Source organism: Sitophilus oryzae, unplaced genomic scaffold, assembly GCF_002938485.1.
Source record: "Sitophilus oryzae breed Bouriz unplaced genomic scaffold, Soryzae_2.0 scaffold_1977_pilon_pilon, whole genome shotgun sequence".
Taxonomy (NCBI): domain Eukaryota; kingdom Metazoa; phylum Arthropoda; class Insecta; order Coleoptera; family Curculionidae; genus Sitophilus; species Sitophilus oryzae.
Genome location: NW_022146698.1, coordinates 940,448 through 1,012,536, shown reverse-complemented (window position 1 = coordinate 1,012,536; position 72,089 = coordinate 940,448). Strand labels below are relative to the sequence as shown.

Below are 72,089 nucleotides of genomic sequence, written 5' to 3'. Positions count from 1 at the left end.
CTAGCAAAAAAATCCAAACCTTATTCGGATGGTGGAATAGTTAAAGAATGTTTGGAAAGCGTCGCTGAAATTCTGACAACATTCACTGTAGATGTGAATTCATTACCAGGAAGGTTCCAAATGGAGCATTGTGAAATGTCTTGTGATATGCAGTTAAAGGAGAAATTTCATCAGGTTAATTTGGAAGAGTTCTACACAAAGTATTTGAACAAAGTTAAATATCCTGTATTTTACAATCATGCTTTGTTGATATTTTCGCTATTTGGAAATACTTATATGTGTGAACAGATTTTTAGGCGCATGAAGCATATTAAATCGCAAGTGAAAACGCGTATCACTGATATTCATTTGGAAAACTGTTTACGCGTGGCAAAAACTTCAGTCGAGGTTAATATTGATGCACTTAGTTCTGCCAAACAAAATCAGATTTCGCACTAATCTGAAATATATTTAAATTATGTAGTTATTAGATAAAGATGTTTGGCTTCTAGATATGTTGTAGTTATAATTTTCTCTAGAATAAAATATATACCTATGCTCTGTTTGCTTTAATTAATAAAAAAAATTGTGGCCCGGCAGATAATTTCACTTCTGCTATTTGGCCCGCCTGCTGAAAAGGCACCCCTGATGTAGATAATGCTTACAAACAAATCGAAATATGTATTCTTTCAGTAGTCTACGTTAATAAACTATTAATTTATGCTATCAAAATTCCATTAACTGATAAAAATATTTTCGAAGTCTATAATCTCAGACCAATTCCATCTCGTACATCTATTCCTATCTCAATCCTTCTTTTCGTTACCTTTTGCTGAGTGCCACTAGGATCCACTACAGTGAACTTACAAGATGTCAGAAAATTCCACTAAACGAGTATATCTGTCCAGACATTGTTGTTCACCTAGCGAATGAAAAACCCACTTGTGGAACAAATCTCAAATTACGCAAATCAAAATCAATTCCGAAATCTTGCGAGACGAGAACTGTCAAATCAGTATTGGAAATATGGCATCCGCTATCTCCAAACCAATGACTTTTCATCGTGTTACATCCAGTTATTGGCACAATTAATTGCGAGTCTATGGAACGCAAGGTGATCGATATGACTTTACAGGACAGTGGTATTTTTACACTGGAACCAAAATGCAAATGCTACACATTATCGACGATCCTAATAGCTTCTTGGAACCAGTCTGTAAATTATACAAACTATATACATGATATCAACATTTCTAACGACGAGTGATGTATTCAAGAAAAAATACCTAGCTACTGAAGAAATGGAACCCATCAAGTTAACAAACCTTAACCTAAATGATTTATATCACGCCCAAAGTAAGTTGCAACAAACAATTCGATGAAGAATTAAAAGAACGACTACTAATTCCTCGTATAAAGTTCGAAATGGTACAACACAACCTTCGAAATTCTAGCTACAATTGCCATAATATTAGCAGTTCTATGGTGCTGTTGCCACAAGTGCCGATGGATTCCATTCAATTGGCTCAGACGAATTTTCTGCCGATCCGGATGCAATTCTTAGGTTTGCATCAATAGCCACAACAGCATAAGTCATAGCAGTATAGCAAGCGAATCCTACATCGATCCCTCCACGTCTTCGTCCAGACCTATAAGGATGGTAGAATATCAAAAACAGCCTAAGCGACCACCAATTCCCACGCCCAAAGAGAGAGCGTGGCAATAGAAGATTCTGCTTTAGAACACATCTATGAAGAACCAATCTAGTGTAATGTGCGTCCTACATCACGGAAACAAAAAGGTTTTAATATGTAGTATATCTTTACTTTATCTCTAATTTAGCTAAATATTTTACAATTGATTATTTAGGGAAAATGAAACACATTTATATATTAGTCATAGTATTTCTTTATTTTCTTTGATTGTAAACATATTTTTGATTTTTTTTGTAACCATATCTTTTGAATGCTTTGCTTTTATTTTTTTTGTACACTTTACCTTTCTGTTATTATTTACCACTTTTAGTGCTAATAATAACTAGTTATATTATTTTTTTTATTACTTTTAGAATTTTTTTTTGTTTATTCAAAACATAAAAATCTCAAAACGATTTGCATACAAAAATAGTTTATTTTTGCCTTTATAGTTGAATCAACACAACTTTGGGAACAAGTGACTACAGGACGAGGCTTTTGTTTACACAGGCTCGCTACGCTAACCATATGCTGTTTGCTTAATGCGCCACTATTTGTGTTGGTATAGCGAATTGTAAACTGACGGGCGTTTGTCAAACTTCACTTTTAAAAAGTCACGTGTTCTCAAAGTTGTGTTTGACACGTGGCCCCGTCTACCCATCTATGTCATGACGGGTATGTCATGACGTCTAAGTCTCATGACATCATGGGTTACCATATTTATACTCTTCATATCCATCTAAAGTAGTTAAGCTTTATATATCTAATTAAAGGATGAAATGGCTTGGCGTTATGAAATTGACAAATACTTATCCGATTCAAGAGCTGACAGTTCTGAGGATATTTTAGAGTGGTGGTGAAGACACGAAAATGTTTTTCAAAATTTAGCTACCATGGCCAGGGATTTTTTAGCCACACCAGCGTCGTCAGCTCCTGTTGAAAGACAGTTTTCTAGAGCCGCTCTTACTGTCACAAAAACCCGAAACCGATTAGAGAGGAGTGTATTGACAGGTGGTCTAGACCAGAGGCACTGGGCGAGTGTTCTCATTTTTATAGTTTGTCGAACAGATACCGTAAACCGGGGCTACTTTGACTTCAAGGATTACTTTGACACTTTTGGGAGCTACTTTGACGATGTCCCTCGTAGTAGCGAAGAGGCGAGAAATTTTGAGGTTATGTGTATATAAATATCAATTGGCAGTTGTTCAAGCATTTCGCTGTGTATTGAGGTGCTATAAGTACCCCAAACATTTAGAAACATTGTGTAAAAATGGTTAGAACCTATAAGAAGAAACTGGGTGCCCCTGCATACAAAAACTATAGCGAAGAAGACCTAAAAAAGCTGTGTGTGAAGTTAAAAGCGGTAAATTATCAAAGAGTGCGGCCGCCAAAAAAAAAGTATAAAATCAACAGATCGACGTTAATATACAAAATTCGTGGGTCTCATGAGAATAATTCCGGACATCCAACCGTTTTATCTAAGGTCAAAGAGAAATTGATAGCAGAAACACTAGGAACTGTTAGTGATTGGGGATTCCCGATGACAAAAGCAGATGCACGAGGTGTGATCGAAAAGTTTATGAATAAACAAGGCCGAGATCAAGAAACTGGCCATAAAACCAGGAACTTGTATTACACTAGACAATTCCAAAAATCAAACTGAGGCTGAAGATCTAGATCGAGCCCCTTCTAGTACAGCTCGTCCTTTACATCCGATGGACCCTTCAGATGAAGACCTTCCACTCATAACTTGGGCTTCAAAGTCATTCCAAATCACTAGAAATTTCCAAAGATCAAACTCTGGCAGAAGATCTTCATCAAGCTACTTCTAGTTCAACTCATCAGACAAGTTCTCTTTACCCATCAGATGAAGACATTCCACTCATTAATTTGGTCTCAAATTCATTCTCGAAACAAAACAGTGAGCGGGAAAAAATAGGACAAGACGAAAACCTCTGTTCGATCTGCTTCTGTGACTTTCGACATTATGCTGGAAAGGATGGGTTCGCTGCATCAACTGCAAGAATTGGGTTTGCGGACATTGTAACAAGGGCACAAAGAATCCTCGGTTTGAATGTCCAAGATGTGAGGATGATGGATAAAGTTGTAAACTTCAATTAAGAATATTACTTTTATTTTTGTTGTAGAAATTGGAAAATAAAAAAATTATTTTTTTTGGTGTCAAACTAGCCCCTCAATGATTCTAATTTGACTTCTAGTACAAAACAGCGCCATGTCAAAATAGCCCCGAGCATGGGGCTACTTTATTAATAATTAAAGGGGGGTTCGGTCAACCCCCCTTTAATCGATTAAAAATTTGCTCCTGGCTTAAAAAAATAATATTAACAAAATAATCAGTTTTTTTTAATTTCCCAAGAATTACAAAAAATGGAACTGCATCGTTCTTGCAGCCAACTCCTCAAGTGAAGACCCTGGTGCAAGAAGGGGATAAGTCCATAATTTTACAAAAGTGAGATATCTGCATATTTAGGTTTAAAAAGTTGCTCTTTTTGTCTGGTGCAAGTATGAGATATGTACAGGTAACAGATACTGAATTAATGATAGCAAACTACATATCCTCTGGTATGGTCTGGTGCAATAACGGGACAAGATTTGTGTAACTTATCCCGTTCTTGCACCTGCTTGGTAGTATTTTTGTATGTGGAAAACTCCGACCCCGTGTTGCGCCGGCCATTTTATTTGCGCGATCGGGCAAGGTGAGCACACGACGTTGGTCACGTAGTCACCGAAAAACTGTTGGACACGGAGCAACTTTTTAGTGCGGTAGTGCTGTTGTATTTTTTTTATTATTTAAAACAACATAGGACATTATAATGAGTTCAAGCAGTGAGGAGGAACCCTTTCAGAGTTCAGGTAGTGAGTTCCTGCCTTCAAATTTTTGTGCATCTGAAAATAATTTGGATGAAAAGCAGGAGCCCGCTCCCGCTGATAACGAGCCTGCCGTTAACAAACGTGGACGAAAGAAAACAAGAAAGCAGGAGACCGGGAAAAGAAATGTGCAGAAAATAAAAAGGATTTCAGGATAAACGAGGTCGTCATTCAAGTAGGCCTAATTTAATTCCCGAAGAGTTAAAAAGGCAAGTACACGAGCATATTAACAGCTTTCCAAAACGGATTTCCCATTATAGTCGTAAGAAAACCGAAAAATATTACTTGCCCAGTGATTTTAATATTTCGATTATGTATGATTTATATTTAAAAAAGTATGAACCTGATATGCATAAATTAAAACAAGACTTAAATACAAGCCAAAAATATCGTATGACTTCTACGGACGATATTTTCGTGAGAACTTTAATATTAGTTTTGGTCCGGCACGCAAGGACACGTGTAAAAAATGTGATGGATTAGATAATAAGACTCAAGGCGCTGATTCAGAAGAAGGAAAAAAGGCATTCGAGTTGCAAAAAAAATGCATCTCCAGAAGGCTGAATGGTTTTATACAGAGCTAAAGGAAAGGTCCAAAGAAGCGGAAGAAAATGATGAAATTGAAGTTTTGTGCTTCGATTTCCAACAAAATATGCTTCCCAACAAAATATGCTTTCCAAAAAAATATGCTTCCCAAAGTGCCTTCCGGAGATGCATTTTATTTACGCCAATTATGGGTAAGTACATAATTTTTGCATACATTCTGCAAAAAATAAGGATGGACATTTTTTATGTATGATGAATCTATAGCTAAAACAGGATCAAATGATGTGTTAAGTTTTCTACAGTACTGTTTTAAAAATATTTTAAACCCCAATGTCAAAACGCTATTTTTATTTCGCGATAACTGTTGCGCGCAAAATAAAAATAACACTTTGGTTAGGTTTTTAGTTGCATTGTTATAATGAAGTCCGTATATTTTTTTTATTTAATCTGTTAAATGCTGGTCTTAGCTGCTATGGAATGAAACATGAAAAAACAGCCCTCAAAAGTTACGAAAGCACCGTCAAACAACAGCATGAAAACTTAGTGATCAAGTCAACTGGATTTGTTATTTCAAAGAAACATTTTGAGTTACGTGTATTAGTGTCGTGTAACTGTTGTGGACAAGGATGTGTGGAAATAAAATGTCCATATTTATTAAAAAGTAATTCATTTAACAGTTTGCTCAAAAAAAATACATGTCTTGTTTTGGACAAAAATTGTTTTAGATAAAAATCGTGCATATTTTTATCAGAGCCAATTACAAATGTTTGTTACACAAAGTAAATATTGCGATTTTATAGTGTGGTCAAAAGACAGTATATTCTATTATATTATAAGAATTTCATATGATAATACATTTTGTTTACAAAATATCACAAAGGCACTAACGTTCCATAATTTAGTAATTAAACCCGAATTGCTTTCAAGGTATTTTACTGAGCAAGGTGGGTCTGCTAAAGTAGTACTTTGGTGCATTTGTAAAAGGCCCGATGATGGTCGTCCTATGTTACGATGTGACAATGATAACTGTGATACATAGTGGTTCCATCTTGAATGTGTCAAATTAACAGAGGTTCCTATGAATTGGTTTTGTTCTCAATGCCTTTCGTAACCATCTAGCATTTTATTTATTATGTAGTTATTTAGTTTTGTATTAAGCATAATATAGATATTTTATCAGAAATCATTGTTTTTTACTTATGTATGTATATACACTTATTATTAATAATACATATGTATATTGCATCCTTAAGGGTAAAATTACCACATATATTGATTAATTTTTGTGGCGAAGTGTAAAATAATATTCTTAATAAAACTATACTAACTGACATTGAAAATAGAATACCCACTAAATATTATTTAATATTAATGAATGTTTGTAAGCATGTTCATTATTGTATGGATAAGAAATGATTATAATTTGAACGCCGTCAACACACTAGTTTTTGTGCTATAAATGTTTTTGTTAAAATTCCAGTCATCCAATATAAACCCGGCTTTCGCACAGTTTGTTACTTATTCTGCTACAGCGTAGTTTCAGGTGTTTTTCTGAATTTATTAATTATAATAAACCTAGATGGATGAATGGCATTAGCCTAGAACACGTAGACGTGCCAATTTTAGACAACTCAGTGATTTTGATAGGGGTCGGATTGTAGGTTTGCGGGAGGCAGGATTATCATTTCGAGAGATTGCTGATAGGGTCCATAGAAGTGTTTGCACTGTTGCCAATTGTTGTATAGCTTACTTTCAACAACACCGTGAACATCGTGCCAGAGGTACAGGGTGTCTAAGATTAACCACTGAGGATCAAGATCGCCGTTTAAGGCAATTGGCTGTCAGAGACCGTTCGGCCACTTCCCGCGCAATTGCTAACCAATGGTTTACGGAACACCGAAGACTCATCACGATAAAAAAAGAATCCGTTGCTCAGGGTTAGAGGAAAGCTGGGTTCGTAGGTAAGGCTTCTGACTCATAGTGACTTTCTAATGTTGTTAAAAAATAAAAAAAATTATAACATATATAGGCTGCAGAGATTTTAATATTGATGTTAAGAATTCAAAGAGGTATGGTCAAAGACAGTGAAAAGGGCGCCACTTACTTTGTTTATGAGAGTGGTAAAGTAAGAAACCAAAAAGAAAAATACAACATAGCTAAAATAAAGTAATCAACAGCATTAAGGGTCTATTATGTATACCGTGGAGAAAGGCGGAATCCACAGTTTTTCATGGAGAGGCACGTAAACCAAGATGTAGGAGTTATGGTTTGGGGAGCAATCGCATATGGTAGCAGGTCACTTCTAGTATTTGTTCGAGGTAATATGACAGCCCAACGCTATATTGAGGAAATTGTGGAAGCCCATCTCTTACCATACTTACGAACGCTCACGATCCTATATTTTAACAAGATAATGCCCGTCCCCATGTTGCTAGATTAACTGTGAACCACTTACATAATGCCCAAGTTAATCTCCTACCCTGGCCACCAAGATCTCCAGACCCCTCACCAATTGAACATGCGTGGGTAGGAGATCTCCTCAGACACTAGAAGCTCTTCGGCATGAGATACAGTTAGCATAGGATGAAATACAGCAAGAAGACATAAATCATCTGATTAGTTCCATGCCCAGACGGCTCAACGAATGTATAGAACATCGAGGTTGTCCAACACATTATTAATAAGGACAAGGTAACAAGCCAATATTTTCACTCCAAATTTTGATCATTTACGCCTTTTGTCAAAAGCCGAAGTCTTGTATATAAAATATTTAGGGTACTTGAAAATGTATCAGAGGCAGTTGTGGGACTTATACAAAACTTGTATAACATATACTTAAACGGTAAAATCAATCGCAATTTCATTAAAGTAAGCAATAACTGTTGGAAAGGGGACAGAGCATTTGTTGATGACAAGAATGGGGCAACATCTTCATACAATGTGAAAAGCAGTATTGGTATACTGCTAGTTCGAGTACCATTACTGAAAATGCGTTTCATGAAATTGCGGCTACTATAACTAGCGAAACATCTACTAGTACTGCAGTGCAAACAGATCTAACCATCGAACATTTATGCAATATTTTTGCAGACTTGACATTTTGTAATAGTCAAATAACCATGTTAAAACAAAGACTCGAAAGTTGTGATATAACAGAAGACTCATTTAAAAACAATGACTCAAAGTCTCTTTACTTTACAGGTCTTATATGTAATACGTTTTTGGATAAAATGGATACTAATCCATTGCAACCGAATAAGCTATTAAATCTATTCGAAAGGGTCCATGTGAGTTTTTAAACTTACCACTAATTTCATGCGTTTCGCTCTATTTATTGATCTATCGTGCCGTTGAATGGCTTTTTCATTTTTAGTTTTAATAGAATCATATCCCATATTTTGGCTAGGAACCCAATCTGGATTATCTTTATCTGCTAGATCGGCTTTACAGCATAAAAAGAACACATTAACTATTTAGCTTTTCCTAAAATTGTGGCCTTTATTTAGGCCCGATCCCAAAATTCTTCTTGCTTAGGTTTCCCTGTTGAAACTTCCCCTTAATTATACGTTACCTTTTATGAAATGCCTGGAACATATTCGTGCATTTTTAAGAAATGATTCGGACAAAGGACCTCTCTTTAAAGATCTAATCCACAGCTCACGTCGTTTATTTGACAAGGCGTTTAACATATCCCCGCGATCTTTTAATCCGAAAAAATCTTACATTGTCCCTCTCAGCTCTCGTTGAACACTTCACAACTGAATAAAATAATGGCATTTTAATAAAATATCAAAATTGAAAACTGGCTTTTCTGCACTAAACCAAATTTGTTTACAAAAGTGTATGCCGCTCAAGCAAAATGGCTGCGCTGTCACTGACGTCACTCATTGAATAATCAATACTACTCTCACCTTTTGAAAACACACGTGAAACGCGCTTATCGCTCGAAACGGAGGAAGATTCCAGCACGAAGTGCGATTCTTCTCCAGGATAACGAGCGCCCTCATACCGCGCGTCAAACGCTCGATACAATATTGAAATTGGGGTGGGAGGTACTGGAACACCCCCCCCCCTACAGTCCGGATTTATCCCCCTGCGACTATCACATGTTTGGACCACTGAAAGAAACCCTCGGAGGTCCAAGATTCAACACCGACGAGGAGGTAGAGGAGTTCGTGCGCACATGGCTGTCCGAGTTGCCCAATGAATTCTTCGATACCGTCATCAAAAAACTTCCGGAAAGGTGGATAAAATGCGTAACTAGTGAGGAGAATTACATAGAAAAACTGTAAATTTTTTCGGTAGTAAATAAACGTGTCAGAGAATTTGTCTCGATCATATTTGAACCGCCTTCGTATGTTTTGTGCCACTAAATGAAAAACAGAAATATATATGAAGATTTTTTTTTGTCTACATTTAATGTGTTTCATAATAAACTTAGCTTGCAATTATTAAAATTAATTTAGCAATTTTAGTCGATTTATGACAACCACTTTATCTTTCAAAAGGCTATACTGAAAAAGTATCATTTTGGAGTTATCATATCGCACATCCCGAAGAAAAGTGTAATAAGTCAAAAAAAATCCGATTACTACTTTTCTTCTGAAATAGATAATAATTCTAACAGAAATTAGAACATGAGGAAATAAAAACAAAACACATAAATTGTTTTAATCCTCCCGAACTAACAATATCATACATGTGGAAGGACTTTTCCTCAAATCCAAAAAGTAGGGTATAACCTCTACCAAAGTATTTTCAAACACTAAAATATTGGATTTAGTAAACCCTCGCAGGATGAATGTGAAACTTGCAAAATCTTTGAGATTTCTTAGACTAGCCAAGAAGACTCAAAGTGCACCTGCAAAAAATGTAATTATTTCGAGGAACACAAACGACACTATACAAATGCTAGAAAAGAGTATATTTCTGACACAGAAAGAAAGCTCGTTAGCAATGACCAATTTTATAGTGTGGATATGCAAAAGGTTTTACTACCCACGTAACACACAATATCCGCAGGATATCCATAGAATGTCAGAATGTCCTACTACAGGATCATCCTATAAAGATATCTATAGGATATCCTCTAGACATCCTGAAATCCTGTAGATGTCCCAGAATAGAATATCCTATGAATAAAATCCAGAATAGAATATCGTATATCTAATGTACATCCAGCTGAGATATCCAAACATGCTCATGATAATAAAATATCCTAACAATATGGTCTAGATATTTAGGAAAAATAAATAATTTACTACTTTTTATATTACATAAAATGCAATAAACCATACAGATAGATATATAATACGTCAAAGCAACTTGGTATCTTCTGGATAATCTGGATATTTATGAGCTTGGCCATTCCCAGTAATACAGAGAATTTAAAACGCCCGCTCAAAAAATTTCCCCCAATCCATCTCGACAGTTGTTAGTTTTTGCATCATGTATTACTCAGTTCTTTGATTTAGTGAAATTCGAGGTGAATTCGATCGTTTGTCGATGTTGAATGGGCTTAAAAATGACTGAAACTAACAAAACTGGTTGAGTTTGACTTAGTTTTTTCTTATATTCATAGTTCTAGCCTTTTTCTAGCAGAAATTCTATTCTAACCTCAACTAATGTCGAAAAACGACGAACGACTCAGGGTCTCACAATGAAAAATTTGTGACAAAATTATAGGTGAAAATTTGTTGAAAAGCGCTTGTTCTTTATCCCTGAACCGTTTGATCTATTCGAACAGAAATCCTATTTTTGTGTTTAAATTGTGAGTTTCTGGAAGGTGTAATGTTAGAAATTATACCTGTATCCCCTGTGTGCTAACTTTGATGTAAACTGTTGCTGCTAGACTCCATAAAGGGTAGTATAATCTGGCATAATACCATACGATCGAAAAAAACGGCGTCAGAGGTGGCTTGGAAATGAAGATTGCTGTTATTTTGTATGTAAAATTATATGGGGACAGTGGGGAATGTCATCGATCGTAATTTTCAAGCCAACTGAACGCCATTTTTTTTCGATGGTACAGTATAAATTGAAAGCTCTTAACTCATAATAAACTTCTAAATTTTGACGCAAAATTCATTGACATATTATGTCAATGAGTAGGTATATTTTAGAGCTGTTAATAAAAATATCCAATGAATAACGTCAAAATGTGGCTAAATAAAACTAAATTGCGAACGTTTTTACTATAAACTAAGGATGAAGTAAGTATTGTCAAATAACAGTCCTCATATAATGTCCTAAAAATATTCTATAATGCTCCCAACATCATCCTTGTATTATCCTATAAATATCCCAAATAATCGTAAAAGGTTTGCCTAGGGATGTCTTGAAGATGACTTTTATTGTCCCATCTGGATATCCCATAAATATCCTCCTCTGGTTTTTGGATATCCCTAAGATATTTACTATATCCTTGGTGGATATCCTCAAGATATCTATAGGCCTAAAATGTTGACCAAAAACCGTTCTTTCTCTCAAGGTAAGGTATTTCTACTAAAATGTATACTCGTAGATATCTAGTTAAACTTATACTATTAATATTGTTTTAGGCTGGTTGTTTTTAATGAAATTTTTGCTTCATTAAAAAAAATAAAAACATATATGTAGCACGAAGCTATTCGAGGAAGGTGTGGCTCCGATATCGCTTCAGCCTATTACAATTTCATAAAAACCTGCAGTTCCGAAGTTACGAAATTTACGTTTTGGGTGGATAATTGCTCCGCCCAAAATAAAAATTGGGCGCTATACTCTACATTTGTATGCTTCGTTAATTCCGAGTGGGGCCCAGAAGAAATTACGCTAAAGTACTTCGAGCCAGAGGTCATTCTTATATGGCAGCTGATTCAGTCCATGGTCGCATTAGTCTCGAAATGAAAAAGTATCCAAACATATATGATTTTGACTAGCTTATAAATATTATCGAAAAATCTTTTAAAAAAACAAATGTTTAACTTTAAATATTTCCTATTTTTTCCAATTCAAAGATAAGTAATATAGATATAGTAAGATAGCAACGTAAGAATAATAACATTCCTCTTCTTGATAATATTAAAGTCGCCCACTTTCATAAGGGTTCTTCTAGTCTTTTTTATAAAAAAGAAATAACTGATGATACATTTACAGAATCAAGTTTTTTAAAAAATAAGTTTGACCCGAAACTACCGTCTTCCCCCTTTCTTGAGCCTCTAGGAATAAATACGCAGAAAAAGAAAAAAATATTAAATGTGCTTTGTCCTTCATTCGAAGAGGAAAGAAAGAAATTATTTTGGACCTATTTGCCATCTAATAATGACTCCCGAGATTTGTGTATAGTTTCAGAAAATTAATTAGTTTAGTCTATAACGTGTTGTTTTTGATTCAACTTGTCATGTTTTGTTTGTGGCTTGTAAGTAAGCAGTGGATACTTTAACTGCATTGAAATAAATTGATACTTTAACTAAAAAATGTATTATTATTCTTGTTTAAAATATAGTAAAACTACTTACTACTTTCTACTTCATGTGTATATTAATAAATTCATATTGTAACTAGAGATGCTAGTTTCTCATTACCTTCAGTATTTGTAGTAGGGGAAAGTGTCCAAAAATGACATAGCATGTAAAATGACATGCCGCCCATTATTTTGGAACTAGTGGTGCTATCTAGGATAAAGATGCGGTTTTGTGTAGCAAAACGCAATCAAACTTCACGTTGGCGCTCAGTTTGGTTTTCGGAAGAAGCAGTTAACCCCAAAAAATTGTTTTCACTAGCATACAAACTTTAAACGTGCTGTGCTGCAAGTGTGTTTTCATTACCAAATGGTGTTTGTTTTAAGGTGACATTACAATAAAATGTGTGTACTATAGATGTACTTACGTAGAATTGTCGTTCTAGATGAGATAAAAAAAAAATCAGGTAAAAACAGAGACCACGTGTTATTGTGGGTAAAATGACATAGGTATGCATGAATGTAGAATGATACACTATGCCATTTTACAACCACACTGCGTAAATCAATTTGAATTTAAAATGGTATCATTTTTTATTTTTATTTAGTGACACTATGGTGGGTAAACGGGAAAGGACATCAAGCAGACAGTCCTGGGACGAAAAATCAATGCGAAATGCTATTGATGCTGTTAAATCTGGTCAAATGGGATGGTTGAGAGCAGCCAAACTCTTTAATGTCCCTCAGGCCACGTTAAGGCGAAGAGCAAATGATGTTAACAAACGAGCCAAAGTTTGTGTAAAAGTTTTGGGGCGATTTTCAACCACATTTAGTGAGGGTGAAGAAAGAGACTTTGTTGAGCACATATTGTTACTAGAATCTAGATTATTTGGGATTACTACTACAGATATAAAAAAACTTGCGTTTGAATTTGCTACTAAAAATCACATTCCAAATAGATTCGACGTGCAGATTTTTGTTAATGACATAAATATGTGGTTTTTTTCAAAAATCAATTAACTACTTAGTCAAAACATCAAAGAGAGGCATCAACTACTTCGACATTACAATATTTGTATTTAATTTACTAATTATTTTTTGATTAATTTTAATCCAGAAAATTATTAACGTATCTCACAGGATACACCGCCATGATCACTACAAATAAAGATTTTTAAATTCCGTATCTTACAAGATCGTCGTGTTTATGTAGATATTTTTCTTCCAGAATTTTTCTTTTACCCAAGGTTACAGAACAAGAAAAATATTATCCTTGGTTCCAACTGGTTCCAAAGAAAAATATAGTCTGATACCCAGAGTAGCTCATCATCTGACGATGAAATACAACATACTTGCCGCCGTCGAATTGAAGAAAATGATACGTCCTCTGCGCCATCGATTTCTTCCTCACTAGAAAATTTAAGTATATTTTCCGAAAGCGAATCGGAAATTGTGATACTATGATATTGCTATGGAAAAGCTGTATACTTTTTCAGAGCATTTCAAAACAGCTGTTACTAAACCTGTATTAGTAGTAACCTAGGATCTAGAGGGAATTTGATTCACCAAACTCCAAGAACGGCCACACCGAATAGTTTAAGAAAACTGACGCCTTCCAATTTCCCGAAAATACCAGTCAGTGTTTCCCCGGCCAGTTTTACACGTCCTAAAAGACCCAGACTCAAAAACATTACGTTCTCTTTTCTTTATAAGTTTTAGTATTTCAATGTTAGTAATAATCGGCAATGTATATTTTAAGATACATTTATTATTTATCGTTAGTTTCTTCAAAATAGGCAATGTATCCTCTGGGATACATATAAAATCTCAACTACATTGATGTTACTTATTTCATTAATCATAAAATTTTAGGCAAAATCAGAAATATTTTCTTTTGCCAAGTAAAGGGTTAAGTAAACCAGATGTTTAACAAGAATTTTAGGTTAAGTTATTTTATAAATCGCTACATAGGGAGACATGAGACAGTTATTTTGGGTAGCCATAAGACGTCTCAACCCTCCCTATCTAGAATTTTCAATTAATTAAAAAATATTAAACTGAATAAAAAATAATATAATTAATATTCCTTTAGATAAAACATACCGCATTTTTGGATTAAAAAGACAAACCAAGTAGCTCCCTCGCCGGATGTTATGAAAACCGCTGTAGAAGAAATTCTTGGAGGAGCAAAATTACGCCCAACTGCGAGGAAATATGACATAGACAAGGAAACCCTTAACAGATATGTAAAAAAAAAGATCCTTGGGTCTCCCTGCCGGTAACATTACTTATTTGCCTGATTACAAAACTGCATTAGTATTTACCAATGAAGAAGCTCTTCTAGCGGATTATTTAGTCCATGCATCCCAAATGCATTATGGGTTAACGGTGACATGTGCACATCAAAAAGGCCAACCATAAAAATTACCCTAAAAAATGGGATGAACGATCCATCGCTGGTTATGATTGGTACCGCGGCTTTCGACATCGTCATCCCGAGTTATCGTTGAGGACTCCAGAGTCAATCAGTGTATCATGATGTACGAGTTTCAACCGCACAAATGTTACTGCCTTTTTCAATAATTTGGAATCGGTCTTTACCCGAGAAAAGCTTGAACCTCATCAAATCTGGAACACTGACAAAACAGGGCTAACGACCGTTCACAAACCACCTAAAGTCCTTGCAGCAAAAAAAAGGGTGTTAAACAAGTTGGAAACGTCATGTCAGCTGAAAGAGGCATATGTGTGTCTTAAAAGATTATTTAAAAATAAAATAAAGTACTGCAATTCTGTATCTAAAAATACAAGCCAAGATTTCACACCAATCGGCCCGTACTGCTTAGCCGCCGATTGTTCTTCCGTTGCTGTTCATAATGTTCTCGTGGGAAAATAAGCCAATTCTGACCTCTGGGACAAAAGGGAGCCCACATTTTCCCTAAAACAGGTGCCAGTTTTTCGCCAGGTAGATTCTTATCTTCGCCTTCCCTGTCGTTGTGGATTTCATCCGTAACCCTGGACAAGGGACCCTAAGCAGGTGCTGGCCTTCCGGGTCAGAAAGCCCCTGGAATCTGCGGTAGGCAGGGTGTGATTCATTTACCCTGATAGGACTATCCCAAAAGGAATTCCTACCCGCTACCAATATGGGTGCAAATAAAATACATTTTGCTGTCGTTTCACATACGCCATACGGTTTGAGAAAGCGTCACCACACATCACAAAATATCATTGAACTTAAATGGTATGTATGAGTCTGAAAAGAACCCATCACCTAACCAATTATTTTTGTTTATTGCTTATAAGCTCGTGTTGTAGAATGTAGAATGTTTAGGAGGGGAATTAACTTCCTTTTTAAATTTTTTAAATTCTTTAAGATTGTCAACATCATTAACCAACCATATGCGTGTCTTAAAAGGAGTTTATTTAAAAATAAAATAAAAACAGACAAAAAACCTAAAAAATAAATCTGAGATCAGCTGCAGTTGGAAAATAAACTTATAAAATAGAAGTATGCCATAAAGAATGCAAGAAATATATTATTAGCCCAAAGATTACAGTTGGAACCTTTGGTGTTACAACAGCAAAATAAAACACTAATTCGCCACAATACACCAAAACACTTTTACTTTTGCACTGCAAAAGTAAAGTGTTTGGTGTATGGTGGTTAACTAGTATTTTATTTTGCTAATATTTAAGAGTTCATTTCAGTGGTTTCGGAGTTATCCTGGAGACCCCCATTAAAGATAACCAAAACCTTCAGCCTCATAACCGCAGGTCGCAGCCAACAGCTGGGCTTAAGAAACTCGGGAACCCGGGTGCGTCAAACCCGTACCTGGACAAAATCCAAGCCCCTGGGGGTACAAAAATTACCATTTTTCTAAAAATAAATAATTAAAATTACAGGAACTAGCTCATTTGTAAATATATATTTCATAAACTATAATTAAATAACAACTTTTCATATTCAACAACTTCATTCACTTATTAAGCAAAAAATAAATACTATTACATCTATCACATCAAATCACTATATACATATGTATAATACGTATATATTATTACTCTCCAAACATGACGTCACAGATAATTAAAATAAAATTAAATAAAAGTATATATCACAAAGCAATGCAATTTCTTTTATTGTACAAGGTAAGCTCTATCCAGATTGGACAATACGGAGAGGCTGGTCCGCCCCAAGACCAGCCATTTGGAATGGCTAGGTGAGTTAATCCTTTGATAATTACGTCTTTATATCCTGTCAAGTTTTCACTCAAGGTGGAATTTGTAAGCATGTTAGACACTTGAAAGTTTTCATCATTTAAAACAGGAAAATTATTATTCGTTGATAATGGAAATACAGGTTTTAAATTGCCTATTGTTAAATGGTCATCTAAAATAAGAAAATTAAATAATTTTTTGTAATTTCATATGAATAACGGCCGTATTCATAGTCGAGCGCCAGCCGCCCGCCGAAAAGAAGCGCTTGCCGAAGATTTCTCCGGCGAGCGCTTCGATATCGGGAGAGAAAAATCTCTTTCATAGTCAGCCGCCAGCGCACCGCTGGTTGGCGAAAATGAGTGTGTCGCGCCGCACAGTGGAACGAGCTTATGGGAGCTGTTGGACATGAGGTTTTCTTCTCAACACTTTTAATCCAAAAGACGAAAAAATGATTTTTATATACCGTAATAATGTATAAACAGAACAATTTTAAACTTTAATGAAAGAAACTGGTTGGCTCGTTACAAACCATCTACAGGGTGACCTAAAAATATAGTATGTTTTGGAAAAATCTTACAAGTTTTAAATGCTTATAAACTTTGCCAAACTGTCGTGGAATGTTTTAGTTTTGATCCTTTTAAAAAGAAATAGCTTTAGATTTTACCACTGAAATCTAAGACTACTGATACCGTGTTATAAAAATATGGTAATTAAGGGCTTACATATATTTTCCTATTTAATATAACTTTGCTAATATCTTCGATTTGAAAGAAGATATCAAGATGCGGTTTTCACTGACTTTTTAAGCTTTCATTACTCTTTACTATCAGCTAAAATGGCATATACCATCGCATTTATTTTTTTTTTTGAAAAAACGCGCAATGTTTGTTAATTTGTAAGACAGCGCCCCCTAGCATCTACGTTCAAAAGCTTACTATTATTGTTTATATGGTATAATATAGAGTAAGAAACGGTCTTTTAAACGAGCCCCCGTTAATTGGATTCCGTCCATCCAGTCCGGAATTATTAATACTTAAATAAAAACAGATCTAACCTTCCCCCACCACTTTATTTTTGCAGATAGGGAAAATGGTTCTAACAAAAAGTATTCAGAATTTACTGAAGATTATGAAGCTATTATTTATAGTACCCCTTATCTAGGCAAAGTTGTGTAAAAACTCCATTTTCTTATTTTTTATAGCAGTTGCGCCCTCTAGCGGCCATTCTACAAATTTGAAAATAATTTCCAGCATTTTCTCATGGTCTCTTTAGTTAAGAATATTTTTTCCGCAAGCCTCACGGCTAATACTTTCCGAGATATAGCCGAGAGCTATTCTTAGTGGGACACCCTGTACAATAACTTTATTATAAGCAAAGAATATAACAGTAAATCAACGCACTAGAATATTTTTATTATATGTATGTATAACAAAAAACCTCAATACTGCACTTTAACCCTCTTTCCTTTTCCAATAGTTTATAAGTTTTCCATATATTTGTAGCACCCTGTATCTGTTTTTGATTTTAGCGTCATTTTGTATTTATCCAATTAATAATTAAATATTAATAAATTTATAAAAAAATAAAGATAATTTGACTCTAAAAATTTTAAATTAATTTATTGGAATTGAAAAGGTTTTTGATTTTAGTATAACATGTATTAGTAATATATTAAATGGAAATTTTTAGAGGGGGGCAAGCTGGGGCAAGATGTTAAATTAGTTTCGTTATTAGAAAGGCTTAATCTACCTTGTGATATATATAAAGTCTTGGCCAACTTTGGCCATTTTTTTATTTTTCTACATACACATTTTTTTGCTACTAAATATAGTATTTGGCAGCAAAAAAATGTTTATGTGTCTCTTATATACAATTGTTCTCCCAAACTTTTAGTGACTATATATATATATATATATATATATATATATATATATATATATATATATATATATATATATATATATATATATATATATATATCTTTATTTTAAAGTGAAAACAATCGTTTGCACTAATATGTATGGTTAAAAAAAATTATTAATGTCTTTGCCAGTTTTTATAAAACTAGGTTGTTTCACAAGAAATGAATACCATAATTAAGTCAGTGTAATATCTTCATTTGAAACTTTTCAAACAGACATATAATTAAAAATATTTTTTTGAGTTGGATAAAATATTACTGTCTGGACTTTAAGTAATTCAAATCTTCTACCAAAATTATTTAATTTAAAATTTTATTTTTAAGTCAATGTCCAACATTTTATATTGGGTCTTTCCACCGTGCGCCGCCGCACGGTGGGGTATTAGCATGAAAAAGGTGATCGAAATTCAAAAAAGCAAATGTGTTTAAGATTTCCCAAAAAAGGATAAATGATAAGTTAAATCATCTCTGCCATGAATGGCGTTGCTATGGGTGTGTTAAGTTGCATTCATTTGTTTCAACGAAACGTCAAAGTTGTTACTTCTCACAGATAACAGGTAAATGGCTAAATTTTATGTTTAAAATTATAAATTGTTGTTGTTCTTGTGCTCTTTTTACGTTTATATTATTGTTTTGATTGAAAATGGCTCAGCAAGCTGCAGGTATGTATTCTACAAAGACCTATTATTTATTTTGATATTCTCTATACTAACGATTTTTTTGCAACTAAAAGTTAGGCGTTCAGAAAATTTGATTAAATTTCTGACATTCTTATTATACTTAGAGATTTAGTTGCGCATTTCGAAGAATTCAGCATATTGTCTAAATACGTTTTACTCAGTAAACATTGGGCTTTTATACAGTAAAATAAAATACTGCGACTTTTTGCGACTTTGCTGATAAAATGAGAAAAACATTCTTAGTTTCCTCTAATTTGCCAATCAGTGATATACTAATGCGAGGTGTAAACCGCGATGACATTGTTGTGTACAAAGCGATCGCATTAGGGCCATTAGCAGTATAGCACAATTTGGCATTAGTAGCGACTTTAGTGGTACGGGCGTTGCTCGCGGATCAGTCGTAGCATTAGTACCGTAAAATGGGGGGAATAGAAACATAGTGGTGAATAGAAACAAAATTTCTGAAAAAAATCAAATCACGATTAAAAATATTCCATGTAAAAAGAGTCGACATTTCTAATTTTTCTATCATTGGTAATACACAATAAATAGTAAAAACTATATTTTTGTCTGTGGCAGCACTATTTCTGTCAATCAGCTGATCAATAAATGTGAGATCGATTTATCACCTATTTTGTATGGCGCGAAAACTTTATAAATAAAATATTTATTTTTAAAGTAATACATAAGTAGATATATAAGTTGTTATATTATATGTATTGCTAATTATTGTTAAACCTACTTAAATATGTAATAATTTACTGTTTCTAATCACCTTGTTGGAATAGAATAGATAAAAACATTAACATCAATGTGTGTTTCTATTCTCCCGAACAGCACGTGAATAGAAACACAAATATTATTTTTATTTAATATTTATATGCATATTTTTCAAAAATCAAATTATATGTATACGCAAAGAACAAACAAAGACCCATGTTTTAAAATATTCGGGAAAGTAATACCACATTTTTATCAACCGGTATATCGCTAATAGCCTACGAAACAGTTTCTATTCATCCCATTTTACGGTAGTATTAGTTGCGATATTACTACTGGCATTAGTGGCATTGACCGTGGAAACACTGAAACAGTCATTTTTCTTTCTTTTTTTATAATCGACGAATTATCCTTTATTTTGTTCATATTATTTCCTCTTTAATTGAAAATAGCAATAATTTATATAAAGTCTACATACAAAAATTTCGATCAACTATCTGTGTCAAATACCCCACTGTGCGCCGACAAAATTTCACTTCCCCCGGGTAACAACAGGGAATATTTTTTCTTCCTTTTTCTACAGTTCTTTCGTTCGTCTCCCCGATTTTCTTACACAAAATCGGTTAGACGAACTTTAATATTGTCTAAAAAAAAGTGTAATTTAAATATTTTATTGATTTGTCCATTATTTTGTTATAATTCCTTTTAAAGTAATGAATAATATCTTCGTAATCCTTCACTTATACTAAAAAGATTTACAATTTTTTATATACCTACATATTTTTTTGACTAGGTATTTTTTGAGTTATAATAAAAAGGGTATTAAGATAATTTATATAATGGGGAATTCCTTAGGTCTGTTCGGTTATTTGAAAGTTTTATGGATTCGTTTTTATTATGTTTATAAATTTTTATAGACCTTAACCTTAACCTATTTTGATGCTGTGTTTAGGATTTTAAAATGATTTTAAGGGAAAATGTGACCAGTGTAGAAGTAATTTATATTTTTAAATTGGCTCAATTTTTGTTTTGTGTAGATGACTGATGTTTTGTGAATTTGGTATATTTTTACAGTTTGTGTAAATTACAAAAAGAATTAATGTAATAAACATAAAAAAATAGAAAAAATAAATTATAAACATGACAAAAACAAAACAATAAAACATTTAAACGGTCAAATAGACGAACAGAATTCATATGCCTTAAATGTAACGAATAATTGCCAAAAAATGAATGTCATCGTTCTCGTCGATTTCTGCATTTAATCGTACAATATTATAAATATCCATAATTAATTCAGTTTGATTGGTGCTTCTTTCAACTAGAGAAATAAACCAGACTAAACTGACGAGCCGCCCGGAGATGGTAAGGACATGCTCCAGTCGCCGGCCGAAAATCACCGGATGGAGTTTAAACTGCGCAAGTGTTCTTCGCCTGGAGATCGACTATGAAACGGAAAAAAATGCTTATCCAACCGCCCATGGGCGAGAGAGCGGTTACTCTATATGACGGATGTACGCATGCGTTACTCGGAGAGCGCTCGACTCTCTCGCCGGCGCACAGTAGGCAATATGTCCAAACCAAGTTGCAAAAAATAACATCCACAGTTAGCAATTATGGCAATAACATTAGATTGGAAACATATTAGTTAAGAGGAAACCACATAAAACTAACAAAAAAACATATTCGGAGTCTCTTTCGAGGGGCTGTAAAACGAACTTTGCGCAAAACCTACATTTTCAGTTAATTTGTGCCTAATAACTGCCTTTTTTCTACAATTTTTTAAATAGTAGGCGTTGCATTCAAGTGACACAGTATTATAACAATTGAATCGGACGACCTTAGCTTGCTGTCAATAATTATTGTGAAATTGTCATAATGTGTTTTACGTAGATTCCCGGTTGCGGTAAATTTAATGTCAAGGTAAGTAAAAAAGATCTTTTATTTTGATTTTTGGATAAAAACTAGTAAAGGTCAAAGTAGAACAAAATCATTTAAGGTTTTTTTGATAGTGGCATATATTCTATCTTAGAAAAGTTAAGTCAAAAAAATCGCAAAAAATCGCAACTTTAAACTTATTGGAAGCATATGTCTCCATGCGTATGTGTATAGTAAGATCCTTTATGTGGATACTTCTCATAAATTAATTGTTATAGTAGCTAGAGAAGAACTTGAAATATAAAGTTACTTAATTTTTCTCAAGATTTCCGAAGAGAAGAATTTTAAATGTCAAATGACATTTTTTAACAAATTGACAAATTTTGACAGTACCTAATTTTTTAAATTAAATGAAATGGATTTTTCTTTCAGATTTAAAAATGTGCACTTTGTGACCATTCCTTCCAGCTGTTATAAAACAAAATATCAGTAAATAGTAGGTGGTAAAATAAAATTTAGATATTTTTAATAGGTATAAGTTCTGTTATTTTCGAAATCGTCATTGTTTAAGTCTCAGAATATTGTTACTTATTTAAAATATAATAATAAAATATTGATCACATATTGTCTGGTATTATTATAGACCCAACTTATTCAAATGACAAACAATCTTGAATAAAAGTTCGATTGGATTAGTATACTTAGGGTTTTCTTTTGTACATTGACACCCCCTTTATCTTTTTTATTTGACGTTTCCGAAAACTGTCTCAAATGAAAGTGGTTTTGAATAAATTTGCCAAAAAAGTCTATTTCGCATATCCAAAGTGCTTCAAAAAATCTGGGCGTGGTTCAACTATCTTATTTCAAATTAGGTATAGGATATGCTACATAAAAGTAGTTAGGATTTTTAGGAGAAAATAAAAAAAAATAAATAAAAAATTGGGTACTAATTTGAAATAAGAAAGTTGGGCCACGCACAGGATTTCTAAGGCACCCTGTATATGCAAAGAAGACTGTTTTGAAAAATGTATTCCAGACCATTAAACTTTTATTCAAGACACTTTTTTCGAAAACGTCGAATAAAAAAGATACAGAGGATGTCAATATATATACCTAACCTAACAAACCCTGTATATGCCGGAGGAGTAATAATTGCTCAATATTTGTCTGTTTCATCTTGGCTCTGCCAAAAATCGTAATCGTAAAAATCGTAATTCTTACCGCATTTTGGTAGCTGTATTAGTCAAAAGATGATTTTTCCATTTTATGAATCCCCCCCGCCACCCCCAGCCAATCTCAAGTCAGCCAAAACTAACTGGGTTCACGGGCTACTGGCATAGAATGTTTTTACCAAATTTGAATGAAATCGTACAATAGAAGAATTTTTGCAACATACTTCTGGATTTTTGCCCACTGTGCGGCGGGCGGTTGGATAAGCATTTTTTTCCGTTTCATAGTCGATCTCCGGGCGAAGAAAATAGTTACACTTTTATTTTTTTTGTTTTGGTTTCTATAAACTAAACTTGGTAACACTTTTAGAATAATTGCATAAAGGGTGATTCCTGTAAGGCGGTCATGCTTTCGGGGAATGATAGGGGACGTCGAAATATTAATTTTGATATAGCACACTATGGGTCGGAAATGCCTCTTACGCAAGATACAGGGTGTTAAAGTTTTTGAAAAATTAAAGATGGCGTTGATGTGATACGCATCGGGTAATTTTTTCAAAAAAAAATAGTACGCCACTGTTAAGTGAGTTTTTTTATTTACTATACCGGGTGCGTCTCAAAGGTGGCTCACCCCTATTTTTTTTCTGATAAAATCTTTAGATTTGGTATGTTAGTATATGACATAAAATAAGATTGATTGACGTATTCAATTGTTTTTGGTCACTTCCTGTTTCGCCGGAAATGACTACAACTCTTGATTTTTTAATGGCACCCTCGGTATTTTTTTACTTCATTCGATAGAAAATTACATTCTGAATAGAATGACATATCACATGCCAACTTTTGACATTTTTGCTTAAAACAAAATTGAATTTTAAATTTCAATTTAGAGTACCATGGCTGTGTTAAAAACACTAATTTTTAATCAAGGAACCTTGGAAAAATAGATGTGATCGTCTAATGTTATTCGTGTCTTATCCTGGCTGGTTAAAAGATGCCCAAATCGTATTTTTAATCATATCTCATTTTTTTTCAAATGAAACGAGGGTGGCTCATTGGCATATTCAGAAAAAGCATTACGAATAATTTGGTTACACACGTAACGTGTGGTATTTCGAGTCAAATAATTGTCGTTATGAATCGCATGTTGCAATTTCTTAATGAGAATCTTAAATACAGCGAATTATTATAACTAGAGGGCAGAAACACATGTGCATCGTTAGATCCCTTCATCTTGGGTAACTTTGGTACTTTTTACTATTAGCTCTAAATACATTTTTAAAAAATTATAAATTTAAACTAGAATTTTTTTTATTGTTAATAATAAAGTTCTTAGTTTTAAGGTAGTTATAATAATTCATATATTTAAGGTTCTCATTAAAAAAAATATTTATTTTTAAATTGTGACAAAATGGTGTTAGATAGAAGAAAGTTGCAAGAGACATTTTTTCTTGGAAATAAACCGAGTAAATAAAAAAACTCCAAAATGTTTATTTTTATCAGTGGAGTACTATTTTTTTGAAAATATTACCCGATGCGTATCACAGCTACGCCACTGGTTTATACTAAAACCTCTTCTTTTTACATTTAAAGTGTCTTTGTTAGGTAGACTCCTATAATAAATTTTATAACGATACCTTCAACTGTTAAAAAACTATTAAAGAATATCTTTAATTTTTCAAAAACTTTAACACCCTGTATCTTGCGTAAGAGGCATTTCCGACCCATAGTGTGCTATATCAAAATTAATATTTCGGCGTCCCCCATCATTCCCCGAAAGCATGAGTCGCTTACAGGAATCACCCTGTATACAGGGTTGTTCACCACATACGACACGGAGTATTGTAGCTAAACGATGAGATTTTTACAAATTGTAAGTTTTGGGTTCGATGAAGGACTATTAGAGGTACAATTTAAAAATAATTTTACAAGATACAGAGTGTCCCAAATAAGTAAAAAATTTCAAAGTTGTATTTTTTTAAAAGGAACACCCTGTATATTATTACATTTTTAGTTTCTACGATTAAAATAAAGGTAAATTTGATTAAGGTTTATTATACTTAAACCTTACCGTTTTTTAAATATTTTCAATTTTGTGAAATTGCAGTAAAAATTTTAAGGCTTCATTTCTCCAAGGGTATCAAAGTTTTTAATACTAAATATTTACTAAAGTTTATTTACTGATCAGTTATTGTGTTGCAATAATAAAAATAATACTACCTTATACAGAGTGTCTAAAAATTTATTTTAAATAATTATTAGCTTCAAACGGCAATAACTTGTTTAATTTAAATGGAACACCCTGTATATTATACGAGAATCAGATGCACAATTTAATTGTCTATCAAATTATATTATACCATTTTTTACCTATTTCTTTAAGTTTCCGTAGAAAATTTATTTTCTTGTAATTTAGAACTTATTTATCAATATATCCATGGACTATTGACATTTTAGATTATTTTTAAAGATGTATCAAATTTTTAAAGAGTACAGATACTAATATTGTCGATATAATTCGTTTATTTCATTAAAAAATAAAAAAAAACTGTTCAAATATTTGTTAAAGAGGACCAATTAATATGATCCAGTATTCAAACTACATTAACTGACTGTTTGCATTGATTAATAATAATTGCTCCAAATACTAAAAAACTGAATTTTGTATGGGCATTAGACAGTGTGATAAAAAGTAACACCTTAAAAATGATATTTCATTTTTTAATAAATGCTTATTTATAACAACAGAGACTTTAATTTATAACTTATTATTATATTGATTTCTGACTCAAATCCACATTTATTTATAATAATTTATTAACGAACACAATTAAGTATGTAATTAATTAGTATATGGGCGGAAATAATGGTGTTATATTTAATTAATAGTATACTCTTTATAAAGATTTAAATAGTTTTCTTTTTGAATATTAATGGGCTAGTAATATTATCGTTTTGCTAAAAACGATAATATTACTAGTCTGTACATTTTGTACATTTGTTGCTTTAAAAACAATCTAAAATGTCAATATTCCATAGATATATTGATAAATGAGGTCTAAATTATAAGAAAATGCATTTTCTACGAAAACTTGAAGGTATAGGTAAAAAATGGTATAATACAATTTGATAGACAATTTAATTGTGCATCTGATTCTCCTAAAATATACAGGGCATTCCATTTAAATTAAATAAGTTATTGCCGTTTGAAGCTAATAATTATTTAAAATAAATTTTTAGACACTCTGTATAAGGTAGTATTATTTTTATTATTGCAACACAATAACTGATCAATAAATAAACTTCATTAAATATTTAGTATTAAAAACATTGATACCCTAGGAGAAATGAAGCTTTAAAATTTTTACTGCAATTTCACAAAATTGAAAATATTTGAAAAACGGTAAGGTTTAAGTATAATAAACCTTAATCAAATTTACCTTTATTTTAATCGTAGAAACTAAAAATGTAATAATATACAGGGTGTTCCGTTTAAAAAAATACAACTTTGATATTTTTTATTTATTTGGGACACTCTGTATCTTGTAAAAATATTTTTAAATTGTAGCTCTAATAGTCCTTTAACGAACCCCAAACTTACAATTTGTAAAAATCTCATCGTTTAGCTACAATACTCCGTGTCGTATGTGGTGAACAACCCTATATAATAAATTTTTCGTATACTCGCTATTTAAGCCCGTGTATTTGTATTTGCCGGTTGTTTAGGATATTCTCCAATGGTGGCCACTGGCGAAGAATGCACCAAAAAATAAATCATTTTTTTTTTAATTTTCAAACTTAATAACTCGGTTATTTTGGACCTATTTGAAAAACGACAAAGAGAAAATATGAATTTTTTATCGAGATCTACCAGCCCTGAAAATATTTGCACTTCTTTAAGACTCACCCTGTCGAGTTACTCTTATTTAAACCTTACCATCGATATTAAAACAATTCGAAAAATCCATGCAAAGTAATACCAGTTGTTCTTCATTCGTTAAGTCAATAATCTTTTCATGTAAATGTTTGATATCAACTTTTCTATTTAAGGATATATTGACCACTTGCAAATTTAAATCTCCAATTCCAAAGTTAGCTATTAATGCTTCACAACTAGGTTTTGTTTCCACTGGGCCTTCCATTAGCGATATCAATTCTACATCCATTACTGTAAAGAAAAAAGCTTGTGAAATCAACGTATTGGAATTTATATTGCTATATATCGAGTGTTTTTCAAAAGTGGCTCACCCCTATAACTTTTCAGATAAGAAAGTAAGAGTTGATGAGTGTGATTTGGTATGACATAAATCAGGATTGATTGTCGTATTCAATTAGTTTCGGCCACTTCATATTTCGCCGGAAATGACAACTTCTTTGTTTTGCTTTTCAAACCCGTGATTGTGCAGATAAAAAATTGGCGCCGGGAGGCACGTATAGCCGCCCATACTAAAATATGTTAATAAAAAGTTGGTAGGCAGTTCTTTTAGTTTCAAAGTAAAGGAATTTTTCCAATTTTGGTCCAAGGTTATTTCTCCTATCCGCCACCTGGGGTCGCGTCCGATGGGAGTTTAGAGTTCTCCACACGGATTTTCTCAAAAACGGGCGACGGAAACACGGAATATCTCAAAAACTGCGACTTTGACCGATTTTGATGTTATTACAAATTTTGTTGCAAATATTATACCTAATCTTAAATTGAAAACCGCGTTTCGCTAGCTACTGTACCCAAGTAGCATTTTCACGACTTGCGACCACATGTTTACTAAACACAACGTTGGATTAGTTACAAAAAATAGTTAGCTCCCTACCTTGGGTATTAAAATAAATTTCAACGTTTTTATAACGTTGTGCCGACGTTGGACTAGTACTACAGCAAAGAAGAAGCTTCTGCGACGTCGAATAAACGTTGTCCTGTAACCTTTTTGGCTTAAGTGATATTTAGGTGATTCCGACAACGTAGTTACAACATTGGACAATATAGAGTTTTCCGACGTCAGTTTCAGGACCTATTCCAACGTTATGCAAACGTCGTCTGTTTTACTAATTCCAACGTTGATTAGATTTCCTTATTCTTACGTTGGTAGGACGTCGAGTCACTACCTTTTTGCAACTGTATTGAACCATAACCTTATATCTTAAATTTTCACTTCATTGTTCTGTTCAGTCAGACAGTTCAGTGCTGTTTTTGTTTTTTTTTAAAAAAACTTAATTAAAATGGGACATAAGAAAGGTACATATAAAACTAAATTTAAATATACATCGACATATATTACTGATAGTATATCCACTCCCTCGTTTATTTAGATTATAGAGGGCGGCACAAGCTAGACTCTAGGATGACTAAATTAGGCAATCTTGCGACTAGTATACTACCTGTTAAGGCCGAACTGCGACTTTATTAGTCTTTATTATGCGACTACTTGAACTACTCCATCTTAATCTCCAAAACAACAAAGTGAAAGCCGCCATGTTGTTCAATAAGAAAATGTTTCGTTCCTAAAATAGCAATTCGTTCATTGAATACATTAACTTGAAATATTATGACCCTAAAACGTAAGAAATGAAAACAATTTTTTTCTTACTGCGAATAAATTATTCTCATTTTACTAAAAAAAATTCATGAAAATTTTAAAAACTTCTTTAATTTTAAGGCCCATTAGTATTTTTCAAAGTAGAAACAATACATTTATCAATAAAGTTGTTTGCGTTTAACTTTTTGCCTTTGGGTAACGAAAATACAGAGTCGTATTAAAGTGTTTCAATAATTATGATCTTCAAACATCCTCCACACTTAAATACTTTTGTTTTGTTTTCCTTCACTGCCATCTGACCTAGGTCTCTAACTAAATCGTAAAAATAATATTTTTACTATAATTATTCCAATTTAGGATAAAACGCGACTTATACGCCATATTAGTTTTGTATTTCTGTGAATTAGGATTTTAAACAACGTTGCAGTTTGTACTAAATTAGGCTTCTAGCCAACGTCGGTATCCAACGTCGTTTCGACCCAAGAACGGTAAACTAATAGGATTGCTCATCCTCATAAGACGTACGTTCGCCTCTTCCCGCGCTTCAGCTGACAGTTGTGACGTCATTGTAGCCCTTTCGTTCCTAAAATAGCCTTGTCATGATAGTGTAATATTAGTTGCCTATGGTAAACTTATAAAAAATAACAGCGGAGAAATTTTGAGTTAATTATTTTGTCAATTTTAAATGTGAAAAAATGTCTTTAAAATTTTTAAAGCTATAGAGTATAAATAAGGTTCATTTTGTGTTTTGGATTGTGACAAACAATACATTTACTAAGTGCCCACGATTTATGTTTATTAATTATTTTAAAGCAAAATATGGAATAACTTCTAAAAGAATGCTTGCAAAAGTGATGCTGGGAACTATAATCTTCAAATGCATTATCCGAGTATTTAATACGATTTATACAGTTAATTTTCTACTGCCATACATATAAGGTGTTTAAATAAATAAACTAAATAATGAACGTTTTGCATTCGGTAACCAATAATGCACGTGTGTGTATTATTGGTTGCCGGATAAGGACTAATAACCATGACAAGGGCTACAATGACGTCACAAAGCGAGTAGTTTTCGCATGCACCTGGCGGACACTTTTGGCTGAATGAGCAGTCCTATTAGGTTAACTGTTCTTGGTTTCGACCCAAAAATTATTCTCTAAACTAGTGCAGACTAGGGTTGCCACGAGGTTGTGCCGACGTTGCGCCCCGACGTTTGGTCGCGTGACACAACGTTGTCCCGACGTCCAAATGCTGCTTGGGTAATTTTGGAGTTACAATTTTTTTAAATTTTCTCCCATATCCCCTTACCAACCCCCCACCCCCACCAAAAACTAATGGCCAGATTCTCGGGTGCCACAGTATTTTTGTGCCAAATTTGGTTAAAATCGGTTTAGCGGTTATTGAGTTATCGTGGTACAGACGGACAGACGGACAGACAGACAGACAGACACCATGAAAATATTTTGTATTTAGGTCATTTATGACCCAAATAACTCATTTTGAGTGAAATCACAAAATGCAGAATGTGCTGGCGAAGTTTCCCGAATACAATTCGGACCACCCTGTATAAGGACCACTTATAATATGTAGAAAACTTTGAACTATATCATTTTATTAATTAGTGGTTCAAATTTAAAAAACAAAAGTTGTAGTCATTGCCGGTGAAACAGGAATTGACTAAAAACAATTGAATACGTTAATCAATCCCAAAAGTTTTATACAAATCTTCACATGGTTTACAAAGGTACATATCCTAAAAATATTTTCTTCTATAGAAGTATAAAAATTGTAAGTTTTTATTTAAATTGTTGTAAATTGTTTTTTTAAATTGAAATCCCGATTTTTCTGTGCGGAATTGGGTTCAGTAGAAAATTTTGCATATAGTACACTATTTTCATTTGAAGCAGTATGCGGTGTTGTCATGCTATTTCTTATTTACTAAAACTTTCATTAAAAACAGTTAACCCGAAAAGTGGTTAGAACCGGAAGTAAATAAATCCGTAAAAGAAAATTCACATTATGTTATACAGGGTATTTTTTATGGCGTGGCCAACATTACAGTTAAAATTTTAAAAAGGAGAGAAAAGACTCAAAGCATATACACTCAGATGCAAAAAAAACGCAACGGAGAAGTTTTTGGTCAAATTTAAAGTCTCTCTAAAAAATCACTGCACTGCAAGAAAATCTACAATATAAAATAGTAATTTTTTGTAAACACTTCTGCGTTAAACCTAAACGGACACTGCTTGTCAGAAGTTATGTTTACAGTTATACAAATTTGCCTAACTAACAAAAAAAATGCTTAACGTTTCGGAAAGTTTATCTCTTTCCGTCGTCAGAAGCAAAAAAAATACAAAGAATAAAGAAAAAAACTATTTAAAATATTTAAATTCAACTATTCGAGAACACTACTTTTTTTAAAACAGATACGTCTACAAGAAACTGTTGACGTTCTGTTAAAATGACATTATATCAAGTTTAATTGCCTGGAAACTTATATGGTGAAATTTTGATAAAATAATTTAGTACTCACTAAAAACACGGTATGTCGCTAGAGGTATAATTTTTAGAGGTTACTAGTTTATTTGGTTGCCTGTGATATGCATATACAGGGTGTTTCCTAATTAATCTAAAAATAAAAAATCGTTAGAAAACGGCTTAAAGCTTGATTTTCATGCATCCGTTGTCCGACGATACGATGATACGATATTAATTTTATTGGTTGAATTTAAAGGCTTTGATTGGTTAACCGTTTCTAACCAATCAAAGTCTTCAAATTCAAACAATAAAATTAATATCGTATCATCGTATCGCCGGATAACGGATGCATGAAAATCAAGCTTAAAGCGGGCTCTTAATATGTATATTTATTTTTTTCTCGGCAACCGTTTGATGAACACAAGAAAAACTCAAAGATCAACTTTGTTGAAAAAGCATGGCCAGTCAAGGAAAAGATATATTTTCTTTAAAAAAGCAGTAGTATACCATTTATGTTAAGCAAAATATCGATTTTTTTTTAAATTTTTAACACCCTGTAGATCAGAAAGGAGGTACTTTAGACCCAATGGTTATATAAAAATTGTTTTAAGAACACATGAGGAATCACACCACAATTTTTTAGACTAATTAGAAAACACCCTGTATATTGTCAACTTGATAATGATTGTTGATAAATCAAAAAATACCTTTTCTGTGAAAAAAGCCCGATTTTCGCAGGAAAATTTTTAATTTTTATTGAATTTGGGCCTGGTATGTTTTTTAATATTCTATCTATCTAAATTTTAAATATCATAGTCAGAAATAGTTTTATTATTTATTAACTGTAAAAATGGTATACTTATAAGTTTTATCAAATATTGTGATTTACTTTCTACCTTGTAGTCAAAATTTATATTTAATAAACTGTAAAATATATATATTCTTATGTTTTATTAAAGTTACTCTGATATACTAATATGTCAGTGTAACTTTAAATACTAAATCCTTTGAAATCAAAATATAAACATAAAAAAATATATACAGCAGAAAAGGCGAAAGGCGCTGGGTTAAACGTAGTCTCTACTAAGGATACGGAGGCGCTTTGACCAAAATTTTACTATTAAGTTTCATATCTATCTTAATAAAAGATTTTCTTTTATCTATGGTTAAACTTCAAAATAACCATTACTACCTGATAACAATTACTTAATAAGGTAAAACCAAAAAGCCCTAAACTTTCTGTATGATTATTTTTTAAATTTTACGTATGTTATGTTTATTTATGTTATGTTCTTTAAAATCAAAGAAGCGATTGCCATACATTACTAACATCTACAGATACCATGTGAATGTGATAAATTTTTGGTAAATCATTGGTGAAACATCTAGACCCTTAAATGTTCGAATTAAAGAACATAAAGATTATTTAAGAAAGGGAGATTTTCACAAATCTAAGATTTGTCAGCATTCATGGGACACAGGGCACAGAATAAATTTTAATAACGCCAAAATTATAATGAAAGAAGCGATAGCCTCTAAAAAAAGAATAAAAGAGGTTTTTTTAATTCAATCTAATAAAAATAAATGTATTATTGCTCATGCATCTGTAAATGTTAGTAATGTATGGCAATCGCTTCTTTGATTTTAAAGAACATAACATAAATAAACATAACATACGTAAAATTTAAAAATAATCATACAGAAAGTTCGGGGGTTTTTGGTTTTACCTTATGTAATTGTTATCAGGTAGTAATTGTTAGGTTAGGTCGTAATAATGTCATTTTAACAGAACGTCAACGGTTTCTTGTAGACCTTTGTAGACGTATCTGTTTTTAAAAAAGTAAAGTGTTCTCGAATAGTTGAATTTAAATATCGTCCTATTGCTGCCAAAAGTCACTAACTAACATTTTTCCGAACAACCAAATTCAATCACTAACTATGTTTTGAAGCGGAGAATCGATTGCAAAAGTCATTAACTACGATTTCTGGCTATTTATGTTTTATTTTAATACCGAATAGTTACTAACTACAACATCTTTATGCAATGCAATTCATCTTTAGACGCATTTTTCTCGGAAGTGATAAAAAGTAAGTTAGTGACTTTTGGCAGCAATGGGACGATATGTTAATTCGTTTTTTTCTTTATTCCTTGTATTTCTTTTTGTTTCCGACGACGGAAAGAGATAAATTTTCCGAAACGTTAAGCATTTTTTTCTTTGTTAGGCAAATTTGTAAACTGTAAACATAACTTCTGAGAAGCAGTGTTCGTTTAGGTTTAACGCCAGAAGTGTTTACAAAAAATAACTATTTTATTTTGTAGATTTTCTTGCAGTGCAGTGGCGAAATACCCATAAAGGATTTTTTTGGAGAGATGAATCCGCCACATAGGTATAGACATTTTTTACAAATTTAAAGTGTTATATTTTTGTTATTTTTAGCACTATTTTCATGATTTTTTTAGCGAACTGTATATAATTATACCAGCTTTAATTCGTAAACTAAGTTTTTAATAAACTCTAGTATTTGGTATATTATTATACAGGGTTAATCGACGGATTGTTTTTTTACCTTAACTTTAAAACACCCTGTGCAATAAGTTCGTGTGTAAATTTTCCAAAAATACAATTGTACGGTCAGAACCATAACTCCTGAGCATTTTGTTTTTTGATTTTAAGTAAAATAAAAAAAACAGAGAAATCCACAAAATCAAATTGCATATATCAATTTTAAACAGAAAAGGATATATCCGCATGTGATTGTTTTTGTTTTAATTGTATTTCTGGTATTTTATACACGCGTACTCATCTACGATTTGATTTTTGATCCTTAGCTGTTACGTCACTGATTATCACTTTATTGGAATTTGGGAAAGTTTTCGTCGTTCATAAACTTAAGTCAATTTTACTTCCTAGATCGTAACATTATTTTATTTTGTCTTTTTATATACTACATATACATCATTACTAATGTTGTAAAAAGATCGTGTATCCTTGTCTAGTGTGCACGAATAGAAAAAGACGAACAAAATCTTTGTATTAACAGCTGACAAATCACAGACCAATTTAGGAAATACGTGAAAACCAACATGACGTCGAAAATGATAACGTAACTACCAAGGATCGAAACACAAACTGTATTTTCAACTTTATGTTGCCGAGGTAAGGTGTATTAAAAAATTTAAAAAAATAATTAATGGATTAAATTTAAAAAAAACATAATTATGCTGCCTCGACGTAAAATATATTTTTACTATTTCACCTAATAATATTAAAACAATTTTACATTATAAAAAATAAATCTTTATTTCTAACTGAGGATAAAAGAGATGAATCAATAATTTTTTATGCCAGATTATTATAGATCTATATGTCTATTTTCCATATCAGGCCGATGACAAGCTGTCACCCTTGGGGAAATCCAGATATACAGAGTGTCCCAAAATATAAGACATAAAAATGTATTCGATAGGTTTTTAAGCTTCAGGCCTTAATTTTTGTGTGGGTTGGTCAATTTATTGTATTTATACTAAATATAGGCTTACCTTTATAGCATAAAAATAACAATTATTATTATTTCCAATATACAGGGTGATTTAAAGAAAAATAAAAGTTATACCACTACATTTTTCCGATTAATATTTTTCTTGTTTTTAGAACTTTGTATCTTAAATTCACTTCAACATTGGTATTAATAATTTTAGGTTAAGGTTCGAAGGTCTTTGAATTACCGATGATTTTGTGTTTCCATTTCAGTGATTCTGTGAAATGTTTAACTAGCATAAAAATAATAATCATTATTATTTCCAATATACAGGGTGATTTAAAGAAAAATAAAAGTTATACCACTACATTTTTCCGATTAATATTTTTCTTGTTTTTAGAACTTTGTATCTTAAATTCACTTCAACAATTATTATTGGTATTAATAATTTTAGGTTAAGGTTCGAAGGTCTTTGAATTACCGATGATTTTGTGTTTCCATTGCAGTGATTCTGTGAAATGTTTAACACACATTTTTAATAATTTAGAATAAAGCAATAACAATGAGTTAATGAAGCCTCAACAAAAATGTTAGCATAGAAATAGGACTTTTCATTACAGTTGCTGATACTGTTACTTTGTAACATAAAGTATCAGTAAAAAGAAATAATATAAATATCATACACATTTTCATTAAGGCTATATAATTATGTTATACTAAATATATCTTTTTCGGGGTGATGAAGGAATGCTTAGTTTGCCGATATCAGTTATTAAAGCCTAATAATTTATAAGCACTGTGTAGCGTTTTTTAAACAACTACCACTGCGAACGGCAGCTTTTCATCGGAGAGCAGTCGTGGATAAGGTATTTCACTAGAGAGAAAATTAATCAATAGTAATAAACAAAAGATATATAGATATTGGGCGCCAGGCATGTACAGAGAAAGAAAACACAGTTGTATAATACTTAAAACTAATGACTATATTTATTCGTGATGAATTCTGATGGTAAATAGCATTGTACAATTAATATAATTATTATAGTGGTTACTTGTTGAGTAAAACTATATATGTAAATAATATTAAATACGTTCTATGAAAAGACTATAAAGAAAATACAATGCGTGTAACGTTATAGAAAATATAGGAAAAGTAGCATTACTTTATTTAAATTGTTAAATTTATACGGTGTTAAATCAGATGTGTTGCAACCTGTAGATTCTAGAATCTATCTCGTTATTCATCTGTTAGTATAGCGTAATAATAATGTCTATAGAAAGTAATACTATTACAATGCGTGATATTATGAAATCTAAAATCTAAATCACACTTTTACTACTGCATCGACATAAATATCCTTAATAATCTAACCACTAAATATAGTCTGTACGCTATTGTTTAAAATGTACGTTACTGTTTAAGACTGAAAACATTTTAGATGTTAAATGCAAAACTAGAACTTAAATATACACTTAGCTGTTCTTTTATGTAACCCTGCTTCAAACAGTAGCAGCGCGAGGAGGTCTAGCATCTCTGTACTGTCTGTCGGCGATCCAGGCTTAGAAATGGGGGTGAAGCAGCACGGGGCTCAAGCCACATCCACGCTGGGGCACTCTATGTGTAAGACAAATCAATCCTACTGGGGACACTTGTCCATGGGACATCCGTCCATAAGATAGTGGCACAAGAGAACACTACTAGGACCTTGAAAAATAGTCCATACCTTGGATACTTGTCCGTAAGACAATGTCCGTCCGTAAGACCCTCGAAATACTTCCGAGGGCTCAATAAATAATAAACAATCTGTCCTTTCTTCCAAGTGACATTCTGGAGGACAAAAGCAAAGGGACGCCAACGTGCCAGCCAAATACAAATACAAGTTGGGACATCCGTAAATCTGTTGCTTTGAAATAGCAGCTGATTCAGATTATACAGCAAGATTTAAATAATCACCATTTCTAAAAGCTGGGATAAAACAGAGCGTCAAAACAAAGTGAGGTTAAGCACGGAGAGTTGACAGAAGCGATGTTGACAGCGCGCGCCTTCACAGAATAGTAACAGGGTTGTGTCGAACGATCACAGGGTTGGCGACCAGGGAACGTAAAAATTACGCGTCAAATAATCTATCCGGCCTGAACGAGAGGGAATCCGGTGATGATAGGCCAGACATCATATATTATATATAAAAAAGACATGTAACGAACTAAAAACGTTACAACTGCAATTCGCAGTTGCAAGCTGTAGTTGGCCGTTCCAAGTTCATGAAATTTTAAATCTGATGGAACGGCCGACTGCGACTACTGACTGCAAACTGCAGAGCTTATAATTTAGACTTAAAGGTCTATCCCAAGGCAAAAATATAACAGTGATTTGTCTTTCAGATTAAAATTTGATTGTAACAATAATACCTAGTTGAGACAAATATGAGTGAAAAGTGTTTTTTTGACTAGAAGTTTTCCTGTCAGAAGAAAAGTGAAAAACTTTTAGTTGCTGGTGCACAACGCATAAAAACTATTATAAAGTATAACAAAGTGTATCAAGATGGTAAATGTGAAGAATTGGAAGAGAAGATCACTACGGACAAGGATTTTCGTCTGCTATGTCACAGAGGTTTCGTTTCGACGTACACATTCAAAACACATTTAAAAAGGACCTTATCCCCGATGCTATTAACAAGGCTGGAACTTCAAGTAAGAAAATGCAGCGACGTTCAGAAGTGCCAATCTTTATCTTCAAAGAAAACTGTTTGTTAGAACCTAATCCGCCAAACCTACAACCGACGGACTATGGATTTTTCAAAGATGCCAACGGAAAGCATTTGTTATCAATCACCCTACCAGAAAGGGCCGAGGTGGCACCTTCCGATATATTACAATTGATTCGTTGCTCTTGTTCAAGTGCCAGTCCGTGTAGCACAAAAAGATGTGGGTGTAAAGGTGCTAGATTGCCTTGCACAATGTTTTGTATGTGCCACGGGAACCAACATTGTTGCAACGAACTGACCCCCGCTGTACGCTGTACCGGCTAATGATAATAAAGATGTTGTGATTTCCGATAAAGAAGTTGATTCTGAGGTTGATACTGTTAAACTTTAATATTTTATGATATGCGTGTTTAAAATATTTACCCTAGTCCTTCAACGAAAGTAATATTATTTTTGAAATACCCTGTATAAAAAATGTGTTTGTTATTTTTTTACTCGTACATTAGGTATATATACCTACAAAGTATACAAAATGCAAGAATTTAATTTTTCGCTTTACCTTCAATTAACGTGAAAATATTATGTTTTTTTAATCACCCTGTATATAAGATGTTTCGTTACTTTGAATAAGAAGACTAAGGAAGGAGCATATCAAAAATCTTACGTACACCGCGATGGGCCTCAAATATGGCCGACTTAAATTCCGGTTTATCAGTGTCGTTCTAATTTTATTTAAAAAATGTAAAACTATGATGTAGGGTAGACGTGGGGTAGACTCAATAATTTGTTGTTTTATTTTAGTTGTGAATAAATGTTGCAGTTATTAAAATTGTTTTAAAATATATAATTCTAATAAAATAGATAAGTTATAATAAGTATTTATTAACACAAACATCCGATGCGCTACTGAAGCAGGTAAGCTCAAATTAACGTATCTAAATTCTTTGACATCTAATCTTTGACACAATAAAAGCTAAATGCAAAATATATAATTTAGTTAATTTAAGTGAATTTCATAAAATGATCGGTTTACTACACGTATGTATATTATATAGTCACTTACTAGCGAAAAGTTGTTCCATTATTTCACTCAATTTTTGCCGAGATCTACCGCACGCTACACAACCAACTATTTTAGAGTCTTTTTCGATAAATCGCGATAGTGTCACTGTTAATTTAAATTCTGCCACAATTTCCATCTAGATTTACTACAATGTGTAAAATGAATCGTCAAACAGAACTGTCAAGGATCCCCACCCTAGAGAGCTTTTTCCGCCCACCATACATGAATACATGGATAGCATTATGCTCCTTCCTTAGTCTTCTTATTCAAAGTTTCGTTATCACTTATACCTACAAAAAACCTACATTATTAAATAAATCAATGTAAAACACCATTTTTTCACGTTAAAAACACACATAATAACTCGAATAACACTCGATTTCACATAATTGATAATGAATCTTCATTTCCCCAAAGATGCCACTTTGTCATCACTCGGATATCAAAAGTAGGACACCTATAGATGATAAATCCGCTTTTAAAAAAACTTAATCCCAAAATTTTGGGTTTACCCCAGCGGCTGCCGGACTATATTTAAAATTTTGCGTTAAAATGTAAGCTAAACTAACGTACTCACCACCGCCGGAATCATACAGAAATCCTAATGTGCTGTCCTGTGCATCTATCATACAAAAATTCCAGTTAAGACTACTTTCTTTCCACTCTTCAACTCTCCGCAGCGATGGTTTATTTAACTCATCGCATATTATTTTTAAAGCTGCAGCATCTCTAATATCTTGAAGAGCGAGTAAAGAAATACTAGAAAAAAAAAACTAGTATAAACTGATTTTTTTTCGCAACTAGAAGAAAATCTACAGAATAAAATAGTTATTTTTTGTAAACACTATTGTGTTGATCCAACGGAGACCAATTTATCAGTGATATTTTATCCTCCCGTTGCGTTGTCAGAAGGCAAAAAATAACACAAAGAAAAAAAATAAAATATCTAAATACAACTATAATCGTACACTTTAGTTTTTTAACAGATAGGGCTATTATAAACCTTTAACGTTCTGTTAAAATTACATGATATGAAGTCAAACTTCAAACTAACAATTACTAAGTGATTTCAATTATTGCTTAATGAGATAAAACCAAAAAGTTTTTTTTGCCCGTTAGGCAAATTTCTTTTATTAGTAAAATATCACTGACAAAGTGGTCTCCGTTAGATCACCGCAGTAGTGTTAATGTTGGAGGCAGATGCCGAATTCGGCCTATGTCCGAAATAATTACACATATGGCGATTTGTCCATACCTTTGAATAAGAAGACTAAGGAAGGAGCATATCCAAAATCTTAGGTCCACCCCGATAGGCCTCAAATATGGCCGACTTAAATTCCGGTTTATCAGTGCCGTTATAATTTTGTTTAAAAAATGTAAAACTATGATGTAGGGTAGACATGGGGTAGACTCAATATTTTTTTTTATTTTACGTTGTGAATAAATGATGAGTTTAAAATTGTTACAAAAATATACAATTCTAATAAAAATATATAAGTTATAATAATTATTTATAACCATAAACATCCAATACGCTACTGAAGCAGGTAAGTCAAATTGACGTATCTAAATTCTTTGACTATGATTCTTTGACATCTAATCTTTGACAAGTAGTAAATAAAAGCAAAAATGCAAGAAAAAATATAGAATTAGTTAATTTAAGTGAATTTCATAAATGATCGGTTTACTACACATATGTATATTATATAGTCACTTACTAGCGAAAAGTTGTTCCATTATTTCACTCGATTTTTGGCGAGATCTACCGCACGCTATACAACCTACTTTTTTATTTAGAGTCTTTTTCGATAAATCGCGATAGTGTCACTGTTAATTTAAGTTCTGCCACGATTTCTATCTAGATTAACTACCTTTATACAACTATCAGTAGTAGAATAAATAATAAATAACATAAAATAAGCTCCGTAAAGACTGACAAATCCACAAAATATCAAATCAAATTCAAATGTGTCAAATGAATCGTCAAACAGAACTGTCAAGGATCCCCACCCTAGAGTCCCTTTCCGCCCACCATGCATGAATACATGGATAGCATTATGCTCCTTCCTTAGTCTTCTTATTCAAAGTTCCATACTAAACTTGCCAGATGCGTGCAACTTCGTGGTTATAAATAGTCTTTATATAACTTCTTTGCGGAGGGGGTTAATCTTTTTTTTGGTATAAGATAACAACAAAAGATTAACACCCTCCGCATAGAAGTTGAAACTAATGCAATCAAAACTCTTTTTTTACTCTCCGCGTAACTTTGTGGATATAGGTAGGTATATTTAATTATAATCGCCATATGTCTAACTATTTCGGACATAGGCCGAATTCGGCATCTGCCTCCAACATTTACAAAAAATAACTATTTCATTTTGTAGATTTTCTTCTAATGGCAAAAATCCAGAAGTCTTTTCAAGAAATGAGCCCGCCACAAAGGTATAGACATAGAGCATAGACATAGGTACATTTAGTATAACTATATACAGGGTGTTCCGTGGACATAGAACTACTACGTATTTTTGGAATCAAAATGAGCGATTAAATAATAAATAATCAAAATGCCCTCTAACGGACAAACGAAGCACTTTTATATAAAGGTAAATTATAAGCAATTAACTTATTTTATATTTTGTAGGTCAACTTTGGAAAAATAAATTCTCCAAAAATGTTTTTCTCAAAAACTATGCGATGTAGCGTTTTTCTACGGCAGATAAAAAATGTAGTAAATACTAGAAGAATCATTTTACGAGAAGAAAATCTGTCGTCGGTTGAGTTGGAAAATATTTATACTAAAATTGATGTAGGGGTGGGGGTAGTTTTCACCCTTTCCGTACTTTTTCTTGATTTTTGTGAAAACCAAAATCTCATTCAAATCGGAATAACGGTTCTTAAAACATCTGAAAAAATGCGTTTGTTTTAAGTTCGATGCCCTCTAGCGGACAAACAGTATAGCGGGTTACTTAACAGCTTTATCTGTTTAAATAAAAATATTTTTTTTGAAACGTCACAAAAGTAATAATTTTTACGACGTGATTAACAATACAAAAAAGTAATTTTAAAACATAGGCATAAAAGTAAAGCACTTTTACGCCTAAAGCTTGATTTTCATGCATGCGTTATACGTTGATACGTTGGTCCGACGGTGCTCTGATTGGTCATAGCGTTTTCGCGCCACTTTTCATCCGTAAATATTTTACTTCAGCCCATCAACGGCCCCTTCATACGATAACGGACGTTTTGACACTTTTTTGACAAATTTAATCTAACCTTATTAAAAATATAAGTAAAATAGCAAAATCGTTATGGAAACAAAAATATAAAATGACACCAACGTATATATATATTAAATTTAAAAACTGCGTTATTTTCTAACCAATCAAAGTCTTTAAATTCTACCAATAAAATTAATATCGAATCAACGTATCGTCGGACAACGGATGCATGAAAATCAAGCTTAAGCCAAGCCTATAGATAAATGAAACAAGTTTAGATTGGAAAGTGCCCATAAGGACAATGTAAACACTATTTGGCGCTATTCTTGCAACGGTCGTGACCCAAAACTTTTGAAAATTTCGGAGCGGTTCGGCTTTTTCCGGAAGTATATCGCCAGATATTGTTTATTCAAATTTATTATTTTCGTTTAATTTTATAAATAAAAGACAGTGTGTTGCATACAAGAAACTTTATTTTATATAAGGACGCATGTATGAAATACCTATGAAACATTGGAAACCGACGTTATGCCACAATCCACGATGGTTTTTGCAGTTCACAGTTCACAGCACAGCTTTTTAAGTTTTTAATGCCACTTTTTCACAATTATCACCGGTTGGAGTAAATAAAACTTGAATTAAACTCACAAGATAGCAATTATTACTTTGAAAATGGACGCTATAAACACTTTTCGGAATTTCTTTAATGAGAGCGGTTTAGATTTTGAAAGATTATTATGATTTTTGAAGACTCTGACTTTGACAAGAGAAAATTATTTCTGTTTTTGTTTGTCGTTGTTCTTAGCGACCGCTATAGCAGCGCCAAATCGCGTATAACGGTCGCGACCCAAAATAATTTCGCGACCCAAAATTTTTACGGGCTTTCCAATCTAAACTTGTTGCATTTATCTATGGCCAAGCCTAAGCATAAAAGTACGAAAATATATTATTAAACTAAGTGTCAAATTCAACGAGCGTAACCATAGTTTCTCGATATACGGGGTGGTCCGAACTGTATTCCAGAAACTTCGGTAGCATATTCTGCAGATAAAAATAAGTAAAAAAGTTCGTATAAATATATGTCCTAAAATGCTTAGTTTCAGAGATGTAGAAGGTGTAGAAGTTTCATTTTTATTTCAATTTTTTCCAAATAATTTCTGAAGTAACGTCAATATTTGGATGAAAATTGGTGTCTGGTAGTTTTTTGACATGAGAAATTTGATGTCAATATGGCTCCTACTTGTAGAGGGCGCTACCTACATATTTCTTAACTGCTTTGAAGAGTAATAACTTTTCTTCCGTACCTGTATAAAACTACTGAGTAAAAAAATATACATTTATGACGCTTTTTACGTAAAAAGGCTCTCTTGGAAAAATTTGCTACGAGTAATCGTTCTCGAGATATTTAGAATCGAAATTATCAATACCTGTCATCATTGACATAAACTAAACATGTTGACTAAATAGTTATTAGACTGAAATCATAAATTTGAAATATTTTTGTGCCAAAAGTTCAACAGAAACTGTTTTATCGTCATTTTTTCGCAGAAAATTTAATGATAAATTTAAAAAAAATAAAAATTTCCCAAATTTATTATTTCAGTCAAATAACTATCTACTCAACGTGTTTATCTTTTTGTCAATAATGACATGTATTGATTATTTCCATTCTAAATATCTTCAGAACCGTTGCTCGTAGCGATTTTTACCAAGAGACATTTTTTACGTAACAAGTCACGGAAATGTATATTTTTTCACTCAGTAGTTTTATATAGGTATGGATGAAAAGTTATTACTCTTCAGACCAGTTAAAACACATATAGGTGGCGCCCCCTATGAATAGGAGTCATATTGACATCAAAATCAAATTTTCATCCAAATATTGACGTTACTTCAGAAATTATTTGAAAAAAATCGAAATAAAAATGAAATTTCTACACCCTGTATCTCCTAAACTAAGCATTTTAGGACATAAGTTTATACGAACTTTTTTTCTTATTTTTATCTGCACAATATGCTGCCGAAGTTTCCGGAATTCAGTTCGGACCACCCTGTATAAGTACTTACAAGGTATTACTACTTTTTAATCTAAGGTATTAATATTTTTAATTATTTGGAACGTTTAAAATTGTTTAAAAACTTATTTGTCAAACGTACAGCCTCGCCATAATAAGTATCATTTTTACTCCTAATAAAACAATACTAGCTACAACAATACAACTAGCGATGGGAACTATCGAATGGTTACTGAATGAATGATTTCAACTATCGAATGGTTTTATTCGAATAAAATCATATATTCATTTGTATACTAAAGCATATTATGTGACAACCTCGCCGTGCGACTAAATGGTTATCGTTGAGCCACGACTATCGAATGCTTTTGATAAATGAAATTTAGTATTCGTTTGATTTTTGTGTGCGTCAGTGCATTATTAGTTCTTCTAAATTTTTATAACTTCGCCGTATAAATATTGTGCTATTTTTGCGTTTATTAAAATATTTAAAATACTAAAATAGTAGTTTTTTTAATTGACGATTGTGTGCGTGTGCGGGTGGTCAAAATTTTTCCGAAAATTTGTGTGATTTTCTGAAGCCCGATCTTTCAATTATTTAATTTTATACGGTATATGGTCTGTTTTTTTATTCGGAAATTTTGAGAAGTAGTAATTTTTAAGAAAGATGAGATGAACTTACAATTAATTTTAAAAATACATATTTGTATTTTAGATGTTTTAATAATATGAATTAGTTGAACTTAATAATCATATTTAAGTAATGTGGTTAAGTAAATGGGGTTATCGAACTCAAACTATGGGGTGGGTGAGAAAATTAAATTGAAAGTTTTACACGTGCCAATTAAAAAAAAAGTTAACGATGTTTGTATTTTGTTTATGCTAATTCTCTTACATGTAGTTTTTTGCGACTAAATGGTTATCGTTGAGCCACGACTATCGAATGCTTTTGATAAATGAAATTTAGTATTCGTTTGATTTTTGTGTGCGTCAGTGCATTATTAGTTCTTCTAAATTTTTATAACTTCGCCGTATAAATACTGTGCTATTTTTGCGTTTATTAAAATATTTAAAATACTAAAATAGAAGTTTTTTTTTAATTGACGTTTGTGTGCCGTGTGCAGGTGGTCAAAATTTTTCCGAAAATTTGTGTGATTTTCCGTGGCCCGATCTTTCAATTATTTAATTTTATATGGTATATGGTCTATTTTTTAATGGGATATTTTGAGAAGTAGCAATTTTTAAGAGAGATGAGATGAACTTACAATTAATTTTAAAAATACATATTTGTATTTTAGATATTTTAATAATATGAATTAGTTGAACTTAATAATCATATTTAAGTAATGTGGTTAAGTAAATGGGGGGTTATCGAACTCAAACTATGGGGTCTGAAAATTAAATTGAAAGTTTTACACTTGCCAATTTAAAAAAAAGTTAACGATGTTTGTATTTTGTTTATGCTAATTCTCTTACATGTAGTTTTTTGCGAAGAAATATTTTATTTATTTTTTAAAGTAAATGCCAGTAAAAGTAAATATTACTTTTAAATAGTAATATAAAGTACCTAATATAAATAATTTTGATTTCTAATTTTTTATTTATATTTTCCTTCCATTACACTGCATGCTTAGAAAATTAATAAATATTTATATTTCATGATTTTAAAATTTGTTGTTAATATAACAAATTAGTTCTGTAATTATTATTATTTAATAAAGCAACGTTGCCACAAAAAAAATTAGAGACTATATATTTTTAAATAGGATCTAATATAAATAATTTTGACATCTAATTTGTTGTTTATATTTTGCCACTACTTAAAAAACGTTTATATTAAATGATTTTAAATTTTGTTGTTAATAGGTATAACAAATTATTACTGTTATTATTATTTATTAAACCAGTCATTGCTTAAAAACATTAAAAATCATTTACATCCAAAATAACAAGTATTATTTCAGTGTAACAACAGAATATTAATAAAAAAAAATGCAAAATATATAGACATACTATCCCTAACTAACTAAAGCCAAACAATAATATTCTTTGCTAATATCCTTTAATATCAACTAATACCAATATATGGCAACAGCGCCCTTCATAATGTATTTTCTGTGTAAATACTAGCACCTCAATAAAAAAAATAATGTGTCCTTATCTTTATTTGACTCCGCAAAAAATCAAAGATGCCGCCTTCTTTCATAGCATTGCCACCGACCGCTGTCGGGTCTCTCGGAAAAAAAAACCTACATAGCCGGGCGACAACTAAAATCCAGTGAATATTTTATTATAATCGATCCTGACGAATAAATGAATTTCATAAATGAATGAATTTTATAAATGAATGGTTTTTGCTGCCGAATTACTAGACTACAATATTTCAAGACAGATGACGCATCTATTCGATAATTTTTATTCGAATAGTTTTCAACGAATGTTTTCTTACTAGCTATCGAATTATTCGAATGAATTGCAACTATCGAATGTTTCGATAGTATTCATTCGATAGTTCCCACTACTAACTACAACACTATTGTTTAACTAAATAGAGAAAACATCAGCGGTAGAGGTTTTTATACATTATTATTATTAGTTATTAAAAAATATAAAATTAAACAAAGAACTAAATAATAACTTAAATGAAATCTTACCCATTTTCTAATATTGTTCTACATATGACCTCTCTCACTCCCAAATTTAAAGCTTTTTGAACAGACAATTCGTGCAGGTTCCATGAGCATATTCGTATTGCTGGTTCTCCATCCCGGCAAAACTTAAAAATTTCCTTAGTAACAGGTCTCGGAGAATAAGTACTTAATAATTCAAATATATCTATTGCAGATGATGGCGTTAGTCCATTTGGTATTTGGTTCTTCAGAGGCGATTTGAATGTGTAACCGTTAACTGGATAGATATTTGTAATTCCATTGGTAATAATACTTGAATTTGAAATGCTAGAATCATTCAGCCCATCTTCATCGTGCAAAGTAAAATATCTTGATATATTATCAAGCAATATTCTGTTTATATGCTTTACTTTAAGAAGATCTTCCATCTAAAAAACAGAAATAAAAAAAGTTACTCAAAAAAGCGTTAATTAGAGTGAATTAAGATGGAGTCAAGTGGGGTAATTGTAAACAAGAGATAAAGGGGATGGTACCTTTTAGGTATGTATATCGCCAATCTTGAAGTTATTGATGTAAATTTGATATTAATATGTTCTGCAACTAATGTTTTAACGTTTTAAGTACAGATCGTCGGCTAAATATTTGAGATCACTTCAATAAAATTATTTATTTTTTGATCAAATTTGAGGTTAGAATATAGCTTTATCTATTAAGTTTAATAAGAGTGACAAAGAAGACACAGAATTAAGCCCCGTTCTCAGAACGACGTCGTGTCGCGGGCGACACAGTCTGACATTTCAAACAACCAATGGGAACTGTACTAAATTTAAAATTGACAGCTGTTTGAATTTTGTACAAATTTGATTGGTTCTTTTGATGTGTCGTTGGCGACAGTCGCAGTTCTTAACGCAAGCTTAAAGCTCCGTTTTCAGAACTGCGAATATATATTACTTTCTGTCTATAAATGCTACTTCTTATACTGTATTATATACTACTAGCGTGTACCAGCGACTTCGTTCGCCTCGAATTAATTTTTTGTAATGGTGATGATAAAGCAAAGCAAGAATTTCCATTAACATACAAACTGGATAAAATTTTCTCACATTTATGTCAGCATGAGAAAAAAGAATACGGCGATATTATTATATAACTTTGTAATATTTGAGGGGTAGTTTCATCTCGTTGGAATTTGACTTTCGAAAAATCTGTTTGCCAAAAATAAGCTTTTTACGTGCAGAATCGTGGTTAAGAAATTACCCAACTTTTTGGAACACCCTGTATGATTTTTTAAAAAATTTCAAAATATGTAAAAAAACCAAATAAATTATGCTTGTTCAAGCGTTTTTCCGAAAGACTAACCGTTTTTTAAATAACAAATATTGTAATATTTGAGGGGCGTTTTCACCCTCTTGGAATTTGAGATTCGAGAAACCCCTCCTTATTGAACCTCTACACCCCACAGTCAATCCGTTTGCCAAAAATCAGCTTTAAACGTCAAGCAGTTTAAGCAGAATCGTGATTACTCAATGGTTATATTTTATGAAATACCCTGTATAAATTTATAAAAAATCTTAAAATATGTAAAACAACAAAATAAAATAAACGCGTTTAAGAGTTTTTCCGAAAAACTCACCGGTTTTTAAATAAAAAATATTTTAATATTTGAGGGATAGTTTCGCCCCTTAGAATTCGAGTTTCGAAAAATCCCTTCTTATCGAACCTCTACACCCTAAAGTCAATCCGTTTTCCAAAAATCAGCTTTTTACGTCAAGCGCTTTAAGCAGGATCGTAATTAATCAATGACCAGATTTTTCGAAACACCCTGTATACATTTTTAAAAAAACTTAAAATTAAAAAAAAATTAATAAAACGTGTAAAATTGACAAAAACATGATCTTGAATAAACATTCGTTAAATCATAAATTCGGCATATTTTTTACATTATTTGATAAAAAATGACACAATAGAATGACATATCTTACGTCAACTTTCGAAATCCTCGCTAAAAACAATGTTTTTTTTTTTATTTCAATCTAGAATGTTAAGAGCTGTGTTAAAAACACTAATTTTTAATCAAGGAGCCTTGAAAAAATAGATCTGATCTTCTAATGTTTTTAGCGTCTTGTCCAGGCCGATTAAAAGATGCCAAAATCACATTTTTAATATCATTACTCAATGTTTTCAAATTGGAACGAGGGTGGCTTATTAGCATATTTAAAAAAGGCATTTTGACGAATAATTTGGTACCACACACTTGGTATTTCGAGTCAAATTGTCGATTATTAATATTGTAATATACTCTACGTAAAGTCTGCTTTTTTAAAATCGAAAATTTCAAAAATTTACATATATGTCATTCTATTCAGAATGTCATTTTCTATTAAACGAAGTTAAAAAATATCGAGGCAGTGCCTTCTATTAAAAGATCAGCCTCCGGGCGAGATTTATGACGTCACGCTAGTTAGATATAACGGATTAATAAATATGTTGTAGAATACATGGAAAACATAATTATTCCTCAGATTTTTGGTTTGTATTTTAAAAATGATATAGTTTACATTAAATATACATAATATACAGTTAATAACTACAACATATATACCTATTTATAGTAATAAATACTTTGGCAAATAAACTATGAACCATACAAATGCAGCAAATGTTTTACAATATACAAATAATGTATAGGTACATAAGATAATGGGTAAAATGTAAATATATTTTAAATTTTGGGGTTTGAAAATCGATCTAATTTAACAAAAAACATTCAATATCTACTAATAGTGATGTATTATTATTTGCATTCACAAAATTTATATGTATATTTTGCAAGTACCAATGTTCGAAAAGTTATATTTACAAATAATACAATATTATCTAAAAAAGCGTCAGCGATGGCTATGAAATGAAGATCGCTGGCATTTTATATAAAATTATTCTAAAATTTTTTGATTTTCTTGGGATTTTTAGGTTCGGGAAAAACGCTGATTTAAGTTTTCATTTGGGTTTTCATTATTTTTATTTGGTTTAAAAAAACGTTTCGGCTAACTATAGCCTTCATCAGTGTTGTGTCATATGAGAAAATAGTGTCGAATATAATCCAAAAATTACATATACAATATAATTCACACCTCATAATTTTTACTGCAATTAATAAACTAATATAAACTTATCAAAAGATGACCACATATTTTTTAAAATTATTATTCTTAACACTAAAATTATCTACATTGACTATGGAGTACGCAGTAAACATTATGTGCGTGGTGTGAATATTTTATATGTAATTTTTTGGATTATATTCGACACTATTTTTTTCATATGACACATTTTTTTCATATCACACATGTTAGCCGAAACGTTTTTTTTTTAACCAAATAAAAATAATGAAAAACCAAATGAAAACTTAATCAGCGTTTTTCCCGAACCTAAATCCCAAGAAAATCAAAAAATTTAGAATATTTAGATACAAGGTTCAAGAATATCAAATTTTCCAAGATTGTAAAATTCTAGTTAGGTAATTATTTTATGTGTACAGTTATTTAGGGAATGTCATCGATGTTCATTTCCAAGCCAACTAGACGCCGATTTTTTTCGATGATACGGTATAATTCTTACGTAAAATGTAAATAACATTAGACCAATTAAAACAAAGAAATATGAATTTCTTAGTATTTTTAGTAACACCTTTATTCTTAAAACTTAATTTTGTATTATGCAAATATACCAATTTTATTGTTATTTTATTCATATTGTATTCAGCCATCACTTAAATATTTGATATTATAAATAATCAACACTTTTCATTAAAAATTACTGAACAAATATATGTTATGCTTGACATACATTATATACCTATTATCAAACAAAAACACATTCTTCTTTTAAACTGTATCAGGCTTGTCTTTACAAAAATCTTTTTTAAAATTTGAACTCAAAATAATAATCTTTTTCATGATCTTTAATACACATATTCTTTATTTTTCCCTAGATCATAATACCTACTTACGTGTTTGAATCTATCGAAGCTGAACCAACAACACTTGGAGTGGAGATTCCACAATATGAATAAAATAAACATAATTGTCCAGTTTTCATTAATAGCATCATGGGAGAATATTATTTTTAAATTTATTAAAGATATTTTCAATAGAATTCTCTTGATTTATAACTCGTACCCACTTTTCTTGCTCTTCCGGACACTTTAGGCTGCCTAGTATAACTATCCTTTCCACCAGGAACACAACAAAGATGAGGCATAGCACCAAAAACACAAAAACACACTCCAATTAAGCTTTATTGATGAATTGTTAGAGTCTTAATAAACACACACAAAAATCACGATAAGTAAAAAATGTGTGGGCACTTTTAGGTTAAATCACTTACACAACGTGTAATTTTTCAATTTTTCTATTTTTTTATGCGAAACCGAGAGTGACCATATATCTGGTAGTAGTTTATGTCACTTAAATACCAAAGTAATTAGTTTTTTACACTACAATAATAAATAATACCAAAAATCAAAGAGTTAAAACCAAAAATCAACCGACAAAATATGAAACGGAATCTAACGCAATATCTAAGTATGTACAGCTGATGAAGTAAACAAAAGTCCGCCCCCAGGCTGATCTTTTAAAGAACAGCAGTGATCGAGGGTGTCGTTTAAAAGTCAAAAATTGTAGTCGTTTCTGTGAAACAGGAAGTGACCGAAAACAATTGAGAATCCGTCATATACTAACATACCAAATCTCGTTATCTGAAAAAATAAAAAAATTACAGAAGTGAGCCACTTTTGGAAACACCCTGTAGAAAGATCAGACATTGAACTTTTCATACTTTGAGGCTACCTACTACTAACGAGAATTATATAAATTTATAGAATAAATTCGTGTTTTCATTTATCCCTTAAATATTTTGTACTTGGGTATATATTTATACTAGTATAGGTAAACACCAATTTCAGGTAAGACGTTTAAGTCTACAAACCCATTTTAAATTGATTGTAGAATAAAGACAGTACTAACCTTTGTTACTGTGTGGCCTAGATGAGTTTTGAGACTGCTATAAAAGGAGATCAGAGCAGAGTTTACAAATTGTGAAAATTAAATCCCGTCAGACAGCTCTGCCAAGAGTGATCATAATGCAACTTCGCAATTATAATCAAAATTCACAGTATAACTTCCAGAAAATCCAAAATTGAAACCATGTGGTTCTACACCCCAGGTACGGAAGGAAAAAACAGATCTTTTTTTACAAACTCCAAATGTCAAGATCAAGAATACTAAATGGCTGAAGGTTGAAATTCAAGCTGGTTCAAGGTTAATATATGTCCATCCAGGTTAACACATTTGTTATTAATTTAATTCTTCACTAAATATTTATTATTTATAAAGTAACTTCCAGAAAATATAATTATTTTATTTTGAGAATATCCAGTGGAAAATGAAAGAAAATATTTAAATTATAGCTTGGATTAATCTAGAGTGGTACTAGAACTACCTTCAAAACATTCATTAGGCCTATTCCTAATAATATTGTTAATTTTGACTACACAAAATTGGAACTACCAGTACCTTTGCCTATATATACTCTTTGGGTATAACAAAAGTAAACAAAAAATTAAATGTAAAAAATCAAATTATATTTTTGCAAGATATAAAAGTTTTCTATAATATTTTCTTTGAATATTGACTTTTCTACAACAATTATCCTACAATAATTGCAAATCCTACAATAATTGCTTGTAATCTACTAAAGATATATTCGTTAATGACTTGAATAATTTAACCAGATTCAGCTTTAACTATTTGAAATACTTATGTTTTGCGTACGATTCAAGTATACTAATTTTGGATCGTAACATAACGTGGATATTTATGAAAATTGATGTCTGGGATTTTTTTGACATGAAAAATTCGATTTCTATATCAATGACTCCTACTTGTAGAAGGCCACCTACATATTTTTAACTGGTACGAGGAGTAATAACTTTTCTTCCGTAACTGTATAACTATTGAGTAAAAAAATACACATTTACATTCTGTTGTTTACACAGGACGTTTGTTGCATAAAAAAGGTCTCTTGGTAAAAATCGCTACCAGTAATGGTTCTCGAGATATATGGAATCGAAATTATCAATACAATACCTTTAACCATTGACATAAATATTATGTAAATAAAACATGTTAACTAATTAGTTGTTAAGACTGAAATAATAAATTTTAAATGTTTTTGTGCCAAAAGTTCATTAGAAACTGTTTTATCATAATTTTTTCCAAGACAAATTTATTAATTTAAAAAAATAAAAATGCCTAAAATTTATAATTTCAGTCATATAACGATGCAACCACAGAATATACTAACGAAAAAGAAGCCCAAGTTCCTTGTAATAAATCGGTTCCATTTTCGTAACGCCATCTCTCGACATAGCTGACATTATAGGTTAGCCAAAGGGGTGCGGGGCCGGGGGAATTGTAAAATACACTTTTTTATTTTATTTTATATTCGTTATTTGTAATTTTATTTTTAAACATATTATGTAAACAATCGCACATAATATGTCTTAAAAATAAAAATTACAAACGGAAACAAAAGGAATTAAATAATCTCAAAATCTACAAAGTTTATTGATAAAAAGTTAGGGGAACGTGGTGTAGGGAATAAATCATATTAAGTATAACCTCTTTGGTATAACATTGTTAAACAAACATTAACAAATCATAACATATAAAACAATCATAGAATTAAAAAAGTACTATTACATAAAAACAGGTGATACAATACTTCAAAATTAATTTTAACATAATATCAAAACCGAAAATCAAACTGCAAACACAACCACCTTATCACAACAGAAATGCAGAACACACACTGTTCCGGCAAATGTCCAAGAAAGACCAATCATTTTGATTGGTCCTGGTCCGTACTCACGTCGTATTGTCGGTAAGCAAAATCCCTGTCCAAAAATTTGACGATCAGCGCCATCATCCGTCATAATTGGGAAACTTTTGCTGGAACCATTTTTAATATTTCACTTACATGGCCCTGGATGCAACCATAGACAAACAAATAAAAAGAGACTGACAAATCTCATGGTAAAGAGTAGGACCGCGTTCCCGTAGCGCAACTCAGAATAACAATTTTGAAATCAATTAGCAGGACCATGGCAGGACGTATGTCTTTATTGCTATCTTTCTTTATTATGTGTGCTTTATATGAAAAAGAAAGAGATAGGTATAAAACGTATCGTAAGACATTATCGCACATTCTGGCTGGTGGGAAATTTTAATTAGTCATTATTAGTAGTATTCTTTCATTCTGAAACTGAAATTTATAAGTACAAAGATGATTTATTCCCTATACCACGTTAAGGGAACGTGGTGTAGGGAATAAATCATATTAATGAAATTTGCAGAAAATACTACTGTATAAGGAAATTATAAAAAGCAAAAAAGGTATTGTTTTATAAACGTATTTATTTATTCATAAAAATTAAATAAACTTTTATAATATAATAACAAAAATAAAGTGTTTATTCCACCCACCTACCAATTTTAAATGCAGAAGATCTGACTGTTGCAGGAAACGACCGTCCAATTTTTTTTTTCATTAAAAATCTCAGTTCGAAAAAAACTGCCTAATGAAAAAACAAAACAAAGTGAATATCCAAGCAAAGAAGACTTTGAGAATCATGATCCTGAACCATTTTCAAGTCCAGTATTAATCCTAAAACAAAAGTAAAATAGGTATATTAATAAAGTTTCTGGTTACTATAAACCAGCTATAAACTACTACCCAAAATTAATTGTGTTAATTTGTTATGTTAAGAGTTCTAAGTTCGAAATATTTTTGACACTACTACTTCTACTTTTTTACTTAATAAGATGATAAATATAACTACTAACTTTTATTTAGTCAAATGTCCCAGCCGCCATATCTGAAAATTAGTTACCCAGGCAGCCACGCTGTCTCCATACATATCTATCAGAGAAAGGGACACTTCTTAAATATAAAAAATAGATTTTATGACTGGCTCCTGCAGCAAATAAAATAACAAATAGTATAACCTAAAATTATAAGTAAGAAAATATAAATACCTATATGGGAACAAAGGAATTTGTTCACTATCCATATTCATAAGTCAATAAAATGGAGAGTTTAGAAAAAAAGGTAAATCGCCAAAAGAAAAATTAACAAACATGACGAATTGTCATGATGTTGTCATCTTGGTTGTCATGATGACGAAAACGAAAGGCGATTGTTCTAATTTCTATTTAGAAATTACGTTTTATATGGTTGCTTCTTTCTCTCTTGTTATATTAGAATGAGATAGTGGGCCCAATAAACGCAATGCGCAGACCAACATAAATAGAACGAAATTTTGCGTTCTGAGTTGCGCTACGGGAACGTTGTTCCTCTTGTCTCTTTTTATTTGTTTGTCTATGGATGCAACTATCTACTCAACATGTTTATTTTTTTGTCAATACTGACATGTATTGACTATTTCCATTCTAGTATTCCGTTGCGAAACCAGGCGAACCAAACCGGTAAACTACGGTAAAGAGCGGTCCCTGAAAAACATCGGTTTGATACGGAAGGGTTTGGTAAAATACTGGAAATGTCAAATGTTGACGTTTTGTAAATTTCAATATCTTTATTATAAAATTTGGGAAATTAAAATAACTTTGGTTGCACATCATAATACGACCATCAGCAAACTCCATAAGACGATGCATGGTGTCATTGATGACGTGCACCCAAAGTTGTTTTAATTTTCCTATACCTGTTCTCTGCTTTTACGTTTGCTTCTTCTTTTCAATGGAGTTTAATATTGAAAAGTACCGTATGATCGAATAATCGAATAAAAACGGCATCCAGTTGGCTTGGAAATGACGATCGATGACATTTTCCATATAATTTTTCATATAAAAAGACAGCGATCTTCATTTCATAGCCATCGCTGACGCCGTTTTTATTCGATATCATACGGTACTTTATTAATAAACTGTTAAACTCGTTAGACAGCTCAAGTGAAGATTTGCAGGTCCAGTATTAAAACAGATAAATAATAAAAATAACAAATCTAATCAATATTTATATTTTTATAGCTTACAAAACATTCATGATTACTTGTCTTGTTTTTCATGTTTTCTTTAAATGTTCCTGACTTTAAGAAACAATGGCTGCATGATAAGTTTAAATGGTCCTAAAAAATCATTCTAATTAGATAATGAAATTAATTTATCTTTACTGCCTACCTCCATTGCCTTTGGATGTAAATACAAAATTTTATAACAAATTTTAGAAATTAAATGAGAATTTCACTCGACCTTCCAATATTTGCTTGATTTCTGTCACATAAATGACATTGTTTGACAAACAAAACCAGAAAAACCAGCCTTCTCGCGCTGGTTAGTTTGGTTACAGTTATAGGTAACCGAATTTTTCAGGAACTGTGTTCCGTAATAAGAAAACTTTCAGGAAACCGATAAACACGGAACATAAAACCATAACCAAGGTAAGCAACGGAATACACCCTAAACGTGGTAGGGTTACCAGATGAAAACTTGTCCATCCCGGGCGAGCCTTCGCGAAAATCCGGCCGTCATAATTTTTTAGCGATATAAGAGCAAAAGTAGTATATTGTTTTATTGGGAGTAAAAATGATACTTTTTATGACGAGGCTATACAATACGGCAAAGAAGCGAGGCAAAAAAAAATTCTACCCCGAATAGAATATACTATTTTGGGAACTGAAAAAAATACCATTTCTATAATATCGAGGGGGAATACATATTACGTATTTTTTGAACCACCCCGACCTACCCCTAAAGGAGGGCGCACACTGCATCGGATCGGACCGACCAGCAAAAGCGACTGCGACCATCGTACATATAGACGGCGCCGGCGTCCACTAAAACATTTCGGCCTGTAGAGGCCAGATTCCTACCTCTACCTATATACGATAGTCGAGTCACCGCCTTCGCCGTTTCTCGCCGGACTGGTACCGATTCAGTACGCGTACACCTTAAAGTTCCGCGCGCACTAAATAGGTATCGGCGAGAGCGAGCGACACGTAATTTTCAGTTTACGTTGAAATAAATGTAAGCCCGCGCACCGCATTAGATCGGCGCGCTCGGTGCGCTTCGAGCTATCGGCGGTACTCGCGCCATCAGGCGAAATCAGAGAATGCATGGGAGGGGGCGAATAGTCTACGCCGAGCGACTGTTTTTAGTGGAGCGGTTTTACATTAAACATGTCCGATGAATTATTAATCGAAAGTGTACGAGACCATATCATACTTAATATGCGGTTTTTTATAAAAATTTCTTACAAGCACGTAACCTATATTGTTTACTACACTTATTCAATAACTGAATTAGAAAACCTTCCGCTTAAACCCATTTATTTCTCATCTCGTTTTGATTATCTCAAATTATTTTGAAAATCGAATTTAAATATCGTCAAAAAACTTATCATATTATTTAATTTTTGGTTTGTTTTGACGTTAGTAATAACAGCTGATAAATAGTCATTCTATGTTTACTATGTTGATCGCTCCGTAAAAGGTACAAATAGAGAAAATAATGTTTATGTTTGAATAAAATATTTGTACATATATCTACCGTATGATAGAAAAAAACGGCGTCCAGTTGGATGGGAAATGACGATTGATGACATTTCCTATATAAATTTACATATAAAATGGCACCGACCTTCATTTCATGGTCATCGCTGATGCCGTTCCTTTTCGATAATACGGTACTATAAAAACTATTTATATTTTTTCTTTTTTCAATTTTCTTTGACTTTTTTATTATATTTTAAGTTTTTAAAATCTTGGTTTTAAGTCAGTAGTGAATAAAACGAAACTTGTGTTTACATTTTGTTTAATGATTGACGTTTCGACGAACCTCAAGATAGCGATACCCCACTTGTGACACCTCTTTGGAAAGCGCAGAAAAAATGCTGAACGACATGTCATAAAAAAGAACGAAAAAAATAGAGCCTAAAAATAAAAAAAATCAATAGAATGAATTGCGAGAAAAAAAAGTTGGTACAAAGAAATTTATTATAACTCTTAATGAAGACCTCATACACTTTCAGCAAGATGGAGCCCCTTCGCATTATTCTATTATCACAAGGCGGTGGTTGGATAAATATTATCCAAGGCAATGGATTGGCAGAAGGGGTCGAGTGGCCGCCAAGGTCACCTGATCTCACTCCTTTAGATTTTTCCTTGTGGGGTTACACTAAATCCATAGTCTACAAAACAAAACCAGGTTCGGTACAAGAATTGCGGCAGAGAAGAACTGAAGCATGCCGAAATATTCCGAGAGAGACTTTCCAAAAAGTGAGAGAAGAATTTGAAAATCGTTTGTATTTTTGTATGGAACAAAACGGCTGTCATTTTGAGCAATTGTTATAAATAAATTATCATTTTAAATTTCTTTCAAATTGTCACACTTACATTTCTTGTCATTAACCAGTAATTAAGTTGAAGTCTGTATGACCATCGTTTAGCAATTTCAATTATCTAGCTTTCCAAAGGAGTGTCACAAGTGGAGTATCGCTATCTTGAGATTAGAAGTGAGGGAGTGTCACCTAGGGGTGGGTTGGGTGGTTTGAAAAATACTTCATTTGCGTCATTTAGCTGGGTCCCAATTTGTAACTTATGCTGAAAAAATCACCTTTTTCATTAATGTGCACCTAATTGTTCGTGTAAGGGTAGTTTTTCAATTTCACCCTAAAAACTTTATGATCATCATTTGGCATTTTTCATGAGCTTTCCAAAAAGACGCCACAAGTTGCCATTTAAGATTTTGAAGCGAGTAGGGGTGCCTCCTAAGGGGTAGGTAGGGGTGGTTCAAAAAATACGTCATATGTATTCCCCCTCGATATTATAGAAACGGTATTTTTTATTTTTTTGATATCTTTTTTGGTTTAAAAATTATAGCCATTGTAAGTTTTCAGTGGCCCACCCTGTATATTATTTTGCATTATTGCGACATTTCCAAAAAGGAAACATTAAAATCCGGACGCTTATGAAAAATCCGCCCGGATCGAACCGGATGCAGTGAAAAGTGAAAATCCGGACATATCCGGATTAATCCGGACGTCTGGTAACCTTAAGTCAATGTGTGTGTGAAGGTTGGACCCACGGCTTAATTCGTCGACCCGGACTTTTCAGGCGGATTGTGCACCTTTTGTAAAAAATTGTAACACCGTGTCCGGCCAGCTTTGGCCGAAAAAATGGCCCCAAATGACGAAAAATCAGGTTTTCGCAAATATCTGCCAAAATATGCAATTTACAAAAAAAAATTGGCGCCGGGAGGCACGTATAGCCGCCCATACTAAAATATGTTAATATCTCGAAAACTGCGTCTTTGACTGATTTTGATGTTATTACAAATTTTGTTGCAAATATTATTCCTAATCTTAATTTGAAAACCGCGTTTCGCTAGCTACTGTAATTTTGGAGTTACGATTTTAATCCCCTCCCATACCCCCTTACCAACCACCCACCCAGTGGCGGAGTAAGCCTTTCGGAGGCCCGGGGCGGCAAAGCTAAATGTGGCCCCCGGTCTGCACATTTTGTAAAGATTGATTGTTTTTTAACTAAAAACTAAAAAAGTTACCAAAAAATTTTTCAAAAAATTTCGAGTTTTCAATTTTTTTTTCGCGACAAAAACCTCATAGGCGTGTTTCTGGGGTTGATACTACCAGTTAAAATACTTGCACTTATTTCTGGGACACCCTGTATATTACAGTCAGTATGTCCCTGGGTTGCCTTTACAAGAGGAAAAACTTTTTTATTATTGACTTTTTGAAAAAAAATGTGTTCTTCATAAGAATGTTTGCTTGTTGTAAAATGGTGTTTATAATTTTCTATATATCCATACCGTTTTAGAAAAAATAAATAAAAACAAAGATGTAGTTTTTAATGTAATTTTTCCCCCAAAAAAAATCCTAAAAAAAATAAAAGTCCTAAAAATTAAAAGGCTATTTGTAATATAATTTCGATTTTATTTTTTGATAGATCGTTATAATTAATTTTGATTAACGTCATATTTTTTGATGTTAAAAGTATCACATTTTTCGATAACTATTATCACCCTTTCCGTAGCATTGAACTAAATAAATTTTGTGCTTCTTTAACATTTTAAAACAGCAAAAAATATAACTTTAATTAAAATTCTGTCAATAATAATCTATCAAAAAATGAGAACGAAATTATAATACCATAGAAAGGCGTTTTATTTTTACTAGTTCAAAAATTCAACTACATTTTCATGTTTTTTTTTATTTTTCTCTAAAACGGCATGGAAATTTGGAAAAGTATAAACAGGAATTACCATTTTAGAACAAGCAAACATTTTTATGAAGACAATCCGCGGACATACTGTAGATATAAATATGTTATTCATCGGCAGTGCCACTTTTAAGTATAGGGCCACGACGACGGGTCCCGACCAGAGGATTAAGGGCCCCAGCTCCAAAAAGGATTCAAAAACGATAACATCAATTTTTTTAAAGTTTATAATAATACATTTAAATTGAAAACGAATGCAATTTGACGTAATAAAACAATCCCCGAGCGAATGTCCGCATATATTTAATGGCAATTTATCATGACAAAGTGATGGGAATACCGGTTCCACATATAAGCCGCGTTACTTTCGCGACCGTTCCAGGTAAATATCGAGATTTTGTAAGAGGGGCCCCTTACAAAATCGCGGTATATACATATAGGCCCAAAAATAAATGATAATTATTCGAATATAAAAAATAATAATTATTCGATATATTAACAAAGAAAATTACCCCTTGATTTAATTTCGTAAATAGAAAAATGCCATTGACAATTACTGGGGCCTAATAATTGATAATTAAGTAAATATCTGCCTCCATTTATACTGTGTATAGTTTGCGTATACTTATGGTTTGCATACTCTAACTACAAATTGAGGCGTTTTTTGCAAAAACCCCATTTGTCAATTTCTTTCAATATTGAACTTACGTCATCTATCAATAGTTTTAGGGATTAACTACGTCCCTTGCATGAAATACTTCCGCAAAAACGATAGTAGTCCAAGATATAAGCGACAAAAATATCGCCGATTCTGTATAAACCCCATATGTCAAGGTGCATTTTTAGCAAAAATACACAGATGTCAGTGACTTATGTTGTTTTTGCGGGAAAGTTTCGGCTCATCTGACTATTAATATTTAGGTTAAGTTTTATAAATGATATCAGTTATGTGGTTTAGTTAAGGTTAACTATAGTAGAGTCAACAACCTAAATAATTAATAGGTATTTAAAATGAGTGGTAATATTACAAATACTACAAGTAAGAGTGAATTATTTGAGCGTCAAGACTCGAGTGAAAATGTGCCATTAAAAAAGAAAAGGAAGGTATTAAAGCGCACAGAGATAAAACAGGCAAGAATAAAGGGAAAAAAATATGTTAACTACAAGGGACTAGAACAACCACAAGCCCAAATGGGGCCAAATTGCAAGTAAGTTATGATAATTTAACTTTATACTTATTAAATATTTAATTCTATTTATTTAATTTTATGCTAGTTGTTCACGTTTCAAATGTTATTCCAAAATATCAGATGAAGAGAAATCTCAAATTTCCAACCAGTTCTATGCTTTGGAAAATAAAAACGAACAAGACAGTTATTTGACAGGTAAAATTTAACGAACTATGATGGTGGAAATAAAGGTATATCTATACGTTTATTTTAGGGTTGATATCATATCACATTCCAAAACAAAGAAGCCGAAAAAAGATTGAACGTAGAGACGTTTTACTGAGCGAACCAGAAAATGAAGAAGAAGAATCAAGACTGAGCCAAGATAATTTGCCACAAAATCTCAAACAACAACATTCCGCTGCTTATTCTTATAAAATAAGGTTGGAAAAAAGAGAAGAGCCACTATGTGTAAAAGCTTTTTGTGGTTTTCATGGAATTACATATGACAGGGTTCGAAGACTACAAAATCATCTTTTTAACACTGGATCGACACCAAAGGACCAACGAGGCAAGCATTTAAACCGACCAAATAAAACAGCAGAAAACATAGTGGATTTGATTAGAAACCATATAAAGTCTTTTAAAAACCGCCAATCTCATTATTCAAGCAGGAAAAATCCGAATACATATTATCTTCCCGAGACGCTGAATGTAAAGAAAATGTATAAAATATTCCTAGAAGAACATAGTAGTGTTAGGCCTTCCTATAGAGTGTATTGGAAAATATTTTATACTGATTTTAATCTTAAATTTGGCTTACCAAGAAGTGATACGTGTGGTACATGCGATCGGTTTCAAAGCAAATTAACTGGTTGTGACGATCCAGAAGAAATAAAAAAACTAAATAACGAAAAAGAACTTCACTTAATAAAAGCTGAGAAGTTTTAGGCAATAAAAAAAAAGTATAAACTAAAAGCACGTGCCGATCCAGAAAATTTTACTTGTGTGTCCTTTGACTTCATGCAAAATCTTCCAGTGCCCCATATACGTACCAATGCAGTGTTCTATGCTAGGCAACTGTGGTTATACGTATTTGGTGTACACAATGATGGAAATAATACTGCAACCATGTTCTCCTACGATGAAACGGTAGGAAGAAAAGGACAAAACGAAGTAGCTTCATTATTGTTTCAGTATCTTCGATCTAATGATGTGACAACAACAAATCTTATTTTAATAAGTGATGGATGCGCCGGACAGAATAAGAACTATGTTCTTATGAAATTTTTCTACTTGCTTGTTCATGGTTTACACATGTTTAAAAATATCACACACGTGTTTCCTATACGTGGTCATTCTTTTTTAAGTTGCGACCAAGATTTTTAATTGATTGAAAAGCATAAAAAAACTGAAACTGTGGAAACGCCAGAAGAATGGGAAAACATTATCAAAAATGCTAGGAGCAAACCTTCGCCATTTACTGTGACTGACGTTAATCAATCCATGCTATGTTCAGTAGCTATAAAGCAATTATTGCTTTATAGCTACTGAACACATATTAGCCTTGTTTGCCAGTTGAATAAAAAATTACTTCTTAAGATTTGGATGCCCCCTAGAAGAAGGGGCCCGGGGCGGACCGCCCCTTTCGCCCCCCTTTAGTCCGCCACTGCACCCACCCCCACCAAAAACTAATGGCCAGATTCTCGGGTGCCACAGTATTTTGTGTCAAATTTGGTTAAAATCGGTTCAGCGGTTTTTGATTTGGACAGACAGACACCATGAAAATATTTTGTATTTAGGTCATTTATGACCCAAATAACTCATTTTGAATGAAATTAAAAAAACTTTCTTTTTGCCGATCCTAATAGCCTACCATACCTATTGGTATGGTCGGCTAAAAATAAGAAATTATCTATACAAAAATGGTCCTAATCATTTTTTACGTAGAATTAGTAGTTTTCGAGATATTACGCCTCGAAGATCCCTGAATTTTCTCTCCAAGTCTTAACACTCCCGAGATAGCCTATAACCTCTAACCTATTATTTAAGTAACCTAAGGTTAGAGGTCGTTGAGCGTATCATTGATTGATAGGACAAATTGTTTATTAACTCGGCTAAATATTTTTTGATAATTTATTGTTTAATATTTTTTGATGATTCAAAGTTCACTTAAAATCGTATTTTAGAACTTGTTTGAATTTTGCTCGGAATTTTGTCAATTTTTTGAAAATAAAAAAAAACGGGCAAACCCATTCCTCGGCCCAAAAATTTTCAGATTTTTACAAACTTATTCATATTTTCACTAATAATAGGTTATTTGTCAAAATATGACAAAGTTCAAACAAATACCAAAATGTGATAGTTGTTGATTCTACCTTTTAAATGAACTTTGAGAGTTTTGAGATTGAGATTTTAAATGAAGACTTGGAGAGAAAATTCAGTGATTTTCTAGAGGAATATCTCGAAAACTAATAATTCTACATAAAAAATGATAAGGACCATTTTTAGGTAATTACCTAAGTTTAATTTTTTCTTCCAAGAAAAATTTTGTAAATTGCATATTTTGGCAGATATATGCGAAAAACTGATTTTCGGCCATTCTTGCGGCTAAAGCTGGCCGAGCTCAGTGTTACAATTTTTTCCCTAAAACTATTCTCCAAAAGGTATACAATCCTCCTAAAAAATCATGGTCGATGATTTACATAGAGACTAGGGTCTTTTCGTGTCCTTATTTACTGGACTATATCTTGAGAACAGTTGCTTGTAGCAATTTTTACCAAGAGACATTTTTTAAGTAAAAAAAAATGACGAAAATATATATTCTTTCACTCAGTAGTTTTTAAAACAGTTACTGTTTTTTAAAACAGTATAACAGTAACCGCCAAACAACCCGTTCGTGATCCTACTATTATTTACTTAGGAAGTAGAGCTCAATACACTTTGGCTTTGAGTTTGAGACGACCCTTACGTGTAGGGTCTGACTGATAATATGGGGTGGATGCAAAATAAATAGAAACTTATGATACAGATTTGCAATTTTTAAGTTGTCCTAAACGTGATTCCATACAAACAAATATGTATAACCTATAAGAAAGTCTCCTTTCAATCCAAATAACAACCAACTTTACATTTTCTATTTTACTAATAGCATTCGTTCAAGGTACAAAGTCTGAATCACATTGAACAACTTTGTAACCACAAAAGAATTGAAAATTAAATTGCCAACCAATAAGTTTTCACAATTATTAACGATTCTTGCATTAAATCAAAATAATTTACATAAGCTTTAATTTAATTATTATTTACATGTTGAAATATAACTTCTTAATTTTATGCATGGGGGTATATTACATTACCTTACTAAAGGATCCTTTTTTATTCCTGTATATAATAATACTGGCTGCAATTTCTTGTGTAATGCCTGGAATACTTTGTAGATCAAAAACACTGGCTTTATTTACATTAATCAATTTATTTGATTTGCTTGTCATTCTAGAGTCTGTACTTTTTAAACTATCATAACTATGTGCCCTCGATGAGGAACAACTGAAATTTCTTCTTGTTGTAACACATACTTCAAAGCGAATTTTTTCAAATTTGTCAGCTCCCACACCTTTGACTAGTGCTAAATCCTCTACTCTTCGATATCGGCCAATAGCCTTCCTATGGTTGACAATATTTTTTGCTATTTCTCTATTTATACCTGGTAAAGTCATGAGATCTTCCTCAGTTGCTAAATTAATGTTTAGCAATTCAATAAAATCATTATTCCCAGGTACAGTAAAGGTGTGACTTAAATTTCTCTTAGAAATTGATTTTCTAACAAAAGATCTGAGTGATTTTCTGCGTCCCTTTGGAAGGCTAGCATTTTGACCCATGTTTTAAACGTTGTTCAATTTGATTGAATATGGCATTATTTAAACACAGCACTTTATGAGATTAGACATTATATTCCTTTGTAATCTAAATAATATAGTGTAGAAATTTCAGATGAATAAATTGATATGGAATTCTAATACATACTGATAAAAACAAACGTCATTGTACGAAATTACTTCAATAAAATGAAATTAGAATAATTCCAGTTACTATCGTCCTTGAGAGTTATCAATTTTATCATTTTATCACTCATTTCTCATTTCACTCAATCCAATTCAAATTCACAAAAACTTTCCAATCATTGCAACTGGGAATAATAAGAACATAATAAGGATAATAAGCACAAATAGAGATTTCTGACTTTAGACCTTAGACAAGGAAAGAGAAGGGACGGGTAACACGCATAATTCTCCCGTGATCGGATAGTGAGGCCAAAATTCGATCGGCGGCCATACTTTGGTGACAAGATGTCGAGGTGACACCGAGCGAATTTTTATGTTTTTTGTGACAACTGTTTTGTTTTTAATTTATAAACTGTGTTGTTTAGTATGGTGAGATGTTCAGAGTATAGCTGCAAAGGCCGAAGCGAGAAAAAAGTGGCTGGAAATACATTTCACAGGTAAAAATCGATACACAACTTTTGTTATTTGGTCATAAAATGTACATTTTTTCATTATAGCAGTAAAAATATGTAAAATGCTTTTAATATATCTTGTACCACATCCAAACCAAACTATTTTTAATAATTCCAAGTGGTATTTTCAATATCCTGTATTATAATTAATGTTTGAAACTATAAATATTGCTACTCAGACCGGATTTCACCAGTGGCGTAGGGAATTATAATCAGAGAAATACAATTTCTGCAATAAACATTTTTTTATATATTTTACATGTAAAAAAATGTATAAAGTATTGTTATCAAATATGTAAAATAATTGTAAACTATAAAAAATGAAAAAATTTAGTGATAAAAAATCAATATGCATAGTTATATAGAACTTAAATTTACCTGCCAAGAGGTAGAGAGTGGACAAACTTGTGGTGGGCTACTTGTTACTACATACATATATTTTTTTAAATATTTTTTAAAAAAATTTGCTAATTTAAGTGTATAAGAGTTTGAGTGAGTAATTAATAAAAATTTAAAAATAAATAAAATAACACAAAGCTTCTGGAATTGTTTTATTTTTGTGTGAATAAATTCGGATATTCTTAAAAATAGGATATTCTTATGATTGAAGGTAACAAATATTAAAAATTACATTATTCATTGAATCCGTACGCAAGTGAAGGGTCGGCTAGATTCATTATTATACCGTATGGTCGAAAAAAAACGACGTCCAGTTGGCTTGTAATGACGATCGACGATTGCCCCATTCCCCATATAATTTTACATATAAAATGACAGCGATCTTCATTTCATAGCCATCGCTGACGCCGTCTTTTTTCGATGTCTTTTTGTATAGTTTTTATGTCATTTTATATGTAGAATTATATGGGGAATGTCATCGATTGTAATTTACAAGCCAACTGGGCGTCGTTTTTTTTCGATTATACGGTATAATAATGAATCTAGCCAATTCTCTTCACACTTGCTTACGGATTCAATATTCAATGAATAATGTAATTTTTAATATTCATTTGTGAAATTGTCATTTCCAAACAAACAAGACGTCGTTTTTTCGATCATACAGTATATATGTATACAGACGTTTAAAATATATGTTATTACATTATTATTTATTTAATTATACATTATACACACGTTAATAAATAAATAATTGTCTTGATAATCAGTCCACTGTGACTGTTAAATAAATTTTGCATTATCGACTTAGATATTCTAATATTATAAAGGTGAGACTATAAAATACAAAATTGTATATGCATTACTTAAAAATGAACGATATATTAGTTTACGTTTTAATAAATATTTTGTACCGTCTAGGTACAAGCTAATTTCTGATGCTACGCCATTAGAGAATTTCGTGCGGTGACAACTTGCCTCACTTTCAGCTGCCGTGTTACCTGTCCCCTCTCTTTCCTTGTCTAAGATTTCTGATAAGAACCACAGAACATGAGAACATGGCAACAAGGTCAACCATCAGTATTGCCAACTCTCGAAGTTGAATACCACCTAAATTCGTATTTTAAAAACCGCTCCACTAGACAGGAGACACTGAAATTAGTAATGGCAAAGATGTGGTTTGGTAATGGTCTACGGCTGACTTTGAGGCGGCTATTTGCTGCAATTGCTCACAAATACTACGTATGCGTAGTTTGTAGATGTTGCCAGACTGTAGATCTATTTTAAATTAAGCGCGTTCAGGGAACACAGCGGCTGTCGGGTGCATCGACACGTCAAGAGAACCAATCAGATTTGTACCTTGAATAGAAACAACAGTCAATTTTAAATTGAGTACAATTCATCTGTCAGAAATTTTATCTGTCAAATTCATCTGTCAAAAAATTTCAGCCAATACGAATTACTGAAAACGGGGCTTTAAGCGCGTTCAGGGAACACAGCGACTTGCTCAGACAGTTAAAGCAAGGCATCAATAGAAGTATCTCTCCCAACGTGCGCGCAGAAACTTACGTTACGTCTGCCGTTGCGTTGTCGTGTAAACACCTGTCAAAGTAGCGTATTTTGGGTAATCAGGGCAAATGGTACATTTGTAATTCTAAATTATTTTACTAAGAAACAATTTATTTAAATTTTAAAATTGAAAAATGGATATCTATTACTCATTAAAAAACATTTTTATTTTGATAATGTGTACCAAAACGCAGAACGCATCTAACAAATAAATTCAGTATTGTAAACTGTTACACTTTAGAACGTACCTATAGCAACGCATTTCGCGTATTATCGAAAACTGAAAAAACTTATAAATGGAAATTATTTTACCACAGAAACCAGTCCTTACAACTTAAAATGCTCAAGGGTTCGAGTAAAAAGTATTGGAAAACAGATTACAGCTTTATGATTATTTTTAGATTCCATCTTCTACCCATCCTCCATATTATGGTTTTGCCTATAAGAACTAGCATTTAATTAAATAGATTCAAAATGAGTTTATTATGATACTTAATATTTTCATACTAATTTATTGTAATAAAATAGGCCCAGTTCTGTGACACTGGCCCCAAAATTTATGAAATAACTTAATTACTAGCCAGTTGTGGAAACGAGTTGTTTGTGAATTTGTACGTTCGGCATCATTCGGGTGAAAATCGAAACTCCTTCGGCTCGATACGTTTGCGTTTTGTACGTACGTAAAGGCACGTAAAGATACGTATCACGTATCCGTAAACGCAAGTGAATTTCACACTGCGCAAGCGTACATGTCAAACGATACGTCTACGTCTTTGGCCGTGCTTTAACTGTCTAGTGTGGATGCACCATATACGTATTACTTTTTACAAATATACTCAGGGTTCCCTATTTAACCCCGTGTGCAATTTCTGTACCGTAAGAAAAAGACAACATAACCCAGCTCCATATTAAAACTGCATAAGTCTATTTCACCCAGATATGGATTGAACTGCGAATGCGCCAAACTCCGATTGATTGTTGTTTTAGTTCTGTTTGAATTACTTTTTATTTGTGCGCGTAAAAGAGTGATTTTGTTTAGTTTATTGTTTCCAACTATTTTTTTATATTTTTCCGACTCCATGATAATGTGTTATAAATAATAAAAATATAAATAAAATTGAAGGTTAGGGGAAATGTCAGTCAACCACTTCCCTTTAAAAACATCGACCAATGAAAACTTCTTCAGGTGAGGCATGCTCAGTTAAATGAATATCCGGGTGAAATAGACTTATGCAGAATTCCATATTGTTCTTTCACTGTTTGGGCTTCACTTTTTGGAGATTAGGCTGAGTATATTTGTAAAAAGTAATACGTATATGGGATGCACCCTTTGAGACTTGCTCAGCGGCTGCTCAATGACTAAAGAATACAAGGACAAATAGCAACCGAGACCAAACTGTGACCATGCTGTGACCATTCTTCCACACAGTGCCGTGGCACATATTTTCGCTTGAAGCGATATTTATATTTTTGGTAAATATTTTCACTACGCCTCTGGTGTGTCCTGTGGTATCATACCTTTATCATACTAATTAATTACGAAAAAAACGTATTAAAATTTTAACAAAAGGTACAAAACTTGTATCGACGTATAGCACATATCAAGTACATAGGTATAGATGTTAATTGAAATTGAGGAATAATTATCGAATTCAATAAAAAAAAACGCTAAAAAGGTGTAGTGAACTGTTTATTTCCCTATAAAACGTAACTCCTGGATCTTTCTTATCATTTCATAAAATTTCTTATCATCCCTTTTTTCGCGCCCAAGCTAAAAATGATCGAAAAAAAACCTCGTCAGCAATGGCTATGAAATGACGATTGCTGTCATTTTATATGTAAATTTATATGGAAAATGGGTATGTCATCTATCGTCATTTCCCAGCGAACTGAACGCCGTATTTTTTCGATCATACGGTATAATATATATTTCCGGGTAGAAATTAGTTGTTTTTTTTTAGCGTTTTCAATATTTATACTGCGACAATTTTGCATTTGCGAAATAAAATGGAAGTGGTGAATTCATCAGAGATATGAACTAAAGTCTATATATCTCTGGGTGAATAGCACCATAAATAGCACATCTTCAAGAACAGCAAGGAGTACGGTGTTGATTCAATTCGATTTTCTTCTATTACAGGATTACAGTTTTGCTAACATGTTTTAAAATGGTTAGCCCATATATAGTCACAGTCAGGCTGATAGACGTTGATCGATAGATCGTTGTTTAATGTTAAAACATTTTTAGTCGCAACCAAACCAAACCAAACCCCATCTGTATTTCTTCAAAAATTCTATGGGTATTATTTAGCCCATTTAACAACTGTACCAAAATCTACAAAATAAAATAGTTATTTTTTTTTATAAACACTGCTGTATTAATCCAACGGAGACTTGCTTGCCAGGAGTGATTTTCTAATAAACAAATTTGCGCAACGGACAAAAAATGCAGCCCAGTTCATGCACTTGCGAAATGCGATTTACGACTTGCGAAATGCGTTTTTTTTGCCTTGCAATTGGTCGCTTTCAAGGTCGTTCTTGAAGGTGGCCAATCAGAACGAAAATAGAACGCATTTCGCAATTCGTAAATCGCAATTCGCAAGTGCATGAACTAGGCTTAAAATTTCGGGAAGTATATCAGCGCTTTCACATGGAGCGGAGCGTCCGCGCGTACCGTCCGCCAGTTCCATGAGTTTAAATGAACGATTTCACATGGGTCGCGTATGCTCCGTCCGGAAGAGCTATCTTGAAAAAACATCCGCGCGGACGGTCCGCTCCATCTGAAAGCGCTGTCAGATAGAGCGGAGCGTCCGTCGTGTTTTTTCAAGATAGCCGTCGGACGAAATCATCCGGACCGAGCATACGACCATGTGAAATTGTTCATATAAAGATGCGTTCACACCAGCTACGCCGCCCCGCGCCGCACCGCGCAAATCATTTTTTTAACATTTACTTTTGTGCGCACTAAAAAAATACACTTCAAAAGTACATACTAATTAGTACATCAATAAAAAACGCTAAAAAGGAGTGGGCTGTTTATTTTCCTATGAAACGTAACTCCTGGCTCTTTCTTATCATTGCACCTTTCACATTTGAAAGCTGAACAAATTACCATTGTAATAAAGTTTATACAAAGTTCACTACACACAACCAACTATTAAAAATCTACCAGCTGAATACTCATTAACTAGCTGAAGACTCATTCGTTACTTCCAAAAAAAGCGTCTAACGTCACAAATTCTGCTGCAGCCCGTATATGGGCGTTACATGTCCTTGTATTCTTTAGTCGTTGGTTTTACGTGGATAAATCAACGCCATTAGTTTAGCATTAATGTCTCCAACATCACGACATGCCATTTTCAAACCTTCATTATTGTACTTATGAAACGTTCAATAGGTTTGTCTTTCTCGAGGACCTGACTTATCTCTGTAATCATATGTCATAATGTTATTTTCATTGTGTAACGACGCTTGTTTTTTGCATTTTTTATTTTAAACATTGTATTAATTACTCTTTTATCGACAGCCTTTATATAGCCAAGGATGCAAGTGTGTTCAGTGAAAAGTTAATTTTAAGTTTGTGCAATTATATTTCTATTTTTATTCGTTGCGTTTTAATTTTTGGGTAAATATTCGTAAAAATGACAAGAAAGTGTGTGGAAATTATAATATAAATGTGCCCGAATTATCTTTTCACAGGGAAGTAAAGTATTCAGTTGTTCTTTTATGTATATTAAATTTACTTTCTGGTTAGATTTCCTAAGAATATTGATATTCGTACGGCGAGTGGCTAATTTATTTTTATATAAGTTAATTTTTGTGACAGTAACATTCAATTATTGTTCAAATATATGCATTTTACAAATTAAATTTTTAAAATTAATGTTCAAATTTGGCGCGTGGGCGATAGCTCCTCGACAAGCAGGGGCGGCTCGTAGTACTGGAAGATGGTGAGGCACATTAGAAGAGAATTTTTATTAGTATGTATATAGGGTGTGTTGTTATAATGAATTAGAAAACATTTGGCGGGAAAAATAATACAAACGAACGTACTCTCATAAGCATCAGCTAACGACTGCCTTTATTATACCAAAGCCAAATATATACGTTATAAAACAATGTTGCCACTTATTTTCCTAACCTTTGAGATTATATTAACAACACCCCCACTATCTCAAATGGTTAAGAGGTAAAACCCAGTTTCTTAACAAAATAAGAATGCTTAATTCTAGCTAAACCCTTCGTTAATATATCTGCTACCATTTCATCAGTTTGTTGGTAATGGATTGTTATCATTCCGTTTGTAATACATTCTCTAACAAAATGATAGCGTACATCAATATGTTTTGTTCGCTTATGGAACAATGGATTCAAAGCAAGTTTTTGTGCACTCTGATTGTCATTATATATTGTAACACTATCGTGAAAATCAATTATTTCACCTAGAATATTTTTCAAATAAACTGCTTCTTTTGAAGCCTCGCTAAGACCTATATATTCTGCCTCAGTACTGCTTAATGCAACAGTTCTTTGTTTACAACTTTGCCAAGAAATAGACCCACCACATAGTTTAAATACATATCCTGTGTATGATTTCCTATCACAATCATTAGCCCAATCAGAATCCACAAAACCTTCTAAATCAAAATGATCACTAACATTTGAAAACTCTAATCTATAACCTTTTGTACCTTTTAAATACCTAAGTACTCTCTTAGCACACTGCCAATGATATTCTGAAAAATTATTGTTAAATTGACTTAAATAATTTACAGCAAATGTAATGTCCGGTCGAGTAAGCACAGCTAAATACATTAAGCTTCCTATGAGCTGTTGATAAGGTAAATTACATAAGTTTTTACTTGAATTAACAAT

General features: G+C 32.3%; 1 protein-coding gene across 2 annotated transcripts; it reads right to left on the bottom strand.

Annotated features, from left to right (window-relative positions):
• Window positions 1-16,450: 16,450 nt before the first annotated feature.
• LOC115883708 (endonuclease/exonuclease/phosphatase family domain-containing protein 1-like) lies at window positions 16,451-64,980 on the bottom strand. Of its 2 annotated transcripts, XM_030902105.1 has the most exons (6): window positions 64,760-64,980; window positions 64,093-64,699; window positions 46,277-46,680; window positions 38,967-39,148; window positions 27,067-27,297; window positions 16,451-16,933 (listed from the first exon to the last, which is right to left on the bottom strand). In XM_030902105.1, the coding sequence occupies exons 2-6, from the start codon at window positions 64,612-64,614 to the stop codon at window positions 16,659-16,661; spliced, it is 1,614 nt and encodes a 537-aa protein (XP_030757965.1). In that variant the 5' UTR covers window positions 64,615-64,699; window positions 64,760-64,980; the 3' UTR covers window positions 16,451-16,658. The 2 variants fall into 2 exon arrangements, with proteins under 2 accessions (XP_030757965.1, XP_030757964.1); XM_030902104.1 differs by having other exon boundaries at window positions 64,093-64,980.
• Between the last annotated feature and the right edge of the window lie 7,109 nt (window positions 64,981-72,089).

Bases quoted from the DNA above. Each gene is read 5' to 3' on its own strand.
- LOC115883708 (XM_030902104.1), bottom strand. From the start codon at position 64,614: ATGGGTCAAAATGCTAGCCTTCCAAAGGGACGCAGAAAATCACTCAGA. The intron at 27,298-38,966 runs GTGAGTACGTTA...TTTTCTTTACAG, and splicing joins TCTGTATGATTCCGGCGGTG to TAATGGATGTAGAATTGATA. The intron at 16,934-27,066 runs GTAAGGTTTAAA...TTCTTATTTTAG, and splicing joins GAATTGTTTTAATATCGATG to ATGACCATTTAACAATAGGC.